This window comes from Ailuropoda melanoleuca, chromosome 17 (genome assembly GCF_002007445.2).
Source record: "Ailuropoda melanoleuca isolate Jingjing chromosome 17, ASM200744v2, whole genome shotgun sequence".
NCBI classification, from domain to species: Eukaryota; Metazoa; Chordata; class Mammalia; order Carnivora; family Ursidae; genus Ailuropoda; species Ailuropoda melanoleuca.
Genome location: NC_048234.1, coordinates 36,797,927 through 36,870,015, shown reverse-complemented (window position 1 = coordinate 36,870,015; position 72,089 = coordinate 36,797,927). Strand labels below are relative to the sequence as shown.

The 72,089-nt window shown below is 42.6% G+C and overlaps 1 protein-coding gene, 1 non-coding gene and 1 pseudogene across 2 annotated transcripts; all 3 read left to right on the top strand.

Annotated features, from left to right (window-relative positions):
* The window catches only part of LOC109488967, a 13,305-nt pseudogene extending 4,716 nt beyond the window's left edge, over window positions 1-8,589 (top strand).
* A 7,684-nt stretch (window positions 8,590-16,273) lies between these two features.
* Window positions 16,274-67,834, top strand: SLC28A3 (solute carrier family 28 member 3). Its single transcript, XM_019794984.2, has 18 exons — window positions 16,274-16,487; window positions 38,440-38,535; window positions 43,107-43,189; window positions 45,909-46,000; window positions 46,801-46,990; window positions 48,099-48,243; window positions 49,482-49,595; window positions 50,167-50,244; window positions 52,293-52,373; window positions 53,926-54,006; window positions 56,472-56,597; window positions 58,234-58,364; window positions 59,491-59,659; window positions 60,049-60,246; window positions 64,653-64,734; window positions 65,457-65,555; window positions 65,794-65,914; window positions 66,973-67,834. The coding sequence occupies exons 1-18, from the start codon at window positions 16,410-16,412 to the stop codon at window positions 67,097-67,099; spliced, it is 2,091 nt and encodes a 696-aa protein (XP_019650543.1). The 5' UTR covers window positions 16,274-16,409; the 3' UTR covers window positions 67,100-67,834.
* LOC117797032 lies at window positions 40,510-40,616 on the top strand. Its single transcript, XR_004621845.1, has one exon. It is a non-coding gene; the product is annotated as a U6 spliceosomal RNA (small nuclear RNA).
* Window positions 67,835-72,089: the final 4,255 nt, after the last annotated feature.

Genomic DNA, 72,089 nt, shown 5'->3' with positions numbered 1-72,089 from the left:
ACAGGTGAAAGAAAGCAGGAACGGGAACCTGTTTGGGGGGTTGATGTCAGTTTTAGTCACATTGAGCTGGAAGCACCTGTTGGAGCGTCAGGTGGAGATGTCCAATGGGCAGTTTCCAAATATGGGTGCGGAGCACCCGCCACCTGCACACTGGACTTCATCTGTGTCCTTCCCTCATTTCCTCCTACCCTCTCCGCACTGGTTCTTATGGGGTCATGGAGTCTTTTTTTTTTTTTTTAATGTGATGTTAGTCACCATACAGTACTTCATTTGTTTTCGATATAGTGTTCCGTGCTTCATTGTCTGCGTATAACACCCAGCGCTCCATGCAATATGTGCCCTCCTTAATACCCTTCACCGGGCTAGCCCATCTCCCCACCCCCCTCCCTACTGAAACCCTCAGTTTGTTTCCCAGAGTCCATAGCCTCTCATGGAGGTTCTTCTCCGCCTCTGATTCCCGCCCTTCATTTTTCCCTACTTGCTCCTAATGTCCTCCATGCTATTCCTTATGTTCCACATACAAGTGAAATCATATGATAATTGTCTTTTTCTGCTTGACTCATTTCACTTAGCATAATCCCCTCCAGTTCCATCCATGTCGATGCAAATGGTGGGTATGCATCCTGTCTGATGGCTAAGTAATATTCCATCATATATATGGAACACATCTTCTTTATCCATTCATCTGTTGAAGGGCATCTCAGCTCCTTCCACAGCTTGGGGTCATGGATTCTTAAGAATGATGAGAGCTCCAGACCCTTTCCCCAGGAAAACACATACGGACACGTGTAGAAGTGACACCTGTTCTCTCCCTGTGCTTCCTCTTCACTCTCACACAATTACCAACCCAGGACATTTCTGACACCAGACATGGGGGCTTTTACCCCACACCAAGCAATTCTGTGACACCAGCTGGGTGTCCTACAATTTAACTCAATTCTGACACCATCTATCTGGATGTAGCATCAGATCCCACTCGGGCTAGGGCCCACAAGGCTCCCCCCACCCCCCCAGCCCCCCACACATACACTGAATATGCCAGTCATAAGTCCAGGTTGTCATCTGTGCTTCTGACCCACATGCTCTAAATCAGAGGCTTCCACAACCCCCTCCCTAGGTTCAATTAATTGGCTAGAAGGCTCACAGGGCTCAGGAAAACAGTTTATTTACTATTTACATTTATTAGGAAAAGAGAGGATAAACATCCAGAGGGAAGAGAGGCATAGAGCAAGGTCAGTGGGAAGGGGTGCAGAGCTTCCGTGCCCTCCCCACGCGTGCTACTCTCCCTGCATGTCCATGTGTTCACCAGAAGCCTTCAGAACCCCGTACTATTGAGATTTTTATGGAGGCGTGATCGTACGCATGATTGATCAATAAATCCATTTTCAGCCCCTCTCCCTCTCTGCTGAATGGGAGCTGGAGCTGAAAATTCCAAGCTTCAAATCATGGTCAGGTCTTTCTGGTGACTGTCCCGCATCCAGGAGCCATCCAGGAGACCATCCAGAGTCACCTCAATCGAACAAAAGATAACCCTTAATGTTCTTATCACTTAGGGATTTACACAGGTTTTCGGGATCTCTGTGCCAAGAACGGGGAACAAAACCCCAACAGCATATTTTTTTATTGAAGTCACAGTATCACAGCATGCATGCAAAATGTTTGGATGATCTCAGGAGAGCCTATGCATGGATCTCATCTGCGAAACTGAGTCACACACCCATGGCAGGGTAAAAGGAAGCCCTAGGGACACTACAAGGGTAGAGGAAGGGGAACCACAAAGGCATCTAAGAGGCTATGGCTAAAAGAGGAGGCACGAGAGAGGGGGGCCAAAGTGTGGGGCAACTGCACCCAGGGCGGACCAAGACCCAGCATCACCAGAACAAGGACTGCCAAGGGTTTATGGGCTTGAAAGGTGGAGTCGCTGCTGGTGTTGGTAAACATTCTGTAGTGTGATGAGTGAGGCACAAGGAAGAAGTGACCTGCAGATGAAGTGGATTTAACGAGTGCAGACTTTTCTCTCAGTTGGGGTCTGATGAGATCTGAGGTCACTATTCACAGATGGCCATAGAGCCCCTGCACGCCGGAACTGCTTCCCCTGGTGACAAATAACCAGTCATCACTATTGCTTTCAACAGCTCGAGTCTCTTAGGAAATGAAAGTCAGGTTTAAGGTGAGAATACTTTGAAGAAAGAGTAAGGAAACAGAGCAGTGAGTGGAGGAGAAAAACAAAAGCTATGGAGAGATGTGAGTTACAGCGGGAATTATTGACTCGGTCTATGTGCGCGCATGAGCATTTTTCCTTTAAAGACGAAACCCTGAGTTACCTGCTTTCCTACTCTACATGTGAAATCAGAAATTAATAAACATGCTGGGAGTGTCATTGCCCTTGAGAGGCAATATACAAAGAAGATATAATTTCCTCTCAGCAAAGGTAGTAGAAATGTATTTGGTTGGGGCGCCTGGGTGGCTCAGTTGGTTAGGCATCTGCCTTCGGCTCGGTCGTGATCCCAGGATCCTGGGATCGAGTCCCGCATCAGGATCCCTGCTCAGCGGGGGCCAGCTTCTCCCTCTGCCTCTGGGCTCCCTCTCCCTCTGCTTGTGAGTGTGCTCTTTCTATCTCTCTCTGTCAAATAAATAAATAAAATATTTTAAAAAATGCATTTGGTTTACAAACTAATTGAAGGAGAAAAAAACTTTACTCAGCTTCAAGACAGGCATGCACTTAAATACTCCACATCTGCAGGGAGGCTAACCCACTGCACACGTAGGTAGCAAGGGTTATCATTGAAGATCGATGATAACCAGCAAGGAAACAATTTTGAAAGGAAAAAAAAGAGCCCTGTTGTATAGGAGGATGTGAAAACAGCCTTCTATCTTGCTTCTTGGAATTCATGCTTCCCGCTTATACATTACTAATTCTTCCTGGAACCACAAGGAAGGGCCTTTTTTTCCTTCGATGTCACTGAGGGAATCAAGTAAATAGGCGTCTACACTGCCGGCCTTGCCTGCATGACTAGCTCATGGTCTCGTGGCTCACTCCACGCACGGGCCCACATAGAGAGAGTCTTAGGGCCTCAGCAGAACTTCTTTAATCAAGACTGCAAGATTTCTTTGCAGTTATAAAATCCTAGGAATCTTCTGTTGATTAATTTATAATTACTTCTCATTCGATTCTTAATTTTAGGAACAGGAACAGCCAACACTTCAATAGCCCTTCGCTATGGGCTGAGCACGAGTCTATGTGCTTTCCATATAAACTCACTCAATCTTTATAACACGAGAAGAGAGACTGATTGAGTCACTGGCCAAGGTCACACAGCTAATCAGTAACAGAGCTGGAACTGAAGCCAGGTAACCTGTTCTTCACCAGAACCACCACCTCATTCTAATCTATATGCTTGCCACACAGAAAATTCTAGAGTAAAATAAGAAACCACCATGCTCCCACCAGTCAGCACTGACTACTAACATTTAATCCAATTTCAGCCAATTCGTGTTATGACATTTCTCCATCGGAGAATCAAAAGAGTGCGCAGACAACTCTTGTGAAGGACCCTGTGGCCACCGGCCCATCCTTCCTCCTCGTGCTCTGCAATTATTGTCACGAATGTAACTCATTCTTCCCATCTGAGTTGTTGGTGCCACGGGCACTTACAGGTAATATGGTCCCCTTTGCTGTCACGTGATTGCTGCCTGTCTCTTGCTTAAGGAACACAACTTCACTGGCACCTGACTGCTTCCTGTCTCCTGTTTAAGGAACTCGACTCTGCCCCCTCCCACCCCGAAAACCCTGCACTCCTTCACTGCGCTCAAAATGCCATTATCAAACTGAAGACTGAGATAAAACTGAAGTACAGTGTCTAATAGGGCTCCACCTGGAGAACAGGTTTTAAGGCTCAGGCGGATCGTGTGGAAGAATATTCAGGCAGGACAGGGGAGAGGCAAGGAGTGCTTCTACAAGATGCTTAAAGAGCTGGGCTTCCGTCTCTGCCCCCGAGGCTGCCGACCACAGCGTCTCCCATCTGGGGCCACAGCGACTCCATTCAGGAGCTCAGGCGAAGTTCTCGCCATGATCTTCAGCTCTTTCTCCCGAATTCCATGTCCCACAGCTCATGTCAGAGATCTGTGTTTTGTTCACTGATGACTTCCAGGTATCTAGAAGAGTGCCTAGCTCGGGGTAAGCTCTCAGTAAATATTTGTGAGGGAGCTGAAGGGGCTAAAGGCAGACAGGAAACAGCAGGGGAAAGCCCAACTCTTAAAGGCAGACAGGCTGGGTTGGACTGTCTGGGCAAAACTCAACCTGCTGTGCAGTGTGGACACATATTACGCATACTTACATCAGGCCTCGCCCATGCTCTCAAACAGCCCTGGTGTTTCTCTGGCTCAAAACAGTCTTGGGCAGAGACAAGTGAATATACCCATTTTACAGGCTGCAGACATTAAGCCCATACTTCATAAAAGCAACCAATATCCATGCTGATAATCCAGGATTTTCGAACGATGAAGATAATATGTGCCAAATATTAACTGTATGCCAGGTACTGTTGTAAGTGCTGGAGATGCATCAATGAGCAAAACAAAGACCTCTGCCCTCCCGGAGCTTACAGTCTAGCCGGGAAGCAGGCTATCAGTGTAGTCAATAAGTACGTTGGACTATTTTATAAGGGGCGAAGTGCAAGGAAGTTTTCTTCTGGGACAAGAATTATGATCATTAAGAAGATTAAAGGATTTAATAAACAAATATCTGTTCACTAAATACTGGAAGGAGTAGAATCATGTCAGCCCTCAGCTTTGTTTTGGAAAACTTAAGAAAATAAGGTCGGTGTGCCATCCCCCTGAGCGGGAGGACCATCACATTTTATCTTATATATACTGTGCCCTTGGTTTCAGAGCATAGTCATGCTGAATAACACCTTCCTACCTGGTCTGTGTCATCTTTCTCCCTCATATGCTGCCCATTTGTTGCACCATCCACTCTGCCACCTCTTTTCCAGGCTCATGATCAGGAAACTGAAGATCAGAGCACTTGAGTGACTTGCTCCGGGCCTGCAGGTGGGCTAATGGCAGGAGAATCTGGAGCCCATGTTCTGACACCTCTATACATTCTCGAATTATCCCCTGTTGGAAGTGTAGAATCCATGGGCTGGACTGGGGTGGGTGAGGGGAGAGAGGCGATCCATAGCTCTTAGGGCTATGGTATCCATTTACTCAGGAAACAATTATTTGCAATAAAATAAAACTAATTTATTGAGCATTGTATGGCTTAGCCCTTGTCCAACATTTCACAAATATTCTTATTAGATCCTCGCAAAACCCTAAGAAGTCTAGGAAACCGAGGCTCTGAGATGTTCCATAAACCACTCAAGATCCCAATCTAGAAGCGGGGGAATCGGGAGTAGAACCCGGCTGTCTCATTTCAGAGCTCTTGAGAAAAAAAGAAACCCAAACATACATATGCAAAAAGAGAAGTGATAATACATATTTCATATTATCCCACATCAGAGGCTCATAATAGGCTGGTGGACCCACTTAAAAAAATGGTAGAGGGCACCTGGGTGGTTTAGTCAGCTAAGGTCCGACTCCTGATTTCAGCTCAGGTCATGATCTGGGGCACCTCACCAACTACCCACCAAATAATTTAATGCCAGCCAACCATCCTTACTCAAGAGGTCTCCAAATCAGACCTTTTGAATCTTATCACTCCTCTCATATTTGCTGCTGGCATTGTTATATAAAGTATAACTCCTCGTCAACTGGGCTATTTCATTACCCTGAAATGCAATCTCTACCAGACAATATAAACGTTTACTTTTCCCCTTAACTACTTTCACAGTAAGGAATTAATCCTGCTTAAGAGACCACAAATATGAGAGGTGTTTTCTAGAGTTTTCTTTTTTAAAAATCATTATGGACTCGTGAATTTTCATGTATTTGATGTCCTTCCACAATAAACATTGTTCTTTTTGATGTTAAAATCACGTTGACTTGGACTCCTTCTGATGCCCTTTTCAGATCACTCCTTCAGATACAAACTCAGTCAGGCTTAAAAGCTTCCTTGTTTCCAGCACAAGTTTCAGGTGCACCTGTCCAGTTCCTTTCAGGGCGATAGCATTTAGAAGCCAAGATCCAGGCCCTAAAAGCTTCTACATAGCTCCTCTCTGCTGCCCCCAGGGAGGGTCCTGTCCTGGAGAGGAGATTCTATGGTGCACAAGACAGTCAGGGTCCTCGACGAGAGTTGGGCTAGCTAGAGGACTCAGAGGTTTGAGACAGCTCCCTGGGGAGCTGAGGACCGAGCAATGTGAAAGAACCAGTCCAAGTTCAAGTGAAAATTCTCTAAGGCCAGTCTGGGGGGCCGGGAAGATTTGTGAACAAGGATGACAAAGAGAACAAGATGAGTCAAGGCCCAGACGTTTCTGCCCTGTTCCTCCGCCAACAGAGAATAATGGAGAACAATATCTCAGTGCATGCAATCCTCAGAAGAGAAAGCTGGGAATAGGATTTCTTTTTTTTTTTTCTTTAAGTCGTTAAAATTTGCATGGAATCAATGATTAGAAGTTACCTGGAATTTTTTTTATAAGTTTTGACAAGTTTTGAATCCTGCTAATCAATATTAACAAAGCAAATGATGAGTAACAAAGTTAACAGAAGAGCTCAGAAACTGAGGTTTTCTTGCCTGGTTTTACCTGGTTTTGACAATTTGTGATTGTGATTGTTACAATGCCTATGTAGAATATAGTCCTTTTCTGCTCATAAATTGTTTCTAGCACAGTAGATTGAATAGAATAAAATACCAATATTTCCCAGTGTTCCCATATAATACTACAATTCCAGATGTTCTAGCATCCAGTTCAAGAGACCCAACACCATCTCAAGCTTCTGCCAATATGTGAATTAACAGGGTAGTGATGGGTAAGGCTGAAAATGTATGTGAGCTCAAGATGTCATTTAAACATTTCCTTTCACACTCAGAGCAAATGTTAGAACAACTTACAGCATTTGGGGGTACATCCTTAAGTTCTTTAAATTCAATGTCCCTGATTTGAAACTTCATGTCACTGTTGGCATTTCTGTAATCATGAGCCATACCGCTTGACCGAGTCATGACAAATCTTACCATTTTATGGATGTGTTGTATAAGAGGAAACCCCTATACCAAAAATCTTAACTTCCATCAATAACAGAATTTTTGATGTTGTTATTAATAAATTCATCCCAACTCTGAACTCAAATGATAAAATGTGTATGGAATCTGCATTTAACCACATAGGAGGAAATGTGTGGGATAATATATAGATTCAAAGACTTAAAATATATATATGAGGGCTTCTGGGGGTGGTGAGCAGCTGGTCAGTAGCTGAACGTGTCAGCAAGCACTTAGCCCTGTCAGCAGGTCTACTTCCTCCAAGTGAAACATGAGACCTTTGACTCAGAATATCCTCAGTGTTACGTGGCTGTTGAACCCATTTCACAAGAGAAGATTGCAACGAGAGAGCCCTCATCAGCCAGGGTGGGAAACCATGGCTCAACATCAGTTGAACTGCAAGCCTTCCATTCCTAGACCTTGAAAGTTTCTACCAGGCATACAAGTACAAGGCGCACACCAACCTGCTTAGCACGCATCCAAGTGCAAGGCCACATCAGCCTGCCTACCCTGCATCCACGTGCAAGGTCCACACCATCCCGTATATCACAATTCCGCTGAATGTCTCACAACAGAGCTCTGAGGCCAGCATGGCCCACCTACACTACAAATGGATCCCTGAGGAAGGCAGCCATGTGGCTGACATTAGCTCAGGGAAAAGGGAGGCAAGGGAGGTTCTGGCCCACTGCAAGGCTAAGATCTCCTGTTCACCCATTATCTGCATGGCTTAGCTTATGAAGACCAAGTAGCTTTCCTGAAAGAGGCCTTATATTATTACATCAAGCAGAGTCTCACCCAACTCTGGCCTCATGGGCCAGGTCCTGCAGGATGAATCTGGGATCCTGCCTTCCACCCCCACCCCCAAGCTCCCTCCAAGCAAGGGGAGGCAGCTGGCTCCTCATTTACAGACCATCTGCAGTCACTGAGCCCTGATGTGCAGAGATGCTACGGCGCACACCCTACTTCGGTACCCCACCCACCGATGGGAGTCCATGGGCACAGACACATCCTGCCAAAGCTCGGGCGGGGGAGGGGCACCTGGGTGGCTCTATCCATTAAGCGTATGCTTTTGGCTCAGGTCATCTCAGGTCATGATCCCAAGGGTCCTGGGATCGAGCCCAGCTCCAGCTCCCTGCTCAGCAGGGAATCTGCTTCTCTCTCTCCTCCCCTCTCTTGCTCTCTCTCTCTATCTTTGTCTCTCTGTCTCTCAAATGAAAAAGTAAAATCTTTTTAAAAAAATAATAATAAAGCTGGGATTCAGCCCAGCCCCAAGAGCAACTGTGATTTTCTTTCTAGCTCATGTACATTTCATACCTGTGCCGTGCTAAAGACCTCACTCTGTTCCCCTACCCCAGCGGGAGAGCGAGCAGTCACCAGGCTTGCAGATAAACTTCAGACTAACCTCTGGGGAAGGTTCTTGGGGCCGACGGAAGGCCAGGCCATCATGAAAGCACAGTAAGTACTGACTCCTGCACTTCCAGACCCCCCGCCTTCTCACAGCTGCCCAATCACTGCACCTCAGTGTTCCCCTTTTCACTTGGAGCACAGATAATAAATACGTGCAGCAACAGGGGAGACAGCAGCTGCTAGACCATGAGAAAAGACAGGCACAAATCCAATTCATTTTGAAGGAAGCAGTATTTCCATCTTAGTTTTTAACACTGGCAGCCTCGGTGTCTTTCTCTGTTGCTTCAGGACAAACGTTGATCACCATCCAGGAAAGTAACCCTACAGGGTTTGTAGGAACGCCATATATCTGGTGATTTGATCCCTCAAACTTTTTGAGGTTCCCTCTTGAGTCCAACAGAGGCAGTTGGTTGAAGTAGCAAGACACTGACATCCTGAGTTTCCTTTTCCCTATAGGTTCTTCCCTGACCTTTTTTCAGCATGATTCTTACTCCCACTTGAACATTTCTCCTTGCGCAACTCCTCAAAGACATTCTCTGTCATTTGAAAAATGATCTTCAGACCATAGACCAAAAATCACCCCTTTGAGGTGGTGTCAGTGGGCGCCAAGAGCAAAAGGGTAACTTACTGTGTACTGTGGGATACTGTGTTTTCCAGGTCAGTGGTGTTGAAAACAGCAATGACCGGTTTCCTCAGCTTGTCCTTCTGTGCTTGCCCCATCTCTTGTGACATGCGTGTTTGCTTCCCTGCCCCTGGGGGATGCCTTCAAGCTATTGACTTCTGGCATTCGCACATTTCACAAGGTGCTACTGTTTTTTTATCTGTAGGTTATTTCTCCGGGAGAAAAGGCAGCAATTTCCTAAAATCCATATGAATGGGTAGAAAAGCACTGTTCTTGGTTCTTGTTTACTATAGGGCAAAATAAAAATAGTTCAAGAGGAAATATATATATATATATTTATATATAAATTAACCATTTCATTGTCCACATACATAACGGACAGGTGAAATTTATACATTTGCACATGTGAATCATTCAGAAAACACCTCTTTTTATAACCTTTTACTCCGATATCATCTCAAACCTACAGAAAAGTTGCAAGAATAATATAAACTCCCATAACTTAATCAGATTCACCATGACCACATGGCCTCATTTGCTTTTATTAATTTTCTCTCATACTGATAAATGTTTACACATCATTGCTTTTTTCCCTAAGCCTTTCAGGAATAAATTACAGACATCATACCCCTCTATTTCTAAATATCCAATGACTACCTAAAGCCATTCTATTCTGTAACACAGTATAGTTATGAAGATGAAGAAATTTAACATTGATACATTGCTGTGTCCAAAATTCAAATTTGGTCGTCTTGCCCCTATATTGACCTTTATAACAAACATTGTCCTTGGTCTAGAATCCATCCCAGGATGATGTGTTGCATTTATTCATCGTGTATCTTTGGTATCCTATAATCTGAAATGGTCTCTCTGCCTTCATTGCCTCCCACGACCTTAACAATTTTAAAGAATACAGGCCAGGTATTTCGTAAAATATCCTTTGATTGGTTCTAACATCTTTATTATTATATTCAAGTTATGCATTTTGGCAGGAGTACCAGAGAAGCCATATGTCCTCCTCTGTGCATTATATCAGGAGGCACGTGATGTCGCTTTGTCCCCTTCTTGGTGACCATTTGGTTAAGAACACATCTTTAGGGTTTCACAATTATAAAGTTTCAACATGATAAATGCTCTTCTCATCAAAATTTTCCAGTTAAGCTTAACGCCCGTTCATGATTCTTGCCATGATAGTTAAGAAATGATGCAGAAAACATATTTGGGTGTTCCCTTTCCCAGAAACTACAATGTTGTTGTCCCCCCCCCGCAGTAACAGTCTTATTTAGCTGACCATCCAAAACCACCCACTGTTGCTCCATGAACTGTGAACTGTGTCCTGTTTTCTCATCTATGAAAAGGGACAATGAGTGTTTCCCACAACAGAACGACTAGCACTGTGGTGCTTAGGAAGTGATGCCTAAGTGTTCAGACCTTGGGCTGGGTCCATGAAACCTGAAATCACATAAGATCCCACCTGATCCCATCAGAAGAACACAGCTGCCACTATTGCTAGACACTCTTGTGGGTAAGAACTGGGGAGAATTTATACCTAGGCCCAGCCCAGTATGAAGTTTTTCTGCAGACCACTCACACAGCCGTCTTCTTCTCAAAATAAAGGGGAAGTTTTTATCTCTGGGAATCTCATTTTCTCAGCCTCAAGAATGGGCTTCCTGGAAAACCTTTGTTCCTCCACGAGGATTATGTGCCCATTACCATAACCCAGGCCAAAACCCATGCTTTTTCTTCACTCCCTTTGTTAACCTTATTTAACTACGTGTGACAGTAACTTGCTCAGCCTACGAGACGCTTCCAGAGCCCTAGAAGTCCACTCTGGGTTGCCTTATGCACAGCGGCCAGCAGGTTTCCCTTGGAATCTCGAGTGTGTACACTCTTACTATCCTGTACCGCCGCTTTCCATGCAATACCCCCACAGCAGGCCTGTTGTAAGTCGGTGCCCCTTGTAAACCTCATTTTGCAGGGAACAACAGATGTGTAGAGAGGTGACTGCTTAAGTAACTTGCCTGAGGTTCCAGTTAGTTGGTGTTCGTCAGAGGCAAAGCCTGGATTGGAAGCCAAACTGAGTCCAGAGCCCATACTCTTCACGCCTACGTTACACTGGCCCAAAATAAACTCAGAGATTGTTCTTGGCAGGGCCAGGGGTAGGGTGAGCTGAGCAAGGTGCCTAGGGAGCCAAGTTTAAGAAGGCCCTCAATGTCAGGTGCTGATCCTGCATTTGCACGGCACTGAGGTACATGCGGCCCCTTAAAATTTGCACCCAAGACTCTCTGTCTACCTCACCCTCCGACCAGCCCTGGTTCTCAGGGAGGGCTGGTCAGTGTGAACTGATCTCCCTCACAACTCACTGTGCAACTCACACATATCTCTAGGCTCCCTGGAATGTAGAGAGTTCAGTTTTCTTTCTTTGATCAATGGACAAGCTATTCAGCCTCGAGCCTACTCTGTTCCAGAGCACTGAAGACAGAGCACAGACGAAGATGGGTACAGCCTTTCTAGAGTTTGTAGCCCAAACATCATTTACCGTGGAATCAATATGGCAAGCCAATCCTTGGGCCTTCTTATGTACAAATCCCTTCAATTAAGCATTGGCACATTTTTGCGGATTTCAAAGGACACAGGTGGATGAAACTCTGCTGTCGTGACAACCCCATCTTTTTTCCATTTTATTCACCTTTTAGCATTTAGCTTGGTGGTGGTTTGCTTTCCCCACTGATAGAATGAGCACTTCTGGGTATTAACTCAGTTGTGCTTCCCCTGGGCTGTATTTCTTTACAGAACTCAGAGCTCTTAATAGGACTAGGTTTCAGAGGCATGGGCTCAAATTAGACTTCACCACTTATTAATTATGTTCGCGGAAAAAGTCAATTTGTCTCCCTGAGCCTCAGGTGTTTCATCTGTGAAATGGGGATGTTAACACTTCATTTGCAGAGTTCTTGTGAAGAAAAAATGGACACAACATTAAGTACTTAAAAGGCACATGGCAGTGCTCCACAAACTAGTTCTCTCCCCTTCTTTCTTGATCCGCCCTTGGGCCAAGATCATGCTTCCCAGGATTCTAACTAAAGTGGTGCAAACAGGGACACCTGGCCGGCTCAGTCAGTAGAACATGTGACTCTTGATCTCCGGGTCATGAATTCAAGCCCCCACTCTGGGTATAGAGAAAAAATGGGGCACCTAGGTGACTCTGTCTGTTAAGTGTGTCCAACACTTGGTTTCTGCTCAGGTCATGATCTCAGGGTCCTGGGATCGATCCCACATCGGCTCCACACTCAGCACAGAGTGTGCTTGTCCCTCTCCTTCTGCACCTCCCCCTTCTCGCACGCGCTCTCTCTCTCAAATAAATAAATATTAAAAATAAATAAATAAAGTGATGCAGACTGCCAACAATCTTAGGTCACAGTTAGGTGTTACTCAGCTGCAGGTGCTCTGACGGATCCTTGCCTACGGGAAGTGCCCTAGTTGGCCTCTCCTAGTACAGTGGGAGTATTGAAAAGCAAAAGGTTTTTTTGTTGGAAAACATCCCAAAGTATTTCTTATTTCAAATACATGTTATTGTGGTTTGTTTTTTTTTTCCTCTTGAATCATCTGAACAGAGTTGGTTAATTAGATTAAGCTTTGTAAGCATCCCAGGATTACATTTTTGGTTTATTAAGCTACAAAATATATAAACAAATGTTAATCTGTAATATGTGAACTGTTCCTTGGGAGAAAACAGCAGGGAGCAGATAAAACTCATGCTATAACATATAATACATTGCTCTTAACACAGGACAAGTGTTATACACAATTTTTAAAAATCCATTTTACTCCTTTGGAAACACTGTCGCCAAAACAAAGAGTGACCTTATTATAGAATTACGTACATAAGGCAAGATCTATTATCACGTATTTAATTTTTTTTACTTTCATATTTTTAATAAATTTGGAGGGACTTGGGGTTTTTTCATTTGTTTTTCTTTAATGAGCTTGGACACAGAGTCCACGGGTTTTCAGTCTTACATAAGCCAATTCTCGGGGAATGGAATATAGATGCTGTTTGATTTAAAATTCCAGTGATTAGTTGCTAGACAATGGCTTCAAAGTTTCAAATTGAGTTTGAGGAACACTGCAATGAAAACAGCTCAGACTCAGAAGAGTTAAGGAAAGGTTCCTTTGGTCTTGGCATGAGCCACTCCTTACAAATAATGATTCTGCAAGACTAGAGCAGGATTTAACACGTAGCCTTGTAAAGTTGAAAGGGTCTTTCACCTCATTTTCTGATCACAATTTCTATTTCCAAATTGGGCAAAATGGGCCATAGCTTCTACAAAGGTACCCATCATTTTAAGTGATAGTCCCATAAATCAAGTTAATTCTTATGCTGCAAAGAAAGCCTGAATTTTCATTAGTTCTTAAAGCTCTTAACTACAGGTTTCAGATAGATAGCATTTTAAGTTAAAACTTCTCTGTAACTGACCATCACTTTCGCATTTTATCCTCATTGTTGTATGTATAATTTATTCTATTTAGGTCTCCATTTTTCCTTTTCACTGGTGTAGGTGGAGAATGGAAAGGGCAAGTCACTTTGTCTTTTAATCAACACGATAGAGTGTTCTTGCTTGCACAGTGACATATTCTCAAATATGCTTGCACTCTTCAAACTTCAGTTTGAAAACAGCCTAGGGGCCGAGAAAACACTGGGTTGTGCCTTGTAAAATGTTCATATAAGAGTATTTGCAGGAATGTCAGGTATGTGAGTCAAGCTTCCTGCACTTATAACCACAAATGGCAGAATAAAGGGTTTTTGTTCTTTGGGTTTTTGTTTTTGTTTTTTGTTTTCCCTCCAGAGAGTAAGACTCTTCCATAACCTTTAACTAGATTGAGTCTTGAGTTCATGATGGTTTTGATATCTGGTTGCAGCAACCGGCTTCTTCCAACAATTTTACAAAGAAAGCTCCTCATATTATCTGCTTTCTATTTATCTGAACCTCTCTTGATCACCTCCAATTTTTGTCTTTGGTAACATGGCGGCAACTTATCACGACCCGTCATGATTACAGGGAAGAACTGATAAAAAATATTCCCAAGTCTCCCATTTATCAGTGACAATCAATAAAGAGCAAAAGCATAAAGAAAGCTCTGTCGGTGTTGATAAATGGTGAGGACTTGGAACAGGGGTCCAGGAGCACACAGTGAGAAGTCAGAGATCACCTTTCCCACCACCAGTATTCTGGGGAGAGACCGGCCTGACTACTAGTCCAGCGAGGGCACTGTGCCTTCCCGTGTAAGCGCAACATATCACCTGCTCGGCCCTAGGTGCACCTGGCCTCAGGGAGAAAGAATGTCCCTAAAACACAAGCAAACTACTATTTAGAGATCACTGTGCTTTTTTTTTAACGTTTTAAGATAAGTATTATCTTATCACAACAAATTTACTATATGTCCAGGACTATTCCATGTGTTTTTTAAGGGTACTAACACATGTTGTCATCTCAATCATATAGTGTAAAATGGGAACTATTATCCCCATTTTACAGATGAAGGACTGAGGCACAGAGAACACAGTACCTTGCCTAGATTCACATGGCTAGTAAGTCAGGGATCCGCACACATGTTCCATAAGGAGCCAGGTAGTGAATATTTTTGACTTTCAGCCACCGGTCTCTGTCACAATTACCCAGCCCTGCCCTTGTGCGCCAACAGCAGCCATAAACGATACATAAATGGATGGGCATGTTTGTGTTCCAACAAAATTTTACTCATGGACACTGAAATTTAAACTTCCTATAGTTTGTATGTGTCATGAAATACCTGTTCTTTTGATTTTTTCCAACCATTTAAAAATCTAAAAACTAGTCTTAGCTCTTAGGCTGCATGTATAAAAATAAGCAGTGTGGGGCACCTGGGTGGCGCAGCTGGCAAAGCGACTGACTCTTAGTGACTCTTGGTTTCTGCTCAGGTCGTGATCTCAGGGTCGGGAGATCGAGCCCCGCATAGGGTACCGTGCTCAGCGGGGAGGCTGTTTGAAATTCTCCCTCTCCCTCTGCCCTTCCCACCTCCTCCCCACCCCCCGCCCCTGTGTCCATACTTTCTCTCTCTCTCTCTCTCTCTCACTCCCTCTTTCAATCTCTCTAAAATAAATAAATAAACCCCCCAAAAAAATAAACAGCTGGCTGGGTTTAGCTTTTGAGCTATAGCTTGCTGTAATAAGTGGTAGGGCCAGAACTTGAACCCAGGCTGTGTGTTTCCAGTGAGCTCCTAATCATTCTATAGTCTATATCACGATGATGGTGACGCTCTTTAGAGAAAACTCAGAAAGTCTGAAAGAGAAAATAAGAACCACCCATAAAACCACAACTCAGAAATAACCATTAGTAATATTTGATGTTTTCTCCCATTCTTTTATCTACTATATGATGTAGTATTCCCTTTATTAATTCTAACTTTTTACTTATCATAGCATAGTTCACATTTCCACAGAAGCCCACAATTGTAGCTCATTTGAAATGTATTAAGGGAAACTGCTATTTTGAAAGAATCCTATAGCTAATAATTTCCTAAAGTAAAGAATCCTTTTATTAAGTGAGCAGTTGGTCACATTCCATTTATCTGCTGCCTATTTGCATTTCTCAGAGTTGGATTTTTAAAAAGCAATCCAGCCTGCAGTCAGGGATGTAGTAAAAAGGCTTCGGAATCATCTAGACATGAATTTGACTTCTCACCGTCCCTTTCCTAGCCAAATGACCCTGAGCTAACTATTAACTTGACCACACTTCCGTTTTTGCTTGTACTAAAGATAAACCAAGACCATGATATACAAAGTACTGAGCGCGGACCTAGCACAGAATAGCGGTCAATTGGTAACAACCAGCCCTTCCATTCCTTGCCCCGTCCCCCACGATTCCTAGTCCCCACCACCACCCACAGGAAATAGATTATTTCCCTCATGACCATTGAGAAAGTACCCTTTTCTGTTCTGTGACCGGCAAGAGTTTTCCCTCGTAAAAATGGGCCAGCCATCCTAGGGCTAATCAGGAAGATTAATAAAGGCGTGGACCCAAAGCCGCCACCCCATCCACCTATGGCTCCGGCTCCGCCCCAACAGACTCAACGTTTGCAATCTCGGAGCTCAGGTTCCCACAAACAGCAGGTGGCATTCTGACATCCACGGAGGCTGCGATTCTCTTCAGCGCTACGGAGGAATCTCTAGAGACGAAAAGAATTCAGAGCTCAGCCAATTCCATGAGCAGCAACGACGGTGTGGAGCTGAAGAGTATGACAGCCCCCCCAGGTGAGGGCTACAGCAACACCGGCTTCCAGGTGAGTGGACCTTTTATCTTTAATGGAAATAATGCTCTTTCTAACCACCTTGGCAAGTTTCTGAACGAAAGCAGCGGGAGTTATTGAAACGCAGTAAGATTTTCCCGGGAAAGTCTTTAAACCTATTGTTTTTCCCTCCTTGGGTTCTTCTTGGGCTGACAAACCTGAAAAGTCTCTTTTAATCGAACTTGTTCTGATCCCTGACTTGCCCTGTCACTTAGAAACAAGACTATCTTCTCCGGCTTTTGTTTTGGGCTCACAGGCCTCCAAAGAGCTGGTAAAACAGAGAGAATGGGGAGAATCCAAATCCTGGATGTAGCGAGCACCTGAGGGGTTCTTTCTCTTACACCAGGTCCCAAAGCCCCTGTCCAATGGTGACCTGGGTGCCCGCCCCAGTGCAGCCAGGTTATGCAAACCAGTCTAATGTCATCAACCAAAACTCATTGAGTGATTAATGCCTCTGACCTCGGGGCTGGGTGCTGCAGAGACCTGGAAGGAGTCCTATCCCAGGGAAACACTGGGCTGCTCTGACTGGTTCTGGGATAGGGATTTTTTAGGGATGTCCCTAGCTGTATTTCCTTCCTAAAGCTGACACAGGAGCCCACACAAACAGGTGTCAGAAACCTCTTGGAATTCAAGGCAAAGGCAAAACAGGCAAAACAAACTTTTAGACCCTAGCAAAGAAAGGAACAAGGAAAAAGGCTTTGGCATAAGTCCTAGTTCTTCCACCCACAAATTACTGTAACTTCCTTAAGCTTCAGTTCAGTTGCCTACACAGTAGTCGCAGTGATCGTCTCATAGGTTACAAGTGTAAGGGAAAAAAAGTCTTACCCTCTCCCCCCTTAGATTCAGCACCTGAGGTCTGTGAATTAAACTGAGAAATGGCAGATTAACCAGAAAAGGCATACAAATTTTACTAACATTTTTTATGTTATGTTCATGCAATTCCACAGAAAAGAAGTGAAAAATTCAAAGAAGCTGTGAGACTCAGGGGCTTATATATCATTTTAACAAAGGACAAAAAATTGTGGAGAAGTGATTAGAAAAAAAAAAAAAGAGAGAGAGCTTAGGCTTTAAGGGCCAATAGGCTGTGGGAAAGTGACTAGGAACTATATGGGGGAAACTAATGGAAGGTAAGGCTTGATATGAGGTTTATGCCATCTTATCCCAGTACCATTGCTGCGTCCAGCGACAAGGGTTGTTGTCCTCTTTCTATTATGGGAGACGGGACACCTCCACAAGGGAAAGTCATGCCCTGCTTCTAGAGAGAGAGAGGAAGATCGAAGAGCTCTTTCTGTGTCTGCTTTTTCTCAATTGCTTTCAGCTCAAAATAACTCTCAGGCCAAAGTGGTATATTTTGGGGTGGCATATCCGGATTCCCTTCATAAGGGTTAAATGAGAAAAAAGCATAAGGCCGAGGGCCTTTTATGGTTCAAGAGAATGGAATGGGATAGAGTCAAAGTGAGTATGACAGCAAGAAGTCTCTTTTAAAAGGACACTGGTCACCTCAAAGGCTCCACCAATACTGGCAGATTGGGCATTAGATTTTCCAACAGGACTATTTTGGGGGGTGGCAGGGAAACATCCAGACCATAGCAAGTGCCTAGCACACAGTGTGAATGTAATCACAGCAGCTCCTGGTGCTCAGAAGGTTAATGAGTGACAAGTCAACATTTCTAGCTTGAGAGCTCAACTTAGAAGTGATTCACTTTATGTAGCTGGGAAATCCAGAAGTAGGGTTGGAGCAAGGAAGACCATGAGTTCATTTTAAGGCCTGTTGGATGAAATTAGGGTGATCCCCTACCCCCTAGACGAAGATGGAGAGGAGGCAAGAAGCTCTAGGCATGGGCACGCGCCTGGAGTCTGGAAGGGGACATCATGCTTTTGGGGGCCGTTAGCACAGTGACGAGCCAGTGGCATGAATGAGACCAGCAGGAGGGAAACCTAGGAAGCCCCAGTGTTTATGGAGCTGGGAAGTTGGAGCAATCAGAGAATGAAGCAGAGAGACCATGGGGAGAAAAAGAGGGGCATAACCACCAGGAGAGAGAAGCGTCTGGGGAAGCCAAGGAAAAAGAGAACCACAACGTCGGCAGCAAAGACAAATTCACTTTGATTTGCCAACCAAAACGTCACTAATGACTGGGGTGGGGATGGGGGGCAGTTTGTGCGATGAGTGGGAGCTGAGAAAAGGGGAAAATAAGGGAAGAGAGGATGTTCCTTCCTCTGGTGGAGAGCAGAGCAGCGAAGAGAGAGCCAGGCTCCAGGAAGGCAAGATTGGGGCTGTAGACAGGGGGCTTTTTTATTGAAAAAAAAAAAATTCATTGTGAAATATAACATGCAGAAAAACACACAAAATCAAATAGACAACTTATTATAAAGTGCCATCCACATCAAGAAACAAGACATCACCATCCCTCAGCTCAGATGGCCCAATCCCGCACATCTGCAACAACTGCCCCTCGTCCCTAGGGGTGACAATGATCCCAACCTTATAGTAATTACTTCCCTGCTTTGTTTAATATCTAACTAATAATTATGAATCCCCAAGCACTGCTTTTGCCTGTTTCTAAACTTAATGTAAATAGAAAATTACAAGAAAATTATTTGCTTATTTTAAAACATTTCATATGGAAATTGGGCGAGAGGAATCATTTTGAATCTGACTTCTTTTGCTCAGTTTTATATTTGTGAGATGCAGCCATGCTGTTGCACGTAACTGGAGTTCATCCAATTTCATTGATATACAGTATTCTCCATAAACATTGCACAACTTATCTATTCTACTGTTGGTGGACATTTATGTCTTTAAGATTGGAGCTTTTAGAAGCTTCTACAAACAAATGCAGCTATAAATACTCTCAGACGTGTCTCCTGATGCATATGTAACGATTTTATTTGGCATTGTATTTAGGAGTGGAATTGCCAGGTCACTGGGAACGCATATATATTTTCAACGCTAGTGATAATGCCAAACTGGTTTCCCAAGTGGTTTTACCACTTTACACTTCCATCCACAGAGTGTGAGTTCCTTTTACTCAGAGCCTCACCAATGTTTATCCGGCTTTTTAATTTCAGTGATTCTGGTAGATGTGTAGTAAGTAGTGTGACATTGAGGTTTCATTTTCATTTTCCTTTCTTATTGGCCACTAGACGCCAACTTTATGAAATAACTTGTCAAGTCTCTCGCCTGTTTTCTCTACTGGATTTTGTCTTTTTCCTGCTGATTTGGAAAGAGCCCTTTAAATGTTCTGAATACAAGCCCTCTTTCAGTTATACGCTTTCCAAACACCTTCTACCACTTTTAAGCTGTCTTTCACTCTTTAGTAGTTGGATGCACAAAAGGTAATTATATTGTGGTTCCATTTTTCAAGTGTTTCTGTTGTATATATTCTGTTTATATAGCGTCTTTTTCTGCCCTGCAAGATCATAAAGATACCCTCTCATATTTTCCAAAAGCTCATTTCTGCCTTCTACATTGAGGATTCTAGTCCCCCTGAAATGAGATCTTATGTATAGTGTAAGGTGGGCATCGAGTTTTTGTTTTTCTACATGAGTATCCAATTATTTCAGCATCACTTAAAAAATATATATTTTCCAAAAAAAATAAATATATATATATTTTTTTTCCCCACTTGACAAATACCATGTTTATCAAGTGTTCATATTTAGGGTAAGTCTTCTTAGACTAGGGCAACTGAAAGTTTTTTCCAAACTCCAAGTTGGCAGAAGGACCCCGAGAAGAGGGAGTGGAAAGTTGATAGCAAGAGAGGTCAGATAAGCTCAGGAGTTCTAAGTGTGAAAATTCTGGCAATTTTTGAAGGAATACTTTTATTAAAGGCTATTCCTTAGAAACCCAGCTGAAGTTGCCTCCTGCATATGAGTCAGCATTGATTTTACCACTGGTAGCCCTCAGAACCACAGGGCCCATGCTCGCTCTGAAGTCAGCTGGGTGGGACCCACTTATGCGAGACCCTAGACAGAACTAGATGGGAAATGTGCCTCCACTCTGCACACAGAGAAAAGCTGACCTACTCCTTGAATTGCCTGGTGAGCCAGTCCAGTTTGAAGAGTTTATTCAGTGAAGGTCAAAATTTGGGAGGTCATCTAAGTGCAAGAATGTTCGGCACAGGTCACTTGAATCGAGAAGTTCTGAGGTTGGAAGTAATTACGCAAAGCAAAGAGGAAGAGCATTGTTTCTCTCTAACCCCCTGAAGGACAGCCACACGAATCACACCAGGTGGTTGAGTAGGTTTCCACTAACTCAACTTGGGGACAAGCTTGGCCAGGACTATGGAGATGCTTTTCTTCCCCACAAGTGAATTAAAACACAGAAAACACACAACAATAATTGCCTTTGTGAAGGAAGTAAAAAAAAAAAAAAAAACCTCTCTCTTCCTCAAATCAGATCATACCTAGACTTATTTCTAACAATCTAGATGGCTAGAACCCAAGGCACTTCCATGACACCTCAGAGGGGAAGGATATAGGGATTTAGTTTTTTACTTTACTCCACAGTCCCTTACTTTATTTACATATTTTTTTCAGTTTCTTAATTTAAAATGGAGATGGTAGCACCTACTGACCGATTTCATCCAGACATTGTTGATGTTGATGCGAAGCCAGCCCTGGATGAACAACTGTCAAAGGTCAAAATGAAAAAAATCAAAAGTGGCAATAGTTAGAATTTTACATAGAACAGATTATTATGAGGAAACCCAAGTCTCCACCATGCTGCACAAGTTTGGGATTCTGTCTTCAGATTGCAGATTAAGGCAGACATAGTACAGTACGATTTTCACTCAAAGCTGGGATCTGGATTTGGAGGCATCTAATTCTACTCCACACGTGGGCTAAGGTGTTTGACCCAGAAGCCGCTTATAGCCTTGGCATGCCTAATTGTTCTTCCTTTTTCCTGGAAAGGAAATTTTAAAAAAGAGAGAGAGAGAAAAAAGAAAAGAAAGGGGGGGAAAAAAGATGGTATGTATGTCTTATGTCTTCTGGAAGTAAATAAAGACAGAGGTTTCATAGAAAAATGCTATGAGACACATGGTTAGAGAGCCTCCTGTGGGTGTTCAGAACAAAGTAGATGATGACCAGGAATGGTTCCACTGGGAAGCAGGGAAATGTATCTGAAGACTTTTCAATGTTCCTTTCAGTCTCCTGATTCTGTAAATTCAAAGCTTTGTTTGCTTTCCCTCCAAGAGTCAAAACTCTTTGATACAAAGCATGACATTTGTTGATTCAACAAAAATTTATTGACACTGCCAGGCATCATGCAAAAAGCTGCAAACAGCTACCATTTGGTTAAAATTAGTTAGCAGTGGCAAACCAGCACAACGGTAGTTTGTAAAAAGCGCTATTCGTAACATGAGAAGGTGGTCTCACCTAGATTGGGAGGTGGGGAATATTTCCCAAATGTTCCCAATGAAACTTACAGGCTTGCTTGCTTTCATTCATGCATTCAACTATGTATGTGTATGTATGTGTGTGTGTGTGTGTGTGTGTGTGTGTATACACATATATATGTATGTATGTATATGTATATATATATAATTTTTTAAAGTGTATTTATTTATTTGAGACAGAGAGCACTGGGGGCGGGGGGGGCAGAGGGAGAGACGGAGAGACAGAGAGAATCTCAAACAGACCCCCCCTGAGTGTGGAGCCCTACACAGGGCTCAATCTCACAGCCCTGAGGCCATGATCTGAACCGAAATCAAGAGTCAGGGCCAACAGGTACCACTCAACAAATACATATATGGAGCACCTACTCAATGGGTACTAGGCAGAAGGAACTACCGAGTAAGGCACAAATAATTCCCTAAGCTACCATGTCAAAAACTATTTTTTCCCATATCACACTATGTGGAGAAGCCGAGACCCTGAATGGGAAGGTATGAGATGCATGCGCAAAGAGACAGAAAAAGTGGTAAAGAGAGAGCCAGACAGGACGAGAGGCCAGTTCTGATTCACCTCAAGGCTCTTCACTGATTTCAAAACCTTGGTCCCAAAAATCTAAGACCAATGATAAGTTTAGGTTTAAAATTGAGTTTCTATACTCTGCAGACTCAGGAACATTCTAGAATAAACTATCCAGCCATTATAAGGAGTGGTAATCAAAGTAATGGTATCAACTCCTCCATGAAACATGGTCAGAAAATAGCCCATGAATGTGAGGCAAGGCTTTTTGCGCCATGAGAAAGTGTCAGCCATAGTTTAAAAGGGCCAAAACAGGCATATCTGCTCCCCTCTGGACTACCTAGTTTCCTTACTCCCTCCACCTGCTCAACTTTGGGAGCATAGCATAGCTCCAGACAGCACAATCTATAAAGTTGTGCTTTATACCACCCCCTCCCCCCACCATGGGTCCTACTTCCCTCCCTTTGAATTATATTACTTTTTACAACTTTTCTAGCTTTTAAAGAAGTTTTATTTTTCTAACTCAAATTATTGCATCCTAGTTTCTCCTCCACTTGAGTCCATTGGTTTAGAAACATTTGCAAGGAGGAAGCTGGTTAGAGGGCACTGGTCTAACTTGCACCATCAGGAAGGTCTGAAATAGAAATTACTTAATTGAGGGCCAAACCCATGCAGATAGAGTAGGTGGGAGCAAAGGTCTTGGTCCATGGTATGTTGGATCCAGCAAGGAAGGGAGAAAGAGACAAAGACGCACACAAAAACAAGAGACATTTCCAGGAGCCAGCAAAATTAGGCTTCCTGTTGACCCACATGGCTACTTCCTCATTCCTCCTCAGAGCATGAGGTCTTGAAGTCAGAGAAGAGGGAAGAAAGAAGTAGGAAGGAAAGAATTTAAAAGGCACAGGTGGAATAAGAGGTTGTCTGTAATGGTCCAAGAACTGACTGTACTGCATGTGACTTTGACCTTGGCTTCCTCCTTAAGGAGGAAGTAGAAAGCGAAGAAAGGGATGAGCTTTTGGGAAAACCCACACTGGGGTGGGGTGGGTGGTTAGACACAGATCCTAAGGTTGAAAGTCACATACTGAGGGGCGCCTGGGTGACACAGCGGTTAGGCGTCTGCCTTCGGCTCAGGGCGTGATCCCGGCGTTCTGGGATCGAGCCCCACGTCAGGCCTCTGCTGTTAGCCTGTTTCTTCCTCTCCCACTCCCCCTGTTTGTGTTCCCTCTCTCGCTGGCTGTCTCTATCTCTGTCAAATAAATAAATAAAATCTTAAAAAAAAAAAGTTACATACTGAATCATTATGAGGAGAGCAAAACATAGGTTCTTTGGGTGAAGAGTTGAGGCTTCAGAGCCAGACTGCTAGGCCTACCATATTGGCAAGTTACCTAACTTTCACTTCTATTTCCCCATCCAAAAATAGGTTCTAATACCCTACATCACAGGACTAGCACCTAGCAAATGCTCAAGTATCAGCAACCATTAACCAAACCATTCAGTTGGGGATGCTATTTTGTTGCAGGGGCCAAATGAAACTTTGAAATCCAGGTGTGAAGTCGGCCTCTTCGTATAGCAAACACTGGAGTCTACTGATGGGAAACTATGGAAGATGTCAACAGGCAACTTTCAGTCATTTTAATGTCAACTAAATGTGAACCTCAAGCCCCTTGTTCCCTGCACTGAGAGATCTTGGCTCCCAGTACTTCTGTCTCTTCAAAAGGACTTTATAAATTTATTTTTCAAATATTTGGTTCGTTCTGATCCATTTCTCATTTAGTCAAATGCATCTCTAAAAAAAATTTATAGGCTCCAAATTTATTCCATGTGTTTCTAATTAATTTATATTCATTCAGTCAGTGCTCTTTGAAAAGATGTGCTCAATAACCAAAGTGATTTTAGGAATCATCAAAAAGCAACATTTTTTCAAATGTAAGAACATTCAAATGTGTATGGCACACTGACGTATTCTCTTTAATGCCTCACTATCAACTGTTCTGGCATGAAATAGTCTGGTTCAAGGTAAAACTAATACTTAGAAAGTGACCATGATTTCCTAAAATAGCACGAGAGTAAGGCAGGCCCAAGAAACCAAGGCTTCATCCTGGAAGTGATTCAGGCTTTGGCACCAAATGCATTTTCATGAAAGAAGAGATTATCACCCTTGATTCCTTTAGACAGACTGGAGATTTACCTACTAAAAACAAATCAGAGAAGGAAATGAGAATAAGAAGAATTTTAGTTTCAACTGACAGAGTCAAAAGGATTATATCCTTGTTTCTTTATTTTTTTCTCAACTGTAAGAAGACGTTTAGCTGTTAAGAACATTTCTGTTCCCCCATGACTAAAGGGGTTGCATCTTTGGAATTTCAGACACAGCTAAGTTCATTCTAATTAATCTATAAAAGCATTACAATGTGTAGGAGAACTTTTTAAGTCTTTATCATGACTATAGTAAAATAACTAACTGTGTAACTTATGGTTGACAGCTTCTCTTCTAAATTCCCTGAGAACAGGGACCATATATGCAGTGCTCAGCAACAGCATTCTCTAGCCCACAGCAGATGCACAAAAAAGTTATTTGTTAGAGGACTGAATGAGAATGTCTAAGACAGAACCCCGAATAACTGTATGTAACATTCAGGATTGAGTAGCAAGGCTGATAAGGTACAGGAAAGGGCGAAGTTTAGGTGGGAGGAGGAAACTAGCAATATGTGATATCACAGAAGCCAGGGACAAGAGTACTTTAAGGAGGAAGTGGCCCATTATGTATGATGAAAACTGGATTTAAGGATATGAAAACCATCCATGACTTTGGCAAGGGTGATTTCCATGGAGCAGTAGGAGTGGAAATTATATTGGAATGGGTCAAATACCAAATGAGGCAAGAAAATGGAACCTTAGTCCATTTGGGCTGCTACAACAAAACACTACATGCTGGGCAGCTTATAAACACAGACATTTATTTCTCACAGTTTTGAAGGGTAGAAGTCCAAGATCAAGACACTGGCATGGTTGCGTTCTAGTGAGGGCCCACTTTCTTGTTCATAGCGAATGCCTTCTCCCTATGGTCCTCATATGGTGGAAAGGGCTACAATCTCTGTGGGCCTCTCTTGTAAGGGCACTACTCCCATTGCTGAGGGCTCCACCCTCATGACTTAAGCACCTCCCAAAGGACCCACCTCCTAATACCCTCATCTTTGGGGGTTAGAATTTCAACATGATGAATTACAGGGACACACAAACATTGACCATAGCAACCCGTAAGTTCAAACAGAAGACTGATTTTTGACAGGAGCAGAAAGGATATTTATCTATGAATTTTCGGTTTCACAGCAATAAAAAATTCATAAAGATGCAAATATCAGAGAAGCAAGGGAAGGAAGTGTTAAGTATAGTAGTGTTGGGGGGACTGCAGAGCATTGTGTCTGGCCCAGTAAGTAAGCAGTCCAGGCATTGTCATATTATTGTTCTAAGGATAGCTTGTCCAAGCTGAAATCACACATTATCAAACACAAACTAAGAGATGCACTAGGTGGAAGACAGACAGGGAAACCTTCTACCCAGACCTGAGACGGAGAGAGCACGTTCCATTCCACAGACCAAGAGGAGGTAGAACTGCTTGTTTGAAATGGATGTGAAAGATGCAAAAGAACATTCGCTACATTGAGTTAATACATACAAGTAGAGAAAAAACTTGATATCTGTTGCAAATACCTCCAAATATAATTTACTTCCATGGCACTGAAATTAAGGTCGTTATAAGAACTTGCTCCTGGACCTTGTTGGGGGTTTTTTCTTGTTCTTTAAAGTGTTCATAAAGACGCACATACACTATCACAAATTAATTTTAATATTTTTATTAACTAGATTTCAATACAACTGGTTCCCTTTCGGTATTATATATTTAATTTTATGTATTTTAAAACATTCTGAAAGGAGTCCATAGGGTGCACCAACTGTCCTGATCTGGGACACTTTCCCAAAGTCACACATAGCTTCAATCACTGTCGCAGAATGTAATCATAGCCCCAGGGAGGTTAGAAATGTATCTTTATTCTGGGAAATCTTGGGCCCTGCTAAAATTCAGAGCCCTATATTTAAAGGAAATAGAGAAGGGGCACCTGGGTGTCTCAGTCAGTTGGGCATCCTATTCTTGATTTCTGTTCAGGTCATGATCTCAGGGTCATGGTATGGAACCCTGTGTCAGGCTTCCTGCTGGGCATGGGGTCTGCTTGGGATTCTCTTTCTCCCTCTCCCTCTGCCCCTCCCCACTGTTCTCTCTCTGTTTAAAAAGAAGGGGGAAAATAGGTAATACAGAAGAATAGATATTAGGAACAACTAGCAGCCTTGGCCATAAATATTTCCTATTGAGGTTATAGAAGTCAATAGATGTTAATCATATCATATTACTTATTGTTATTTTGGTCTTCATTATCCTTACTTTTGCCCATTTGATCTGTCATAGACTGAAAGAGTTCTATCAGCCTCTTTCTAGATATTTCTAGGTATTTCTCCCTCAGTTTCCTCTACGTTAATATATGCCATTTGTACACAGAGAGTCATGCTTCTCAGAGCGTGAGATTGTACCCTGACCATTGTTGCTTGGGAACACATTAATTGTTTTTTTTAATCCAGTATTCAAACTTGGTCAGTTAAGATCATGACCACTGCATGTTTTATCTTTCTGAGTCGCTGGGTCATTTCCAGTACAGATTCTCCTCAATTTACAATGGGGGTATGCCCCCAATAAACCAATCGTGAGTTGAAAGTATTGTATGTCAAGAATGCATTTCATATACCTCATCTACCAAACATCATAGCTTATCCTAGCCTACCTTAAATGTGCTCAGAACACTTACACTAGCCCACAGTTGGGCAAAATCCTCTAACACAAAGCCTATTGTATAACAAAGTTTTCGAACATCTCATGTGAGGTGCTGAATACTGTGAAGTGAAAAACAGTGGTTGAATGGGTACAGAACAGGTTGTAAGCATATCAATTGTTGACCCTAGCGATCTCATGGCCAACTGGGCAAGTCCCAGCATCACATGCAAGGGTCATACTCCATATCGCCAGCCCAAGAAGAGGCCAAAATTCAAAATCCAAAGTACAGTTCATACTAAATGCACAATACTTTCACAACATCATAAAATTGAAAGACATCAGGGGATGAGAGTGTATGGTTGTGTTTGTTTGATATTCCCTCTAATTCAGTCAAACCCATTGATCTGCCAGATGGGTTTATTTGTTCTTAGCTCCTCTCAGCATATTTTATGTTGTTCTTTGTAAAAAATCTTTTCACTGTATGTTTGTGTATTTTTTTTTATTTTTGCTTGGTTTCTTCTGAAGACATATTTTTTGTTTTAATGGTTCCTTTTATAACGAGCTTAAGATTATAAGTAATCACAAAATTAATATATTTTCTAACTTCTATTATTTTCTTTCCTTCTGTTTCACCACTTGATTTTAGCTGAATATATATTTTAGCATTTACCTTTCTCTCTTAAACACTGTTGCTTATAATCTCTTTCAGCTTCCAGAAATTAAAAGATAAACAAATTGGCATACTCACCTACCTTCTACCTTTTCTTTCCCTTCTCCTTCAAGTAAGTTTTCTGAGTATCTTTTCTACATTGGCAGGAGTTAAAATATTTGTAATTTGTTCTGGAATCTTAATCCCTGGATTAAGGTTTTAATTTATTAAATAGATTCAAAACATACTATCATTCCTTTTGCCATAATTTCTCATTAATTTTTTCTTTGGCTGAAATTCTTCTTCCAGTCATTTCTCCAAGAAAATCGTGGAAACCGTATCCTATGAGTGCTTGCAGGCTTCAATTTATTTTTTATAAATCTGATCATTATAAACCTTCCTCTGATTTTTCTCACTGGATATAGAACTGTGCCTTTCCTTACGTTCCTATACTTAGGGATTCCATTTGCCCCTGGCTCACAAAGATCACAAGAGGAGAATGTTATCAGTGCTCTGTAGTCCTGCCTCCTCACACCCAATTCAAAGCTCCCTTCAGAGCATTCAGAGGTGACAAGAGAATTGTGCCAGGCTGACCAGATGGTTCCCACTCACTGTACTGCTGCTCCTTAAGCCAGTCCATAATCCCACACAGACCCACAAGAAAAAAGGGACCATCTCAGGGAGGAGCTATCTAACTAGAGCCCATGAACTACATTAAGGATTCTGTAAACCTGAGACTTGAGGCAGAAGGCCTCCTAAGCCAAGAAGGTCACATGCAATAGGCAAAGAGCAAAGGCTTCTGGGATACCGCCTTTGAAAACGCAATCCTTCCAAAGCAAAGCCCATGCAATTTAGAGGAAACCTTATAGACAGAATGGCCTTAAAATGGTTGACATCTGTAGATTTTTAAACGTACTAAATAAATAAATAAAGGGGGAGATATGTTCCCCCAAAATGCAAAGAGATCAGATTCACCAAACAGATGTTGACTTTTCTATGCCAAATTCCAACCATAGAGAACAAAGTGACTATAAATGCCTGAAAGCCAGCAAGTAAGTAGCAAACTCAACCATAAAATTAATATAAAAGTCAACTGACAAAAGTCAATTACTATATGTGGCACTAGGTAGGTAATGAATGCTACACTCCAATACAGTGGTGAATACACCCTCAAGAAACTAAGCTTGGATGTGAACCCAGAAATGACGATGGGACCCAGCCTTTTATCACAATGCAGCACCAATTAATATAGATAATTTGTCAATATTCCTGAAAGCAGTCATCCTAAGATTTATGGTGAGCCACTTCCTTTGATCTATTTATGTTGCTTTTTGGAATTTTAAGTCACTCTTTGAAATAGCTGCTCCAATCTTGTCCCATGCCATGTCCATAGAAATGGACACAGAAAGCTTAAATCGATCACTTGAAGCTTAAAAAAAAAAAATGGAGGTGTATTTCTGACACCTTCATTTAGGCATCTAAGCCATAGAGTATTAGAACATATAGTAACCTTCTTGGAGAGGTAGAGAAAGCAGTCCTGTACCATTTTGTCTCTCCTCAGTTGTAAAGACACTATTTTACCTGCACTAGAAAAAGCCCAAGCCCCCAGGAATATATTTCCTTTGCAAAACAGTTTCCAAGCACTTCCGTGCCTGCCATTGTGTTATGCACATGGCATTCAGCAAAGAACAGGGGACAGAGAATCTGGCTTCTCAGCTTAGAGTCTAGGGGTAGAATATAGATTTATACAGATTTACACAGTTCCAAGTTTTCCAAAAGACATCATATTCCCATTTTTGCCACAGGCCTTAGGACTTGGACATCCATAGCAATTTTCCAGGCATCACTCCCCAGAATTCATCCCACTGACTGCTTCTAGGAAGATTGCTTTAAAGATGTACAGAAATGTGGAGATACATACATACATACATACATACTACATAGACAGACAGACACATACACACATAATAAAACAAGCAACTCTGATCGCCAATCTAAATCTGTTTTGGTGATAAAAAGCCTTCCAGCCAATATAGATTAGCAAACACTTCACAAAACTCGCTGTGAAGTGTCAAGCTCTAGAACCGGGTAAAGATCTCCATAGCAACTCCTCAGAGTCCTTATTGACATCGTATTCGCCTGATGGGCCATTCCCATCTGTCATAAAGCAACATCACCTATCAGGATGAAAGTCTCTCCAGGGCTGAAGGTGTCTGTTCTCGCCCCTGGCTCAAGCCCATCAATGTCCCCTTGGCAAGGCCAGTCATACAGTCAAAACACACCAGGCCAGAGCAGTTTCTGTAAAGAAGAATGGCTCCCCGGCACAGTGAAACAGCCTGCAGCATAGACGCCCCAATCACAAAAACTGAAAAATAGAAGCCACATGATGCAATCAGGGCCACCGTGGGAGGGGAGGGAGATCAAGTAAGCGGAGCAGACACGCTTGCAATAGAAAGCGCCAGACTAATCATGGAGACGAGACTTGTCCACAAATGCAGGGGTGCCCACTCCTGCTAATAAAGGAGAGTATCTACTTAAAACCAGTCTGTAGGGTGGGAGTTCCACTATCCTGTTTGAGAAATGACCACCAAAGTCTAAAGTTGAAAAGTGGCCACAAGCATTTCAGGAATCTTCCAACACCTCTGCCATTTCTATCTGGTGTTGTGTTGTTGTTGTCGTTGTTTTTTTGAGTGTACACAATGTAACACAATGATACACAATGTCACACTAGTTCCAGGTGTACGACATAGAGATTCTGCACGTTTCTATATCATGCCGTGCTCACAAGTATAGCTACCATCTGTTGCCATACAGTGCTATTGCAGTACCATTGACCCTATGCTGTACCTCTTATGCCTGTGACTTACTCATTCCATAACTAGAAGCCTGTGTCTCCCTGTCCCCTTCACCCATTTCATCCATCCCCCGCCCTCTCCCCTCTGGCAACTAGCAGTTTGTTCTCTGTATTTATGGGTCTGATGCTGCTTTTTGTTAATTTATTTATTTGGGGGTTTTTTGATTCCACATATAAATGAAATCATACAGTATTTGTCTGTCTTTGCCTGACTTACTTCACTAGCATAATACCCTCTGGGTCCATCCATGTTGTCCTAAGTGGCACGGACTCATCTTTTTTATGGCTGTGTGATATTCCATTCGCTATAGATATAGACCCCATCTTCTTTATCTATTCATCTACTGATGGACGTTTGGACTGCTTCCACGTCTTGGCTATTGTAAATAATGCTGCAATAAACATAGGGCTACATATATCTTTTTGAGTTTTTGTTTCCTTCAGATAAATATCCAGAAGTGGAATTGATGGATCTTACNGCTGAAGGTGTCTGTTCTCGCCCCTGGCTCAAGCCCATCAATGTCCCCTTGGCAAGGCCAGTCATACAGTCAAAACACACCAGGCCAGAGCAGTTTCTGTAAAGAAGAATGGCTCCCCGGCACAGTGAAACAGACTGCAGCATAGACGCCCCAATCACAAAAACTGAAAAATAGAAGCCACATGATGCAATCAGGGCCACCGTGGGAGGGGAGGGAGATCAAGTAAGCGGAGCAGACACGCTTGCAATAGAAAGCGCCAGACTAATCATGGAGACGAGACTTGTCCACAAATGCAGGGGTGCCCACTCCTACTAATAAAGGAGAGTATCTACTTAAAACCAGTCTGTAGGGTGGGAGTTCCACTATCCTGTTTGAGAAATGACCACCAAAGTCTAAAGTTGAAAAGTGGCCACAAGCATTTCAGGAATCTTCCAACACCTCTGCCATTTCTATCTGGTGTTGTGTTGTTGTTGTCGTTGTTTTTTTGAGTGTACACAATGTAACACAATGATACACAATGTCACACTAGTTCCAGGTGTACGACATAGAGATTCTGCACGTTTCTATATCATGCCGTGCTCACAAGTATAGCTACCATCTGTTGCCATACAGTGCTATTGCAGTACCATTGACCCTATGCTGTACCTCTTATGCCTGTGACTTACTCATTCCATAACTAGAAGCCTGTGTCTCCCTGTCCCCTTCACCCATTTCATCCATCCCCCGCCCTCTCCCCTCTGGCAACTAGCAGTTTGTTCTCTGTATTTATGGGTCTGATGCTGCTTTTTGTTAATTTATTTATTTGGGGGTTTTTTGATTCCACATATAAATGAAATCATACAGTATTTGTCTGTCTTTGCCTGACTTACTTCACTAGCATAATACCCTCTGGGTCCATCCATGTTGTCCTAAGTGGCACGGACTCATCTTTTTTATGGCTGTGTGATATTCCATTCGCTATAGATATAGACCCCATCTTCTTTATCTATTCATCTACTGATGGACGTTTGGACTGCTTCCACGTCTTGGCTATTGTAAATAATGCTGCAATAAACATAGGGCTACATATATCTTTTTGAGTTTTTGTTTCCTTCAGATAAATATCCAGAAGTGGAATTGATGGATCTTACGATAGTTCTGTTTTTAATTTTTTGAGGAACTTCTATACTGTCTTCCAGAATGGCTATACCAATTTGCATTCCCACCAACAGTACACAAGGGTCCCTTTTTTCCACATCCTTGCAAACACTTATTATGTCTTGTCTTTTTGATTCCAGCCATTCTGATTGGTCTTTTCATATCTGGAGTTCAAATCAGGTCTTCCTGATGGAAGGGGAATTTAATCTGTAGGTGTACCACTATCTTTTTAGATATTCCTGAGGCCAAAGTGTCCTGGCCCAAGGTCCAAACTCTAAGGCGTGATACAGTTTGGGTTGTACAGTGAGTTCAGATCCTATCTCGACTCTTCTGGTTGTATAACCTGAGTCATACAATCTGCTCATCTCTACCTTAGTTTCTTCACCTGTCAAAATGAAGATCACGGGACTTTAAGGAGTTTATGCATCTTGTACCTACTACGTATTATATCAATGCAGGTGCAGAGAAAAGCAAAAACCTAAAGTAACAAGGAAGAAGCTTATTTCCTGCAGACAAAAGGTAGGATATGAGTAGCATAGAACAGGAGTGGAAGCACCACTCAAGGTTTGCAGAGACCCAAGTGCCCTGCAACTCACCAGGATGGGACCCTCGCATTCATGGCCTGGCTGGAACCATCCACATACAAGGCAGAAGGACGCAGGGAAAAATGAAAGGGACAAGATGCACCTGCCAGCCATCCCTTAAAGAACATTCCCGAGCTGCTCCACTCAAGGCACCACATCTATGTATGTTTCGATTGGCCAGAATCTAGGTATAGATGGAAATGCAGCCTCTTTTCAGGGTGGCTATATGTTCAGCTATAATTCTATAGAAGGGAAACACCGCACATAGATGGGGAAATGGTCTCAGTAATTTCTTATGTTTTAGAAGTCATATGGCTTAGAAACTGGCTAAAAGGAATAAATTAATAATTTTTTAAAAAAGAAAACCTCTAGGGGCGCCTGGGTGGTGCAGTCGTTAAGCATCTGCCTTCTGCTCAGGGTGTGATCCCGGAGTCCTGGGATCGAANAAAGAACAGGGGACAGAGAATCTGGCTTCTCAGCTTAGAGTCTAGGGGTAGAATATAGATTTATACAGATTTACACAGTTCCAAGTTTTCCAAAAGACATCATATTCCCATTTTTGCCACAGGCCTTAGGACTTGGACATCCATAGCAATTTTCCACGCATCACTCCCCAGAATTCATCCCACTGACTGCTTCTAGGAAGATTGCTTTAAAGATGTACAGAAATGTGGAGATACATACATACATACATACATACTACATAGACAGACAGACACATACACACATAATAAAACAAGCAACTCTGATCGCCAATCTAAATCTGTTTTGGTGATATAAAGCCTTCCAGCCAATATAGATTAGCAAACACTTCACAAAACTTGCTGTGAAGTGTCAAGCTCTAGAACCGGGTAAAGATCTCCATAGCAACTCCTCAGAGTCCTTATTGACATCGTATTCGCCTGATGGGCCATTCCCATCTGTCATAAAGCAACATCACCTATCAGGATGAAAGTCTCTCCAGGGCTGAAGGTGTCTGTTCTCGCCCCTGGCTCAAGCCCATCAATGTCCCCTTGGCAAGGCCAGTCATACAGTCAAAACACACCAGGCCAGAGCAGTTTCTGTAAAGAAGAATGGCTCCCCGGCACAGTGAAACAGACTGCAGCATAGACGCCCCAATCACAAAAACTGAAAAATAGAAGCCACATGATGCAATCAGGGCCACCGTGGGAGGGGAGGGAGATCAAGTAAGCGGAGCAGACACGCTTGCAATAGAAAGCGCCAGACTAATCATGGAGACGAGACTTGTCCACAAATGCAGGGGTGCCCACTCCTACTAATAAAGGAGAGTATCTACTTAAAACCAGTCTGTAGGGTGGGAGTTCCACTATCCTGTTTGAGAAATGACCACCAAAGTCTAAAGTTGAAAAGTGGCCACAAGCATTTCAGGAATCTTCCAACACCTCTGCCATTTCTATCTGGTGTTGTGTTGTTGTTGTCGTTGTTTTTTTGAGTGTACACAATGTAACACAATGATACACAATGTCACACTAGTTCCAGGTGTACGACATAGAGATTCTGCACGTTTCTATATCATGCCGTGCTCACAAGTATAGCTACCATCTGTTGCCATACAGTGCTATTGCAGTACCATTGACCCTATGCTGTACCTCTTATGCCTGTGACTTACTCATTCCATAACTAGAAGCCTGTGTCTCCCTGTCCCCTTCACCCATTTCATCCATCCCCTGCCCTCTCCCCTCTGGCAACTAGCAGTTTGTTCTCTGTATTTATGGGTCTGATGCTGCTTTTTGTTAATTTATTTATTTGGGGGTTTTTTGATTCCACATATAAATGAAATCATACAGTATTTGTCTGTCTTTGCCTGACTTACTTCACTAGCATAATACCCTCTGGGTCCATCCATGTTGTCCTAAGTGGCACGGACTCATCTTTTTTATGGCTGTGTGATATTCCATTCGCTATAGATATAGACCCCATCTTCTTTATCTATTCATCTACTGATGGACGTTTGGACTGCTTCCACGTCTTGGCTATTGTAAATAATGCTGCAATAAACATAGGGCTACATATATCTTTTTGAGTTTTTGTTTCCTTCAGATAAATATCCAGAAGTGGAATTGATGGATCTTACGATAGTTCTGTTTTTAATTTTTTGAGGAACTTCTATACTGTCTTCCAGAATGGCTATACCAATTTGCATTCCCACCAACAGTGCACAAGGGTCCCTTTTTTCCACATCCTTGCAAACACTTATTATGTCTTGTCTTTTTGATTCCAGCCATTCTGATTGGTCTTTTCATATCTGGAGTTCAAATCAGGTCTTCCTGATGGAAGGGGAATTTAATCTGTAGGTGTACCACTATCTTTTTAGATATTCCTGAGGCCAAAGGGTCCTGGCCCAAGGTCCAAACTCTAAGGCGTGATACAGTTTGGGTTGTACAGTGAGTTCAGATCCTATCTCGACTCTTCTGGTTGTATAACCTGAGTCATACAATCTGCTCATCTCTACCTTAGTTTCTTCACCTGTCAAAATGAAGATCACGGGACTTTAAGGAGTTTATGCATCTTGTACCTACTACGTATTATATCAATGCAGGTGCAGAGAAAAGCAAAAACCTAAAGTAACAAGGAAGAAGCTTATTTCCTGCAGACAAAAGGTAGGATATGAGTAGCATAGAACAGGAGTGGAAGCACCACTCAAGGTTTGCAGAGACCCAAGTGCCCTGCAACTCACCAGGATGGGACCCTCGCATTCATGGCCTGGCTGGAACCATCCACATACAAGGCAGAAGGACGCAGGGAAAAATGAAAGGGACAAGATGCACCTGCCAGCCATCCCTTAAAGAACATTCCCGAGCTGCTCCACTCAAGGCACCACATCTATGTATGTTTCGATTGGCCAGAATCTAGGTATAGATGGAAATGCAGCCTCTTTTCAGGGTGGCTATATGTTCAGCTATAATTCTATAGAAGGGAAACACCGCACATAGATGGGGAAATGGTCTCAGTAATTTCTTATGTTTTAGAAGTCATATGGCTTAGAAACTGACTAAAAGGAATAAATTAATAATTTTTTAAAAAAGAAAACCTCTAGGGGCGCCTGGGTGGTGCAGTCGTTAAGCATCTGCCTTCTGCTCAGGGTGTGATCCCGGAGTCCTGGGATCGAACCCCACATCAGGTTCCTCTGCTAGAAGCCTGCTTCTTCCTCTCCCACTCCCCCTGCTTGTGTTCCCTCTCTCGCTGGCTGTCTCTCTCTGTCAAATAAAAAAAGAAAGAAAGAAAAAGAAAAGAAAGAAAGAAAGAAAGAAAGAAAGAAAGAAAGAAAGAAAGAAAGAAAGAAAACCTCTGTCCACCTGTACTCCCTGCAACACCCATTGGAGATCTGGGGCTGCTCGAGCAGCATGGAAAGTGCAGGATCGAAGCCCAGACACAAGGGACTCCAGGCTCAAGGATCTGCCCTTTGGAGGATCTCAAGCCAGAATTGAGCATACCAGCAAATAACGCTAACTAGAGCAATTAAGTGGCTACTTAGAAATACTCATGCACAACACCGCAATGTTGTCACCCACTCAGTGGAGTGACAAGCTTGCATATAGAACACAATATTGGTTGTAGTTCATTGTCCTAAGGTATGTACAGTCATCTGTACTAATGTAGCTACTTAATCTGAATTGTTAAGTAGATGTAAATTAACAACGAGCTAAGAAGTAATTATGGACCACCCATTTAGGCCCTAGGACTCCAATTTGAAAAGAAGCGATAAAACAAAGCCAAAAAATGTCTCAAGGGTTATTTTTCCAGCACCAACAACACCCACAACACCCCCATTATTCCTGTTGGAAATCCTCCAATGGGAGACATTGTTCTTCCTGAAAATGTTAAAAAGCCAAGGCGTACACTCTACCAGGGGTAAAACAATCCGACTACGTGTTACAAAATACGTCCAGAGGTGCCCTTGTCACCACTTAACACCTACTCTACCCCACCCCAAACACACACACACACACACATCCCTTCCTCTTGCATGAACTGGAAAAAGGCAGGCCCCATCCTTGCGCTCCATAAGTTTCAGATTCTGCCACCAGGTGGCAGGAATAATCAAGAATTAGCAGGAATTACCAAGAAGCTAGGGCTGCTCCTCCTGGAACCAGAAAATGTCAGGATTCTGGAAAAGATCACGAGAACACTCAATCAAAACTGTGGGTAGACTGAGGCTGAGAAGATGTGACCTACCCAGCATCACACATGTAATTAGGGACCCTGAAGACCGGCACCCTCATTTACCTGTCTTGTATTTCCACTAATTCATGCTGAGTTTTATTTTTAACTTTTCATTAAGGAAATTTCCAGCATCCATCAAAGTGACAATCATAAAATGAGTCCTTAAATGCCTACCAACCAACTTCTGCAATTAGCAACACTTTGTCATCTTTCCCTACTGTAAACAGCGCCCCCTACTGTATTTGTTACCAAATGCTCAGATGTGCCACATGGCTACACCAGTAAATGCAATATTAAAATCACTGTGGTTCACTCATTCAACAAAGAATTGTTAGTGTCTCTTATGTGCGGGGGACTGTTCTAAAGTAAGATATACAGCCATAACCAAAAGGGCAGGTATGGCAACAAGGCTTTCATGCCTAAATCACGCATGTGCTAGAAGTCAGATTTTATTCATGCTCTACATACTCTTGTGTTTCAATCGATGGAAAATGAACCCAAGTCAGAACTGTCATTCTTTTATAGCTCCTTGGGGACAGCCAGAGATCTAAAGTTAAAATCAAAGTCATACACTTGTTCTTCTTTCAAAGATAAGGCCGACAGGCCTAGCAGAGGACGTTTCCTGAAAAGCTATAGGGACCTACCTGGCACAGTTTATCTATCTTGTTGCCTTACTTGGAATGAAGTACCGGAGGAAGGCAAGTTGGGATGAGATGGGAGAAAGATTGGACCCCCCTCAAAAAAAGTGAAAGAGAAATGAACCAGGTGTCTGTCACATCTGGAAACAGCAGCTCAGGGGTGAGGACATTCCTCCAAGAACACAGCTTACTCCCTTCCTTAAAGTAAAATCACAACAGCCTGACAAAAGAAGGCATTTTTCTTATTCTCATTACTACCAGAGATTGCTTTAAACTAAACAAAACACATTTTAGCATCTCAAAAGTCCAACATCTAAGAAGAAAACTATCTGGTCTACATTTTGCTTTATTTTATACATTGGAAGCCTGTGTTATGTGACACACCCTGGCCTCAGCTCTGCTTATTTATGAAGTCACATGACTTAGATGGGGGCACCCGGTCCACCCCTCTCTTTTTCTCAAGTTGGACCACACCATTCCTTCTCTCAGAGCAGAGCAAAACAGAAATCATCCGCTTCTTTACGAGCCCAAGATTCACTGGTTCTTTCTTGATTTAGCTGATGCATCTGAACACCTCATCTTTGCTGCCCCCTCCCTCAAAAGTCTTCTAGGTCCCATTTCTTGAAAGAATGTTTGGGTTTTTGGTTCTGAAATTGTATTTTTGCAATCTGTACTTTTTTCTTAGAATGAAGACGCCTTTGATGAAAGCCAGAACACATCAGGAAATAACTCGCTAAGGTGTAGAGTCGAGCAAAACAGAGAACACAAAACGGCCAAGCAGGTACTCCGGTGATGGTTGAGTGAATCTATTACCATGGTAACCGCTGTGCAACAGGGACTGAAAGCTGTGGGGACAGAAAGTGGGCTCTCAGCTGGCACTCAGAGGAATGAATTAAATGGTAATTAGAATGTGTAAGGCAGAGTCGTGAAGAAAACACACATGCTCAAACAAAGAGATTTTGTGTCGCTACACCTGTCCCCAGAGTTTCCTGCTGGGGAGAGTACATAGGCTTTCTCGGACACTTCACTAGTACAGACTCCAAGCTCCATCCTAAAGCAAAAAGCACTGGCTTAATACAAAGCATCTCAGTTTTAAAGCAAGTGAGGCAGATGAGGAAGGTTCTAAGACACGGTCTAAAACTGTCCATCATGCTCTAGGGTTCCCTCAGGGACACGTAAGTTTACAGCAGACTGAGGCCCTCTGTCAAAAGGCCACTTTTCTTTTTTATGCATTGAATTCTGGGTAGGAGCTCATTTGAAGANGCATCTCAGTTTTAAAGCAAGTGAGGCAGATGAGGAAGGTTCTAAGACACGGTCTAAAACTGTCCATCATGCCCTAGGGTTCCCTCAGGGACACCTAAGTTTACAGCAGACTGAGGCCCTCTGTCAAAAGGCCACTTTTCTTTTTTATATATTGAATTCTGGGTAGGAGCTCATTTGAAGAAAGCCTTCTGCTACTAAAAATCCAGCAGATTATCCATGTAGATCATCCTTTTTTTTTTTTTTTTTTGGTAATTCTGGGTGACGACTATCAAGCCATTTATTGGTGGGAGTTATTCTCATGATAAAAAGACTAACTTGCTTGACGTAGAAAATGTGGAAGATTATTGTAGCAAAATTTGGAAGATAAAAAAAATTACCTGTATAATTCCAGAAAAAAATCAGTGCCTAACATCTTAAAATATGGCCTTTTAAGGCAAATATACATCCACATGCTATGTCACCTATATTGGGATCATGGTATCTGTATTACTAGTGTGTATTTTACTTAATATATTGTAAAAAAAAAAAAGTGTCTGTTTCACTCATTACTCAACAAAACAATACTTCTGTCCATACAAAACCTGCACATAAAAGTTTATAGTACCTTTATTCATAACTGCCAAAGATATCCTTCAGCAGGTGAATAGATAAATGAATTGTGGCCCATGCAGACAATGGAATATTCTTCAGCCCCAAAAAGACACAAACCTTTGAGCTATGAAAAGACATGGGGGAACATTAAATGAGTATTGCTAATTAAAAGAGGCAGTCTGAAATGATTACATACTGTATGATTCCAAGTATATGACAAAGGAAAATGCAAAATGGTAGAGACGGTAAAAAGACCAGCGGTTACCAAGAGAAGGGGGAGGGACACGTGGGCAGAGCACGGAGGATTTGGGGGCAGTGAAACTACTCTGTGTGATGCTATTATGTGTATTCATGTCATTATGCATTTGTCCAGACGCATAAGATATACAACACCAAAAGTGAACCCTAATGTAAACGACAGACTTTGGATGCTAATGTGTCCATGTAGGTTCATCAACTGCAACAAATGTACCAGTCTGGTAGGAGACAGTGCTGATGGGAGAAGCTATGCATGAGTGGGTCCAGCAGGTACACGGGAAATTTCTACTTCCCCTCAGTTTTGCTGGGAACCTGAAATGGCTCTTTAAAAAATGAAGTCATTTTTAAATTGTTTCACAAAACAAAATTAAAAAAAATAGATACTTTATTATTATAAACAAGAATATAAAGAGCAAGGTGGAGACACTGGATTTGGCCACAATGGTCCTTGGGTGACGTTGACAACAGCCATCTCAGTAGAAGTCTGAGTGAGTAGGATGCGAGGGTCACTAAAGTGAAGGCAGTTCTTTCAAGTGCCTTGGCTGTGAAGGGAAGGTGGGAGGGTAGATGTCCCATGACTATGGGGTCAAGGAGATTTTGTTGTTGTTACTGTCGTTTTGGGTTTGTTGTAAGATGGAGAGAGGTGGTCGCTGCAGCAACACATATACTAAAATTGGAACGATAGAAAGAAGATTAGCATGGCCCCTGCACAAGGATGACATGCTAATTTGTGAAGCATTCCATATTTTAACACCAAAAAACCATAAACCAATTAAAAAATGGGCAGAAGACATGAATAGACATTTTTCCAAAGAAGACATCCAGATGGCCAACAGACCCATGAAAAGATGCTCAACGTCACTCAGCATCAGGGAAATGCAAATCAAAACCACAACAAAATATTACTGCACACCTGTCAGAATGGCTAAATTCAAAAACACAAAAAAAACGACAAGTGTTGGCAAGGATGGGGAGAAATAATGAATCGTTGAACACTGCATCAAAAACTAATGATCTAATGATGTACTGTATGCTGGCTAACTGAACATAGTAAAAATAAATAAATAAATAAATAAATAAATAAATAAATAAATAAATAAAATTAAAGGGAAAAAAAGGTGGAGAGAAAAAGGAACCCTTGTGCACTGTTGTTGGGAATGCAAACTGGTGCAGCCACTGCAGAAAAGAGTATGGAGGTTCCTCAAAACTTTAAAAATAGAACTACCCTGTGATTCAGTAATTGCATTACTGGGTAATTCACCCAAAGAATGCAAAGAGATATATGCACCCTTATGTTTATTGCAGCATTATCTACAATAGCTGAACTACGGAAGCATCACATGTGTCCATCAATAGATGAATGGATAGAGAAGAGGTGATATATATATACATATAGGAATATTACTGGGCTATAAAAAAGAATGAAATCTTGCCATTTGCAACAACATGGATGGATCTAGAGAGTATAATGCCAACTGAAATAAGTCAGTTGGAAAAAGACAAATACTGTATGATCTCACTCATATGTGGAATTTAAGAAACAAACAAACAAACAAACAAACAACGAACAAAGAAGAAAAGAGATAAACTGAAAAACAGACTTAACTATAGAGAGATGGTTACCAGAGGGAAGGTGGGTGGGGGATAGGTGAGCTAGGGGAAGGGGATTAAGAATACACTCATCATGAGGAACACTGAGTAATGTAGAGAACTGTTGAAGACTATATTGTATACATGAAATTAATATAAAACTGTATGTTGATTATATTGAAATTAAAATTTTTAAAAAAGAAAAACGTCTGTACCAATCTGATAGGTAAAAACAAACAGATAAATAAAGATGGGAATGGGGGGGGAAGAACAGTTAATGTCAGGCATTCCATAGACAGTAGGTAACTTGAAATTTCACTGTAAGAAAATAGTAGTCATAATTATTTAAATCAAATATTTCACACACTGTAACTACTGGCTAAGGTAGGTGTTAGATGAGAACGAAATGAATTAGGCTCCTGTCGACCCCTGTCCTCAGCAGCTGCAGCTTGGACTCCACCGGTCTCTTTCTATTATCCTTCACCTTCTGGGGTCCAGCCCAGAAAATGAAGGTAGTCTACGTGAAACATATAATGGAGTTTCGCTTCAAAGGACTATATGATCTTTGAAAATCCTCTCGGCCCGGAGACATGCTTACGACTTTTTTTTTCCCCTAGAGAGGGGGGTTGGCTAGAGGGAGAGAGAGAATCTTAAGCAGGCTCCACACCCAGCACGAAGCCCAACACAGGGCTCAGTCTCACAACCCTGACATCACGACCTGAGCCAAAATCAAGAATCAGACACTTAACCAACTGAGCCACCCAGGCGCCCCACTTATGACTCATTTCTGAACTCTCTCACAGTAGAGAGAATCAATGGCTGCCTGGCATACGACAGAAAATGAAAGCTGGGATTTGGCATTATTGCTTTTAGAGCATGTTCAAAACTGTTCTACATCTGCATACTTTCTTGTCACCTTCCCTTGCCACGCTTACTATAGCTGGACCTATTTGAGCCATTATTGCAAAACGGAGGGAGGCAGGAAATCCTCTATGCTATCCTGAGATCAGAATGGGTCATGGATATTTAAAAGTTAGAATGGTACCTAGAAAGATAGCCCGGGTATATACTTCACTCCATTAATTAGAGCAAGGGTTTGCTGAGAAAGGGAAATACTTCCAAATTTAGGCCACTGATACAAGGACCCTAGTTTCCAAGGGAAGGTTTATCAGCTCTTGAAGATACTGGGCTCACGCTCACATCTGCAGATCAAGCCTGGGGCTGCCAGGAAAATAAACCATCCTTGGTCACAGTCCTTTGAAAACCAGGGCTGGCAGAGTATAAAAGGAGATTTATGCAGCCTCTGATATTAAGTGCATTTAGCTCGTGCCTGAAAACAGAGTGGGGGTTGAATGAATGATTGCGGTAGGGACAGGAGCAAAAAAGTAGAAATATGAGCCTATTCCCTAAAGAAAAGGAGGAAGTACCAACAGCTCCTTTGGGAGAAAAAGGAGAGAGAAGTGTGATCCTGGATTTTTTGTGATTAAAGGGGAAAATGTGTGCACAAGTAGATAATAGAAGCTATCTTCTTGCATAATAATTTTAAAAGGGCTTTTGTCAGTCCTTTGCCAAAATTCTGAGCAAAAGAGATGAGGGTCCACCATGCCCAGGATTCTCATTATTCCATCTGCTGCAATGTTTGATTTCCAGGACGAAGAGCAGATCACCATTGAGCAGGATTCTTTAAGAAACAAAGAAGATGAGGAGGAGAATGCAGAGACACATCAAAAAGGGTACAGGTTTAACCAAAGAACTAACCATACTGACTCCTATTTGGTTTTGCCACTTTGTTTTATCCTCATCCAATTTCAAATGCTTATTATTATGTATTACCTATTCCCACCACTACCCAACCCCCCTTCCCTACCACCCAGCCAACACCATTTTCAGAAAAATTAACGGATCTCTATGATAATCACCATGGTAAATTCAAACTGCTGATGTCCTGGGAACCCAATATCCAGGACAGTCTTCTAATTAAAGGTATAAATTACCAACTAATTGCTCCAAGCCGTGCAAAAGTAGTTAATTCATCTTCTCAATGTCAATCAATAAGCAATTGATTTCTCAAAACCCAATCCGCATCAAGTCCCAACAAACTTGCTCTTACGTTATAATATCTTGAAGGTATTCCAAGTCCTTATTGCCCCGTGAGGTGAGAGAGGCAAATTATTTTCTTTCTTTTTTGGACCAGGAAAATGAAGCTCAGAAAAGTGACTTACTCAAGATTAATCAGCTAGAAAGGAACAAAGCTAACTTAACAATTTCAGCTTCTGATTCTTAGTCCAAGATTGTCTGGTCTGTCATAACACTCAAGTATTTGTCAAGTTTCTGAATGCCCATTTAAATTTCTATGTCTCTGAGGAACTTTGTTTTTGTTTTTTGTTTTTTGTTTGCTTGGTTGGGTTTTTTTTTTGTTTTTGGGGGGGTTTTTTGTTTTGTTTTTTGGGGTTTTTTTTTGCATCATAAGGTACCTCTGGAGTTGGTTAGAATTAGGATTAAAAGCTCTTGTCACATATACAGCATCCAAAATATTTACTACCTCAGAAACCTGCGCTTAGTTCCATCTTTCATTTTACTTTATGGATCTCTGACCCCAGGAGCTGAGAAATTCTCTTGGTTTCTTAAGGTTTCTTAATGTTGAGGTACTCAGGTTTCTTAATGTTAATGGGATAGAAGCAATCACCAGGAGGATAGGAGTGGTCTAGTCAAGATAACCAAATGGCTGAAGCCTCTATTTCGAGCTACTTTACTTTATGCAGTGTGAGATTGCTGTCTTGGACCACACACATTCCGTGCAATTAAAGAATCTGATGAATCCAGCCTAAAGTACATGAATGTGACCGATTCGATGTTGCCCTCCACCCCTGCCACTTTGAAACACTATCAGAAACTGAGGTTGATGGATCATCAGCCTTTCCTAAATTCCACCACGAAAACTTAGTCTTTACCGAACTTTTATTTCCTTTGTATCTTCCGGATCAATGTTTCTAATTCACTCACATGCATAACACTTAAGTTTTCATGAAGTAAGACTCACCATTACTATGTGTGATATGCTCTCATAAATCTTATTCTTTCTTATTAAAGATGGGTGTCCCGCACTGTGCCCTTCATGATCCACTGATGGGACCCAACCCACAGTGGTAGAATGCTGTTCAGATAAGCAACACACATTACCGCTTCATTTATCTGGAAATTCAACAAATGCCTGTCAAGCAGCATGTCATGTCCAAGGTCCTAGTGCTATCAGACTCACATCTGTTCTCCAGGAAGTTAGCCAGTCAAGGCTTCATCACAAAATATGATCCAAGAAGACAGTAGGAGAAAAGCACAGAGGAATGACTCTGTCCAAGGACATGCAAGAAGGTGTGATAGGAGTGAGGGGCTTCGGCTGTGCCCTGAAACGTGCAGGGGGTGCCGAGACTTGGACACGCAGGTATAGCTGCTGCAAGGTGGAGAATGGAGGAGAGGTCCTAGCTCAGGGCTGAGTCCTTTGAGACCCTGGAGACGAGGAATCTCTTCTAGGGACTAGAAGTGGCCTAGAAGTGGCAATGATTAAATGTGTGGATAAATTCCTTCCTCCAGTGGGAGAAGAAGAGGTCTCCATTAGAAGGGGCACTGAGGAAAGAGGCGAGCGCAGGGAAGCCAGATTTCAGGGCAGGAGTGGAGGGAACCAGGAGCACCCCAGGAGAAGTAGAGGACAGTCCCCGTGTGTATGGCCCTGGGACCCTTCCAAACTCACTCGCTGATGGACACTGTCCTCCCCAGCAGAAGTGATCAGATGCACACATTGCTCACTCACTACCCACCACCCCCTAACAAAGCTCTGGACAGAAACAAAGGCATGCCAACAATGCCAGAACTTTCTAGAAAGCTATATTACAAACTGGCAGTTAGCAGCTCTGAAAACCACAAAATCTTTCTTTACATTTCAAGCACCCAGTGAAGTCTGTCGGTCTCCCACTAAAAAGTACGGTAAGCCGGGACAGGGAACAACCAACTTACTTAAACCTTGTGAGACCAGAAAGGATGAGAGTTTCTAAAATCAACATTTCATAACCTTGGCCTAAAAGCTCTCAGAGGCCCTCATAGTCCAGTGAGAAACACTCCCGTCTTGTGATTTTTTTATTTTATTTTATTTTATTTTTTGCTTTTGGTTAGTTACCATCTCCCCTGCTCTGTTTCCAGAAGCACATTTTCTGCATATCTGTGAGCCCTCAGGGCTTGGCACATCCACGCGGCAAAGGCTGATGCAAGCCACAGCTGACTGTAGTCTTAAATGAGATGAGTATCCCATTTCTGTTTTGTAGGACATACACTTCACTAATTCGTCGTTCGTTTGCTTGCTTGCTTAACAAAGCTTCATCTAGCTCAGTTTATTGTATGTCAGTTTATTTCATGTTTTTGACGTTTACTTCTGCCTGCCGTTTTGTTTTTGTGTTGTTACAGGTATCTGGAAAGGAAGTATGATACGGTTTGTGATTTTTATAAGAAACACAAAACCACCGTTTGGTACATCATCTGGGGCATCTTAATACTAGGTAAATAAACAAAGGTGGATGGATGCCAGTGTCTTTTTTCGAGAATCCCCCAAATATTAGTTTTCTGTAGAAAGAAAAGAAATCTTTCTATTCTTTCAGTTCCCCTGGACTTCAGTGAATCCCAAGAAGCAGAGAGGTTAATCGAGAAGCCCCGACTGGTGGGTCTTGACTAGAGTTGCCTATGCAGATTGTTTCCCTGTTCGGTCTATGCAGCTAGCAGCTAATTATTTAGGTCCCCTACTCTTACGGCCTTTGTTGTGATGTATTTAAGGGTTGGTTAATGCAAATCCAGGTAACTAGAAAACATGGTGATACAAGGTGGGAACCTAATCGCAGGGGGCAATCTAAGCAATTCATACTTCATGCAAATACAATGTGATCAAGAGTTTAGGGTCATGTAGGCTATTCTTCTTGCCTATCTTTGCACATGAGCAGGTCTTCTATTTTGCCTCCTCCAAAGCAAAGTGTTCCACAGCCCATTTTGAAGAACACTTCTATCTATAAAATGTGAACTCTCGCACCCAAGTCCACTGGCATTAATTCAAGATCACTGCACCTTCAAGGTCAGTGGCTTGGTTGGTGCTCAGATAGCTGAAACAGGGAACAGCAGGGTTGAAACCTTCCTCTGTACTGGGCCAGCTAGTGTTCTAGGCTTTTCCGGCCATGCAGCAAACACCGCACAACTCTGCATTCAGTGGCTTCTTGATTGAACCTCCCCTTGGCTGAGCCGTGTCAGTGCTGGAGGCTGGTCGGCAGCTGGTGCCAGTGATGGTCCCCATCTGTGCTCCCTTTCTCAACAGGTTACCTGGCGATGGTGATTGCAGCTTGTGTGCTGAACTTTCAGAGAGCCCTTCCCCTTTTCGTGATCACCGTGGCCGCCATCTTCTTTATAGTCTGGGATTACTTTATGGCCAAATATGAGCATCGAATCGATGAGTGCCTGTCTCCTGGCAAAAGGGTCCTAAACAGACACTGGTCCTGGATGAAGTGGTAAATGCACCCATTCCTCTTGTTGCCTTTGAGGGGGATGTTAGTCTTTTCCAATACTGTTCCAAAAACGTGTTCTGAAATTGCTCCCTTATTTATGAGCTATTGAAACTAGAAATAACTGAGTTATAATGCCTTCATTTTACAAACAGGAAATCAAGGCCTAGATAGGGCAATAACTCATAAGATACATTCAAACATCCCTACAAACTGCTTTAATTTCAAGTGCCACTAAATGTTGTCCGAACGATGGTACAGTTCAGACTTGGGGAGGCAGCTTTCTGCTCTGGACCTGAAGCTGGCCTCTTTGAGAGGAAGACCCTGTGAAATATTAAAGCTGACTCTTTCCAATAGGACCCCATATCCTATGAGTGGCCACTCAGGGCTTTTCCCTCAACTTCTTTCTGTGGGGCCTCCTCTAACTCCAGGTAGCCTCAGTGGATTGGACACAAGACATGTTCACCCCAGAATGGCTCACAAGGGATATACCAGGGAAGTTCACAAACCCTTGGCCTAATAACACAGGATTGTGCAATCACAACACAGCACGCTTTCTGGCTCTGCCCTCCAAGCTATGAGTCAAACTTGTCATGCCCCCTGGATCCGCCAAGGAGTCAGAACACATCCTGAAGTCCAATTTAGCTCTCTGATGCTCCGCTAAAGTCGCCCATCTTCAGAGAACACATTTCAAATTCTCCCCTAAAAGGAAGAAAGATAAAATCTCTCCCAACTCCCAAAATGGAAGTGAGGACACACCCCAGAGCTCTCAAAGAAATCACCAGACTTCCCTCTCTAAAGATCCTTTCTCATCTCTGACCCCTTTGTATGTCCTTGAACCAGCGAAGAGCCCAAGAGCTGTGGAATGTGCTTAAAGCAGTGCTTAATTTTATTTATTTTTTATTTATTTATTTATCTATCTATTTATTTATTTACTAGCTATTTGCCTTCAGGGCCACAGTGAAAGAAGGTCTGTGCAACCTCTAGAAGCCTAACTTCCTGGTGCCAGGGTGTGCTACCCTTAATAAATTCTGTGTTTGTTAGTTTAAGCCTGCTCCAAATTTTCAGGTTAGCACAACACATGATGCTAATGCCTCCTTTCTGATTTTTTTAGGGTGATTTGGACCATACTGATCCTGGTAGTTATTCTCTGGCTGATCTTTGACACCGCCAAATTGGGCCAACAGCAGCTGGTGTCCTTTGGTGGCCTCATAATGTATATTATCCTGATATTTCTATTTTCCAAGTACCCAACCAAAGTAAGTGTGAAATCGATCTTTTTCAGCCTTTTCCCTCTTTTTCCCTCTCATGTTTAAATTGCTCAAAATAATGAGTGTGAGAGAATTTCACTGCTATTCAGTATTTGTCTTACCTTGCTATGCTATTTTAAGTGGCTAAGGTGCCTTTCTTCCCAAGCTTTCTTAGTACTAGTTCTCTCTCATTTTTCATTCTCAGTAATTTTCCAGTTACACCACCAGGGAGGTGTTCTCTCCTGCCCAGTCCAATTTCTACTCATGTACCCACCTCCCTCCATCAAACACACAAAGAAAATTTATCTATTTTTGATGCCAGTTTCCCCAGGCCAGTAAATAATTTAATATTCTGCCACTGGATTCTGCAGTTTATCAAATTTGTATTTGCAAGTTAGGTTATTTTACTGCAAAAATCTGTCCTTAAACAGTTTTGTTACCACTGAATTCAATTCTCATTCTCATCCTGTCGGCCTGTAACCCATTAAATGGGCAAGAATTTGGAGACGTCGAAGCCTTCACACATGACTCAGAATGGCAAACTCCAGAAGATTTTACTGGTTTTCTGAAAGGTTGACCCAAACAAGTCACCTAATAGGATCCAAAGCGCTTGCCCGCCTCGGGTCAGCATCTCTGCTGGCTTCTATGCCTCCGATCCCACAGATCTTTGCAGCCCACTCATCTCCACATCAAAAATGAAAGCAGATGGCTGTCCATTCCTGCTGCACTCCCTGGCTCTGCATTAGAGTTAATTGGTTCCTTTTACAGTGAAATGAGAGCCCCTCAACAGGGTGGAATTTCACTTAATTCACTTACAAATTGTCAGATTAACAAACCTTGGGCACACAGAGAGAAGCCATGTTCTGCCTTTCCATTTTCCAGACGGGAAATAATTATATGTCTCTAACATTTACAGCACGATGAAGAGGACCAGATCCTTCTTCCTTTAATGGCCCCTCTAAGACTATTCTTTGTGTTTAAGTTATTTTATCATGATATAATAGTTACATACTCTCCAGGGACAGAAGCCTGCAAACTCAGGATTTGAAAGGGAGAATGCAGCCCTGAGATCTGGCGGCATGATTCTATCGAGGGATTCTCTGCTCACAACTGCTTTGGCCTCCAAAAGAAGGTGGATCATAGGCCATGTGTGAGAAGCTTCCAAGGAAATAGTGACCCTCTGGGTGTCTATGCTGAGCTTACCATTCATTTTCTAGTAAGATCTATGTCTTTATCTTTCCGCATAGGTTTCCTGGAGGCCTGTCTTTTGGGGAATTGGGTTACAGTTTCTTCTTGGGCTCTTAATCCTGAGGACTGAACCTGGATTTATGGCTTTCGATTGGTTGGGCCAACAAGTTCAGGTAAGTTGGGTTCAAATGAATATCTTGCTTCTAAGTGTTTTTGACATTTGGATATAATCCTCAAGACACGTCAGAAATAAGTTCCTTCATCTGCACGAGCTGAGCCACATGTTTGTGTAGAAGGCGTTAATCTGTCTAGTTTATGAATATTATAGTTGTCCCTCCCCATATCATCCACTGCCTCACTCCCTTATCCAGACTGTCCCTTTCATCCTGCCCCAGAAGTGTCACACTTCTCAGATGGTTCCACAAACAGAGAAACAGAATTCTTTGCATCGAGGGCTAACTAATGCCCCCTGTGTGCTGGAACAGATTGACACACCTGGCTCATTCTTGCGCATCCTGGAGTTAGACTGAGTGTCGCAAATGACGAGAAATCCGTATGCAGGTATAGTTCAAAAATCTACTTTCATGCCATCCACTGGAGCAGGGAAAGCTATGAAAATTTACCTTCCACGTCTAACCAGCAAGTTTGCTGCGCTCTCCCTCTGCGGAGCCTGGGAGGTCCTGTGGACTCTAACCACCAATTCTGTGGTTGTAATGATCGTCTCTTTTCCTTACTTTAACGCAGACCTTCTTGGAATATACGAACGCTGGTGCTGAGTTTGTCTTCGGTGAGACATATGCAGAACACTTATTTGCATTTAAGGTAAAGCCAAATCCCATTTCGAAGTAGTTACTTCCTTTTCAGTACCTTCTGGGTCTTTGCTGATGTTCTGATAGAAACTGACCAGAAACCAGATATACACCTGCCGGGCATGTCCTAGGTGGATAGCACTTCACTGCCTTTTTCCATTTATCAGATTTTATCTGAAGTCAGTAGATTGCAAACATTTTACTTTGTTACCATAGCATGGAGGGAAACATCCAGAGGAAGTCAGAAATATACTTTTGAGGGGGCTCCTAGCATTGCCTGAGATACTTCTGAAAACTCATATGGGATAATAGTATCTGAGGCATCAGGGAAAGGAACATTCGGTTGCTGGCAACGATTAGGCATATGGCCACCGATGGCTTCCAGGCCCGGGATCAGTGACACCTCTGTGCTCAGGAACCCCCTCCGTCTCCCAAAAGGAGACAGCTGCTCACCCACACTAAACTCTCTTCTTCCAGAGCCATCTCCATGCTAAACCTTTCCTGTCTTCCCTTCAGTGCAGTGGGTGGGAGTCTGGGCCTTCTCTCAACCGAAGGAGGGACATTATGCTTCAGGGGAAAGGTCAAGCTGGCCTCCCTGCTCTCCCACAAGACCCAGGAAGCTCACATTCCCCTGTGAAGACCCTACAAATACTTGTTGATGAGGCAGAAAGATGAATTCGGCTTTTCCTTCAGCATTCTTTTTTTGTGGTGTTATTGTTCCCACACTTCTAACTTGTTCTCTCACGTAAGGACTCTGAGTTTACCTCCAAACTACCCTGGCTTCAGTTAGGTCAACATTTATGATGAATCTGTTATTTAATTGCTCTTTTTTTTTTTAAACTGTCTATTTGATGCTTTGGTGCAGAGTTACAAACTGAGATAGAAATATGCTCATATCATGAATTGAACCCAGAATTGGGAAAAGTCACCAGGAAGGCATAACTTGCTGCCCAGACTCCACTAGAGTCTTTAGACATTTCCTACCAACGCAGCCACCCACCCACCACCCCCTTCTTCCCCAGAGCAGTGGCCTCCATCCTTTCTGACAAAGCAGAATCCCTGTGGGAACATTCAAGAGATAAGCTCCTTTAATTCCCCGAAGCTTTCAGGAAGGCTCTGCTTGCCCATTAAAGCCAATAAAAGCACATAAGTGGCTGAGCTCTGAATAATGGCACAAAATGTCTTTTAATATATATTATTAATAGATTTTTCTAAATTAGATCCTGTACAAATTGTCCTCGGTCATTCTCTGCCTCTGGTGGCAGCCTGTCCCTGGTCATTTAGCTGGGAGAACAGAGGGGAAGGGGTACAGATGGGTAGGGGTGCAGAGGGACCCAGCCCACAGCTCTGTGTGTTCTCTGCAGGGTAGAAACTGTTCACTGTGGAAACACAGGCTGCATCGAAGGCACCCAAATAGCACCAGGGAAACAGGATGCAGAAAAAGACCATGGTGGTATCACAAAAGCAAACTAGTTTCCCAAGTTTTTTTTTTTTTTTCGTGATTAAAAAAAAAATCTATCAGTAAAATAATTATTACTTTAAGAGTTAAAGGATGCGTGTTGCTCTGTGGGAGGCAGTGTGTGTAAGCACCTACCGTGCTGTATCGAATCTGTGAAGCCTCTATAAGTAAGGACCTGAGAGGCTACTCACACTCCACTTTGAAAGGATCCTCTGCTAATGAGGCTGTTTAATATCAGAACTTCAAGAATATCTGCCAGTGGCCTTCAGTTTGTTGATCTAGTTCTTACAAATTCCCCTGAAACTGCACTCCTTTTCTGAGAAACCACAGTAAGACAAGATCATCAAAGAGAAACGAAACATGTCCAGTTTCCTATGAAATATACTCAAGCTTATCCAGAGCAAATTCAAAGAAGAGACAGCAGACGGGGGGGCACTGCCTGACTAAAGTGTCATTTAGTTCAAAATGACATTGATGATGATGATTTTGATGATGTGTCGGCGGGAATAAGGAGGCAGACAAGAGACCTGATCCGAATTCTACTAATCCTACTGAGGCCAACATCAACCCACGATTGCTTTCACGCCCTACCTCGCCCCCAGGTCCTGCCCATCGTGGTTTTCTTCAGCACCGTAATGTCCATGCTCTACTACCTCGGATTGATGCAGTGGGTCATTAGAAAGGTACTGGGGCTTGAAGGGATTGGGTGACGGGGGTACAGCCATTATCTCAGGGAGAAAGTCCTCAATGCCGTTTATCCAGGTTTTCCCGAAGTGCCTTTCTGTTTGCACCAAGATTCACCACCACCTCCTCTTCCAGCCGGTTATTGGACCCTGACCAAAAAAATCCTACATGCAGCCCTGGAGGCAATTTTACCTAAGGGACTTCTAATGGGGCTTTTTTTAATATAATAATTTTTTATTATGTTATGTTAGTCACCATACAGTACATCCCAAGGTTTTGATGTAAAGTTCCATGATTCATTACTTGCGTCTAATGGGGCTTTGACTCGCAGTCAGTGGTTACTGGCTATCTTCATAAAACCTTAGTAATTACTTCTTTAACCAAAGAATTGACTCCAGCAGAGCAGATAGCTTTGGGGAGAACAGCATCCTTCCTTCATCCTGGCTGTCTTCCCTGTACCGTGCACAGAGTCCCTGCTTCTCCTCGGGACATTGCAAAAGTGGATATTCTAGGAGTTGCTAGAGGATCCAAGCAAGAAGCAGAAGCTGTTTTGTATTTCTGGGGGAGTTTGATAAGCATACACAAATTAAAAAAAAAAAAAAAGGTCCCAAAAGTTCACCTCATTCCTGCCACCCCAGCACTGCCAGTTGTATGACACTTGTGTTAAATCGAACATGAGGAAATGTGTAAGCTCGCTTGAATGCACACACAAGCCGGGCAGTGCATACAGGGTTTGGGCACGGCCGTAGCCCTCCTTTGACCCTTGTAAATACATAAAAGAGAGGGAAGGAGGGAGGGAGAGAGGGAAGAAGAGACAGAGAGAGAGAGAGAAACCAGAACAGCCGCAGAATTCAGAATTTCACCAAGACTGTGCCAGGGCCCATAATTTTCTGATTGTGGACTTAAACATTCAGCATTGCTGTGCTCGTGTCTAAGCAGAAAGGAAGGAGAGAACGCAACAGGAGGTCTCCATCCTGAAGTGGGCACCACAGTCTCTAGCTGGAAGGGCCAGTGCAGAAGTGGGACCACAAACCATGTTCCCTTGAGAGTTTAGTAGAAAAGGCTAACCCTCAACTACCTCCCACTGCTCATTAGCCGGGTGATCTTAGACAAAATAACTAAACTGTTCCGTGCCTTGGATTCCTTCTCTATAAAGTGGCTGTGATCACAGGACCTCCCTCAAAGGGTTATTATGAGCATTAAATGGGTTACCTGGATCAAGAGCATAAAACAGTGCTTGGAATGCAGTGAAGCTTGTCATGACTGCTGGCAATTATTATAATTTCATACACTTATACAATGTTTCAATAGACAATTGTTTGTATAATGAATGTATGAATTCCAAGTATATACAATGATTCAGCCCTACCATTCACGTAGGAGAATTGGCTGGGTCTGCTCTGTAGACTAGACAGCATACACTCACATTTAGCACCATCACTGGCCGGCCAACAATGGTGGGAGGCATTCTCCTCCAAAGATTTTCATCCCTACTTTGAAGTTGCATATACAAACAGCTCTTCACTGGCATTGTCCCTTTTCCCCTTTTAGGTTGGATGGGTAATGCTAGTTACTATGGGATCGTCTCCTATTGAATCTGTAGTTGCTGCTGGCAATATATTCGTTGGACAGGTAAGTTGTAATCTCAAAAAAACAAAACAAAACATCTGTTGAAATGGATACTCTTCCTAGAAAGTAGAATAAGAAATATAATGGTATATTGCTTTTTAGTGTCAGGGGAAGGGTGTCAAAATAAGGAACCCCCAGCATTGACAATGTCCAGATTCCAGAGAGAGAGAAAAAGAGTGTACGAGAGAGATCCCTTCCGAGTGTCCCAGTGCACTAGTGTCCAGTTTGAGTTCTTGAAAGTTTATGGAGGGGAGGAAAGATGGAATCATGTTATCAAAGCACTGGGCTTCTCCTGTATAGATTCTCAACCAATCTTTCCTGAGTTGATTGAATCATTGAGGTCTCTGACCCACCCTCCAGAGGCTACCAGGTCACCCACTCAAATGGAATTCACCACTTATCTTAAAGCTGCAAAGATGTAACAGGTAGGGGTGCCTGGGTGGCACAGCGGTTGAGCGTCTGCCTTCAGCTCAGGGCGTGATCCCGGCGTTCTGGGATCGAGCCCCACATCAGGCTCCTCCGCTATGAGCCTGCTTCTTCTTCTCCCACTCCCCCTGCTTGTGTTCCCTCTCTCACTGGCTGTCTCTATCTCTGTCAAATAAATAAATAAATAAATAAATAAATAAATAAATAAATAAAAGATGTAACAGGCAGCCTCCCTTTCTGTGGTATAATGCTTGTGGTAACGAAAGAGACCAAGAAAGACTTTCCACCAATGACCCAGCAGCTGCATAAATACTTGAGCTTATTCTCAACTTGTCTGAACTGGCCAACAGTCTGTCTTAGCTGGGCCTGAAGAAAAATGCTGATGAGCAAAAGCATTTTCATCTTTCTGATCCATCACACAGATAAGTGCTTTGCCTGAAGCCTATTTAAGCAAGGAAATATGATGCCAAGGGGTGTCCTTCAAAACAGCAGCATTCCTAAGGGGTGGATAAGGAAGAAATGGTAATCATCCTCATCACTCAGAATAGGTAGCTTCAGGCAAAATGGAATCACACACCCAGGAAACAACGTGTGAATGTTTGCCAGCACCCCTACTCAAGGAAATTGGATTTGAAGCAAAATTCAAGTCACCCAGAGAAACGCACAGCTCCAAATCCGAGGCTTACAACTGCTCCAGGCAGGCTGCGCCTTAATGGTAAGCCCAGCTTGCTAGCCTGGAGTATAGTCTTTAGGGCGGGGCCCATACTTCCTTCCCTAGGAGTTGAAATTGTTATAATTATAGTCATAAAATCTCTTGGGACTAATTAGAACACCATCTTGACTTGATTACTCCTACCTGCAGGGTAAGAGGGCTTATGTACTGAGTTTCTATTTAGTCCATGAAGTGAAGCTCAACACATTCAATCTTATAGAACAATTACAAATAATGAGGGGAAAATTGTAAAATTGCATACATGCTTCTGTGGTGCTCAATTTGGTACTTAATATGCTAAAAGTACAGCTATTATTTATGGAGAGCCCCACGTCGCAGGCCGCCTGTCCTCCTTAATGGGATTCAAGCCCTTACAACTACACTCTCTCTAATTCCTTTCCACCCAAGGGGAAGAGTGGGGTGTCTGATTCCCAATTAGGAAAGTGCCTGTGGGCACCTGTCCTTGTTATTGTTGGTATTTTTTTATACTTGAGTCTCTGTTTCCCTGCGGTGTAAGCAAAGAGGTATATGGTCTGTCGAGATGAAGCTGGAAGATAGGAAATCACCAGTTCACATGGCCAGGGCACAGTTACTTGGGCAATAGTGTTCCAACCTTAGAAAAGTATACCTGGCCATCAGACTCCAATCCTAGGCTGGTGGGGATCTTGTATGAATTGGCCTTGCAAACTCTGCAAACTTTACGCATGACTCTATATGCACACTGACGTAGAGTTCAGTGACCCAGACATCAGTGTTGTGGGTTCTCAAATGAATATGCATCAGAACCACCTGGAAGGCTTGTTCAAGCACGATTGCTGGTCCCATTTCCAGAGTTTCTGAATCAGTAAGTCTGAGAATTTGCACATCTACCAAGTTCCCAGGTGATGCTGATGGAGCTGTCTATGGTCCACACTTAGAAATACTGCTGTAAGACCAACTCTTGGTTTCGGCTCAGGTCGTGATCTCGGGGTGGTGGGATTGAACCCCGCATCAGGCTCTGTGCTTGTTGTGGAGTCTGCTTGAGATTCTCTCTCCCTCTGCCCCTCCTGCTTGTGTGCACATGCTCTCTCTCTCTCTCTCTGGAATAAACAAATCTTTAAAAAGAAAGAAAGAGATACTGCTTTAGAAAATGAAATCTTGGGGCACCTGGATGGCTCAGTCAGTTGGGGGTCTAACTCTTAGTCTCAGCCCAGATTTTGATCTCAGGGTTGTGAGTTCAAGCCCTACATTGGGTTCCACTTGGGGGGAAAAAAAAGGAATCTTGAGTAGATTGGCACACGTTCCTAAGATCTAAAAGGGAACATTTAATCTGATCTTGCTTTGTTTCCAGACGGAGTCTCCACTGCTAGTCCGACCATACTTACCACACATCACCAAGTCTGAACTCCACGCAATCATGACTGCTGGGTTCTCTACCATAGCTGGAAGTGTGTTAGGTGCATATATCTCTTTTGGGGTAAGAATGTTTGAAGATAAATTTATGGAAAATTTAGCCTCTTCTTTCTTTGCTGCTGTTATCCATTCTTTCTTACCACTGCTGCCAGATAAGGAGGCCAAAAGAGTGTCCTTCACACTTCCTTTGGCATTTGACTAGAGTGACCCTGAGGAGCTTTGTGGCTTCACTTTCAAATCCCTGCCACCTAAATGTGAATTATATCCAACTGTGGCAGAATGGAATCATATTATGAGGCTACTTTGGTCAAACATTTAAATATGTATAACAACAACAACAACAACCCCACTATGACTGTCACTAGTAAAGGCAGTCTAGACCAGGGGTCAGCAAGTATGGTTCATGGGTCAACTAAATTGCTCCGCCTTTTTGGTAACTAAAGTTTTACTGGAAACCAGCTACTTCTATTCATTTCTCTACGGCAGCTTTCGTGCTCCAGAGTTGGGTAGTTGTGGCCTGAAAAAGCCAAAAATGCTTACTCTCTGGCCCTTCACAGACAAAGTTTTCTGACCTGTGGCTTAGAGCAGTGGTTCCCAAACCTTAATGCACATTAGAACCATCCAGGAACTTTTTAAAAACCCTAATGCCCAGGCCCATGCCACAGAGTAATTAAACCATAATCTCTTGGGGGTAAGACCCAGGCATCACCATTTTTTTAAAAACTCCTCCTGTACCTTCTAACGTACAACCCAGTTGGACAGCTGGTGATCTGTGGCCCAGGGCTGCAGAACGTTATAAGTGATGCTCATGCCCCAGGCACAGAGCTTGTAAGCCACACACAGAGGCAACCCCCAGTGGAGAACTGGAAGAACGCACAGCTGTGGACCCAGGTGGCTAGAGGTTCTTACAAGATAGGTGAGTTTCATCCCTCCACCCCATCTGGGCCTCAGAGAGCCAACCAAGAGGAAGAGGGTAGAGTAAAAGGGTGACAGAGATCTCAGGAATAGCAGCTTGACTGGATCTGCAGGTGGTCCACTCTGCCCTCACTGTAGGAATTCTGCCTGCAGAAATGCGCTGGCCGGAATGGGGGTTGGGAGGGAGATACAGACACTGGCATTCTGAAAATACAGGGAAGAGAATCCTGAAACAAAATAAGGATATGGGGAGGAAAGGAGAAAGAGTTTAATCAGGCCCACAGTGAGGGAAACAGAAATCACTTACAGATTAAAGAGACTCTGGATAAATGAATATTATACAAGACACCACGGATTTCAAGAGAGAGGAAGGAAGACGGGGGGGGGTGTATCCATGCCTGCACTCCCAGATACTTTCCGTCTAAACTGATGGTATAATGAAATATGGGCTTTAGGGACTATTTAAACACTCAGAATGTCCACAGAGAGGTAGAGGAATCTGGAAGCTCTTACATAGGATTAATCCTCTTCTGAAATGATTAGGTTTTGGTGTTGGGCTTCTCCCCAAAGGATGTGGTCAATTAATACCAATTCCTCCTTCTCCCTCTGACTCTCAAGGTGATGCCGGCTTGGCTCACTCAGTGCTTCCAAACCTCCAAAGAAACACTTTTCTGGCATAGGGCTCAGTTCTGCCCTTGTCTTCCCTTGTAAGGCTTTTGGGCTGTTCATCCTGAACACAACAGAGAAGCTAAACCTCATTGACCTTCTTTCTCCTGAAATCACAGGTTTCAGCCTCCCACCTGTTAACCGCCTCAGTCATGTCTGCACCTGCATCCTTGGCCGTGGCAAAACTCTTTTGGCCTGAGACAGAAAAACCTAAAATAACCCTCAAGAACGCCATGAAAATGGAAAGTGGGTAAGTGGGACACCTAGTTCATACAACCTGGGGAGTTGGGGGGGAGGGTCCAAATTCAAAGTACAGCAAAAAGTTGATCATCGGAGAGCACGGTGAATCATTGTATTGAGATGAATTTAATTTCCCAGTGACTTTTAGACTTCACTAGACTTCAAAAAAAAAAAATCTCTTTTCAATACTTGAAAAGCTTCCTAAATACTTGAATATCAATACATTTCCTTAACGGTTCAAAGTAGGTATTTCATTTAAAATATGGTATAGTGTTTACTGAGCCCTGAGTTATGACCATTGGAAAGCCATGGGACAACCATTTCTGGAAGTTTCCTATATAATAGGGAGAATGAAGGTGTGATATAGGTATTTTTAACCCCTCATCAATTCATTTTCTTTTGTCCTGTGCAAAAGAAAGAAAAAAGGGTGAAAAAGATGAAGGGGTTTAGGATAGTCAAAAGAATCTAATTCAATAAAAGAATCCATCAACGAGCCTGTTGCCGAGATTCATCTCTTGTTTATATGTAGGCATGGTCAGTGAAAAGCAAGTTGTCAAAGTGCGATTCCACTTGCAAAGTTAAGCAAATATATAAACCTACACAACATATAATTTAGGCACACACTCACATGGGAAAAGTGAAAAGAAAGGGAATGATAAGCAACTTCTAGGGAGCCAGGTACCTCTGAAATTGAAGAGAAGAGGGTGAGATTAAGGAAGGGGGAGTACTCAAAGGTGACAGTGACATTCCATTTCTTAAATGAGGTGATAGATATTCAGGCCTTCTTTGAATTATTAGTTCTTATATCATGAATATTTTATAAATATGTTCTGGTAGCTACCTTAATATAATTTTTAAAACCTATAATGTTTTTATCACTTCCCAAATTTTTAATTATAAATCCCCCCCAACTAACAGAGTAGTATAATGGTTAGAAACCCATATGTCCATCACTTACACTCAGCAATTATCAATGCCATCATGATTTCATTGAATTTAGGTATTTTGACCAAGGCATGAGCCTGACAGTTTTGTGTCTCTAACCAAATGAGCTCTGATTATGCCATTTCTACCCCTGTGATGTCCATCCACTGACAACACCTTGATAATTCTGGAATTGCTATTTTTTGATAAAGTGATTCAAGGAACCTCCTAGAAGCCGCAACACAGGGAGCATCCTCTTCCATCCCCCTGGTGGCAAACATAGCTGTGAATCTGATTGCCTTCCTGGCCCTATTGTCTTTTGTGAATGCAGCCCTGTCCTGGCTTGGAAACATGTTTGACTACCCACAACTGAGTTTTGAGGTATAATTCTATCATCTCTGTCCATTGTTTCTGCCTATCTTTGTTTAAAAATAAAATAGGTTTGTGAATTGCCTTCCCTAACAACCTGTAGCATACTCTTACACAATGCACACACTTACCATGTATCTCCCATCTTCCCACCACTGCTCCCCCCCCCCATCTCCTATCACACTCCAGGAGAGAATGACGACCTCATGCCAGGAATGACTTCAAATGACCCAATGCCAACCTTGACTCCTCATGGATAGAGATGGGCAAGGCAATGTGAAGGGATTTCTATGCTTAAAGGAGACACAGAGGGATTGGGAAAAATCTCGTCACAAGGGTGAGGCAGAAGAATTGGAAGCAAATCACCACTCTAATAAAGTATCTGTTTTTGGGTTTTGTAGATAATATGCTCCTACATCTTCATGCCCTTTTCCTTCATGATGGGAGTAGACTGGCAAGACAGCTTTATGGTTGCTAAACTCATAGGCTACAAGACATTTTTCAATGAATTTGTGGCTTATGAACACCTCTCAAAATTGATCAGTTTAAGAAAGGAGGCTGGACCCAAATTTGTGGACGGTGTGCAGCAATATATGTCGGTGAGTAAATACGTTGATTTCAGAATACACTTCTTCATGACATACATACATTCGTCCGATAGTCACTAGTGCTTCTGTGTAGGAGGCCAGGTACTTGGGGAACAAAATTCCAAGAACAAAACAGAACAAAAACCCCTGATCTCATGGAACCGTAGTGAACATAGCACCTCATAATATTCCACTGTGTTGAATTAATCGGTGTGTGTGTGTGTGTGTCAACACAGCCAATCCTTACTACTGTGATCACTTACTTTCGAGAGCTGTGGATCTAAACCTAGAGTCATATGAGCTGGGAGTGGAATCAATCAATCAACAAATATTTGCTACATGCCTTCTATGTGCAATGCATCTATGCATTAAGGCTACAGCATTGAACAAGTGATGAGGTCTCTGCCCTCCTGGGCTCATTGTCTAATAATCTTGAAGATCTCTTCCTTCCAGCTTTAGAAATTCTATGAACTCTGAGAAACTGCGCAAACGCAAGATAGTGCCTGGACATCCTAAAGAGATAGCGAGACACAGTTGCTACTCTCCAAGTGGGTGAGGGAAGAGAAGAGCTTGGGCTGTGGTCTAAACTTTTGAGACAAGCATCCTATAACTATGTCAGCACTTCAGGGCAAATAGGCTCCAAGGAGATGCTCATGTCTGCTTGGCCTTGGATGGGATCAGGTGAAGCCATGACTTAGGTCCTATTTTATAGCCAAGTCTCCAGCTTTTCCTTTCCTGAAAAACAGAATCATCACACACATGGAAACTCTTAGGGAAATGGCAAACATTTCAGACCGCCACCATTACTCATGGAAACAAGCCATTTGTAATGAATGTTCTAGGCATGTATTTGGCTTTAAAAGGAAAGGGGAGGAAAAGCATGCTGCCCAAGGTTCTAATTGAGATTGCCTACCACTGAACACCACCGCCATCTCTTCCGGTCTCCTAAAGACCAAACATGTAAATTTACTCCCACATATTCTACAAATACAACAGCATGCTCCAGGAGAGTACCGATTCATATTTTATGGTCAGAGGCATTTGACCCACACATCTGATAACAGTGGCTCTGTAGGTCGCCTGTTTCTCAAATGTTTATTCCCCAACTGGCCATACGGTGGAGCTTGGCCAAATGTCTTCATTGTTTGGATGCCACCACAAACCAGCCTGCTTCCCTGCCAAAAGGAAACAATGGGCTAAATTAAGTGAATTGCTTTCCATCCCCAACACCAGTTGCCAGGAGAAAGTTGTTTTGTTAATGAGCAAAGCAAGCTCGTGGTCCTGCCGGTGCCGAGCAGGTTTGTGAACAGTTATGATGAGAATAGAGACAGAACAGGAGGGCTGATTTGGGTTGCAGGTGAGGCCAACCAGAGGCAGACCCACAGAGGATATGGGGAGACAAGAGCCCAAGAGCTTCTGCTACTGTTGAGTCATAACGGCAAAAGCAGTTTGTGTTTCCCAGCTTATTTCCAGTCGACAAAATGGGGATGAGTCCCTGCAATTTTTGTTTACCAACCAACAAGTGGTGGGGGTGTTGACACCAGTCCCGGAAAAGGCACCACATGACCGAAGCGTAAGCTCTGGGTCTATGAGGCAAACCCAGTGTCATCCAGATCAGAATATGTATGTAGCACATTGTCCGCAGAATAAGCTCTTCTCTGCTCCATCATCTTTTCTTTCTTAGCATAAAAGTAATACATTGCCTGTTTGTTTGTTTACACTTAATTTATACATACCATGGTACAGAATCCAAAAGGTACAAAAAGGCAAAAGGGAAAGTAAGTCATCCTCCTTATTTCTCTGCCACTCAGCTCTTCTCCCTGTACCACACTACGCTCTTAACCTTGCTCTTCGCATGTAATAACGCATCTCGGTGCCTTTCCCCATCGGTGTCTGTGAAACAGTATTCTCTAGTATGAACACACCGTTATTTATTTTAACCAGTCTCTTGTTGATGGGCACTGTTACCGATTTTCTGCCACTGGAAGCAGTGCTACAATGACTGTCCTTGTACATACAGCACCTTTGCTCAGGCGCTAGGAGAGCTATACGATATATTGTTCATTTCCCAGGGCAGTGGATCTCTTTCCATCATGTATTCATGCACATGTATGGGAAAAGGAAAAGCAGTATCATTTCAGCCTCCTTTCCCTCTTATTATAAAACCCTACATGGCCACATCTGTGTATGCCCTTCCCACAGATCCCCAGAAACAGGAAAGAGGAATCTCAAGCGCTTTGTGCCATCTCCCTCCCCACAGTCTCTTAATAAGCCTGCCTGTTTTTGAAGCCAATTGAACTAAATGAAAAGCACTAGAGAGAGCAGGGAATGAGGATGGGCTTTTCCAGAAACAGCGGACTGCTCAAATACATGATTTTTTTTCCTGCCGGCTATATGCACGCTGATTGAAAATATCAACAAAGGCATTCTGAGAAAACCATGAAAGAGAAGAGGGGCCTTATAATCAACAAAAAATTTAACATGGCCTCTTGAGTCCTGAAGGTGAGCTTTGAAAAAATCCAGTTAGTTGGGGGATAAAAAGGCACTACTACTTTTGAATGTAGTATTTTCCTGGTTTGTTCTTTAAACCAAATTATAGATTTTTTCAGGGTTTTGGAAAAGAAAATTATTGCCTCAATTGTATGGGTGCCTTTGCCAGATGGGTGAGCTTCTGGTGAACAACGAAGTCCACTGAATCTTCTGAGTGTCCTGTGGTCGGTCCCTCAACCTGAGAAAGAATGATCTGGTCTGAGCATACCTCTTGACTGTCAGAGTAGAGCCAGAGGGCTATGCTCATACTTCTACAAATTCACCTCCTATCTTCCGACTGCCCGTGAAAAGACTATCATTCCTTCTCCCACTGCTAAGTGGGCACCTAATACTCCTATGGGATGGTTAGAGCTGAGGACCAAAGAAAGACAAGCACACACCACAGCCAGAATGAAAGGAACTCCTACAATATCTCTGAGTTTCCTTTTTACTAATATAATTCCTTTTCACTGCAGTATAATTTACATACAACAAAAGTCCTTTTTTTGGGTGTATATACAAGTTTTGTTACATCACCTGTGTAACCTCATCTATAGTGAATATGCAGAACATTTCCATCACACCTAGAAAATTTCTCTCATGGCCAGTTGCAGACAACAATACCCCTCCCCATCACCTCATTCCCAGACAGCCTGATCTTTCATTCACTATAGATTACTTTTGCTTGTAAAATTTCATACAAATGGACTCACTTAGCATTCATGTTGTTGCATCCATTAGTTATTTTCCTTCTTACCACAGAGTAGTATTTTATTTTGTGGATATCCATAATTTGTTTATCCATTTGTCTGTTGAAGGACGTTTGGGTCGTTTCCAGCTTGAAGCTATTTTGAGCAAAGCTGCCATAAATACTCTCATACAGTCTTCTTGTGGACATATGTTTTGATTTCTCCTGGGAAAATTCCAAAGAGTGTTATTGCTGGGTGATCCAGGCTGTGTCTGTTAACTTGATAAGAAACTGCCAAGTATGTTTGTACTTTATAAACAGGCTGGGTCACTTTACATTCCCACCAACAACGTACAAGAATTTCAATTGTTCCACATCCTTGCCAACACCTGCTACTGTCCATTTTTTTAGCCATTTTCGTCGATCTGTAGTGGTAACTTATCGTTCTGATTTGCATTTCCCTGGTGACGAATGATGTCTAACATCCTCTCATGTGCTTTTTTGGCCATTTACATGTCTTTTGTGAAATCTCTTTAGCTATTTTCATTGGGTGCTTGTCTTCTTAATATTAAATTATAACAGCTCTTTATACATTCGAAATAAGTCCTCTGTCAAACGTAACGTGAGTATTTTCTGGGATCAATTTTATACCCTCAGTATCTAGCACTGTGCCTGGCACATTAGCTCAGGTGGCCAGGTCATATTGAATAAGAGAAATTATCATTGGGCAAAAAGTACCATTTGTAGAGGTTAAGACTACCAATTCCAACTCCTCTGTAGAGAGTCTCCAAATCCACACAGCCTCTCTCAAAATTCCAGGGGAAATGGGGGAAAAAAGATTCTAGGAAGCAACAGGTGTTTGACACCATGCACTGCACATTCACTTGCCAATACTGATTCCATAGTCAGAAAAGTAGGCCTGGTTAGGATGTCAGATTTACTAAGCTGCGTCACACCACATATACTTTTTTTTTAAAGATTTTATTTATTTATTTGACAGAGATAGAGAGAGCCAGCGAGAGAGGGAACACAAGCAGGGGGAATGGGAGAGGAAGCAGGCTCGTAGCGGAAGAGCCTGATGTGGGGCTCGATCCCATAACGCCGGGACCACGCCCCGAGCCAAAGGCAGACGCTCAACTGATGTGCCACCCAGGCGCCCCCCACACCACATATACTTCTGTGTGTTTATGTTTATTTACAGATTCGTTCTGAGACGATTGCCACCTATGCTCTCTGTGGCTTTGCTAATTTTGGTTCCCTAGGAATAGTGATCGGCGGACTCAGTAAGTGAAAAGAATATTCTTTAACAACATATATGACATAAACATACTTTCAATCTCCATCTGGCTCTGTAACATTATTTGCATCGGGGGTTGGGGGGGGGGAAGCCCTGTGACAGTAGTAAATCCTTTAGGGTCTATTTTTTATCCCTGCCCTGCAATATAGTTTTCCTAGGTATAACCCAAGCTAACCTCAGGATGCTCAAATGTACCGGTGCTTCCCTATCCAGGGATGACACATAGGTTTCATTTTGCATGCCAGTTCCAGTGGATTTATAATGGCCACCTGAAGAAGGATTCTGAGGCCCAGGGCAAGTGGGAAAATGCTGTGACTGAATTAGTGATGTCTGCCATAGGCATAGAAGTGACAATGAGTTGCAGATGCTTGGATCTCTCCTTGAAATCCATTTGCCTTGCCACGCCCTCCAGACACTGTGTGAAACTTAGAATAAAACATGGGATTTGCTTCTTCTGTAGAAAATGGAAGCTTCTGGACCTTCTGATGTGGACAAATTTCTTCCCTTCCTCCCCCGCCAGAGCCCTTCTCTGGATGTGGAGCTCATCCTGAAGCTCTTGAATCTTGACTTTCCCAGTTAATTTGGGGAAAAAAAAAAGACAAGTTGCTCACCTGAGATGCCCAGCCCCAGAACAATTCTCAGAGGCGGGGAATTTGGGATTTCCAATCAATGACCTCAACATTAATCTCCTACTTCCATGTGTCCCAGCATCCATGGCTCCTTCCAGAAAACGTGATATCACCTCAGGGGCAATGAGGGCGCTGATCGCGGGGACCGTCGCCTGCTTCATGACAGCCTGCATTGCAGGTACTGCACGCCGTCCTTTGTGTCCTATGTCCCCAAGACCACAAAATGGCAGCTTTTCAGGGGGGCCATGCCCCCACCCTGCAGAAGCAGCATCTGCTGTTGCCGAAGCCGGGAGGCAGAGCTGCGGCTGATACTGTAAAGTGAAATGTGCAGAGCACAGTGGAGAAGCTAAGAACAGAAGGAGGGCTGGGTAACGTTGTTAATTAATAAAATGGATGGCACTCTATTTCACTTCCAGGAGTACTCTCCAGCACCCCCGTAGACATCGACTGCCATCGCATTTTAGAGAATGCCTTCAACTCCAGTCTACCTGCAAACACAACCGATGTGGTATCTTGTTGTCAAACTCTATTGGACAGGTATTGTACCCTTGAGTCTGACTTCTTAATATCCATTCTTAATAAACAAATTAGGCCTAAAGGCCCCATCCACTTATTTTTTATAACTTTATAACTCTGTGTTTAAAAATAAAACCTTGTAGGGCTCCTGGGTAGCTTAGTCGGTTGAGCCTCTGACTCTTGATTTTGCCTCAGGTCATGATCCAGGGTCCTGAGATTGAGCCCCCACATCAGGTTCCCTGCTCAGCAGGGAGTCTGCTTGGCCCTTTCTCCCATTGCCCCCCAACTCACACTCACACACTCTCTCTCTCTCTCAAATAAATAAATAAATAAATCTTTTAAAAAGATAAAAATAAGAACTTGTGCGACAATTCTAATCCACCCTTCATTTTGACTTTTCTCAGCTGAGACTAGACAGTACAATACTAGTGAGTGTTGCGCAAGCATTTCTTAAGCCCCCAGCTTTGTGATAGGCACTTTGTATGAATTAGCTCATTTAAACCTTGAAACCATGTAAGTTAAGAACTATTGCTCTTTTTAGTGTTCGATAAAATCGGGCCTTGAGAAGCTTATACCACTTTCCCAAGCAGAATGAATGCAAGCACAATCAAGATACAAAATTTAGGTCTTTCTGGCCACAGAGTCCATGCCTTTAACTAGTAGCCAAGCACTAGTTAGTTGGTACTGCCTGTCTTTCAAGGGCATCAGGCAGTGCAGACTGTCCTGACAACATGGCAATAGTGATGGTGTTGGGCGACAGTGCATGAGGGGCCACCAGGGACCCATACTGGCCACTCCCACCCTGTGCCCTTACCCCATTTGCCCTTCTAAATGTACAAGTGTTTTATGAGGATTGACTCTTGGTTCATTCTGGAAGAAATAGGGGGAGTCTTTGAGGCCAGACAGGATTTGAGAGTCAACACTAATTCTCTGGGACCTCTGTCGTTAACCACCCTAACCTGAAAGTGAGGGAGGCAATCAGCTACCAGCCCTATGCTATTTTTAATGTGTCTTCTCCTGCTCATCTACTGTTCTGTCTTCTAAGGCTCAACTAACTGTTTTATTCCACTTTCCACCAGCACTATTATCAACGGTCCTGGTGAGGTCATCCCAGGAGGAAACCACAGCTTGTCTTCTTTAAGGGGCTGCTGCACACTGTTGACACCACCAACACTGAACTGCAGCTGGATCTCTAATGCATTTTGAGTTCAGCTACTTCTCCAATGGAACTCTAGGTACAGATGCTGAATTTTCTTCTTTGGGGAGGAAAAAAACACTATTCTTCACAGATGGATATTTCTATCATGGAGTCAGCGAGGAAAAACAGGAGTGAACCCTTCAGATCTCCAGCACCATCTTCCTCTCCTTCCCTCCCTTCTGCAAACCCTTCCCCACTGAGAACTACTATGATATCTCAAGATGACCTGTTGTCTCCAGTCCCAAAGATGTTTCCTGACCCTAGAATTTTATGCCATTTTACCAGAATACAGGTCTAAATGATGGCTCACAACAACGGGGCCACACCCAGAGTGGCTTACTTCTAACACATCTCAGGAGAGGTCACTGCATTCACCCTGGCTCACGGGAAACAGCCGGAACTTGACTCTCACACGGAGTAGGATCAGTCATTCATCACCCACTCATTGCCTGCCCTGAGGAAGTCCTACAGAAATCAAGAGTCCTTTAGGAGAGCATTTAGACCGTTCCAAAACCAGGTTTTAAATCCTGTATGCTTAGAAAGTTATACCAGTCAGCTTACTCTAAATTTCCTGCAATAAGAAATAAGCCAAAAACCTTGGCAACTTACAAGTTTATTTTTCCCTTGCACCTTATGCTTAGTGAGGGTCAGTTTTGGCTGTGTTTCATGTTGTCTTCACTTCCAGGACCCAGGCTAAAGAACCAGCCACTATGTGAGGTATGTTGGGGGGGGGGGGGGTAGCTCTTAAAACTTCTGCTAGGAAAGACCCTTCACTTCTACTGCATTCCATTACCCAAAGCTAATCATACGACAAGCTGGATGTCACGGCTATGGATGAATTATCCTGTCCCAGGGAAGGATAGTGAGTATTTTGAAGAAACAACATGATATACTACAAGGATGCATGATATCCATGTCTCCCTACTCATGTAGGCTTTGGTTACGTTCCTGGTGACGAGACTGGAAAATGGCACTACTTTTTGGTCAAAAAGTCACTTAAGGACCATTTGAGGGAGAAAAATAAGTCCTGGTTGAGATCTGAAACCTTCCACCAATACTTCCATTGACCAGGAAAGCATCAGCATCAGAACTGCTTACTGGGTATCAAAGAAGAACCTTCCTTAATCGGTTATAAGATTTAATGTGTGTCAAAAGAAAATTCCAGAGACAATGGCAAGGTGCTCTTTAATGAAATGCTCATCACCAATTCTCTTAATAGACCAAAGACGACATTGTATGAGAAAGCACAAACACCAATGACTGAGTCAAAAGGTGATTCACAAGAAAGAAAAAATGTGAAAAGGTTTTTGCAAAGTAATTTATTTTAGTTATGCTTTCTTTCTTGTTCATGCACAATTTGTTAAAATGCATATGTAAATAACTGGTTTGTGTGTGTGCGCATGCATGTGCATGCATTGTGTGTGTGTGTGTGTGTGTGTGTGTGTGTGTGTGTGTGTGTGGCAGCAGAGGTGAAGGATGAAATTAAATGCCCAAAGGACCCTTTATCTCTAAAGTACAAGGTACTAGGATATTTCTAACTGTTGATCATTTGTATCAGATTTTTCTTGGAATTCATGTGCCCTTTCAGTATTTAGACTTTACTTTACGAAAGTATATTTACATGTCTTTTCCCTCTGTTCTCTATGTTCTTTGTCATAAAAGCGTGTGACAATAGTATGTCAGGGGTGCCAGTTATTCATATGTTGATTCTCTTTGGTCTGCTGTGGCTATTATCTTTCTGTTTTTTCTCTTTTTAATTCTTTGCATCTTTCTATTTTGTTTTATTCCTGAGACTCTCTAAGAGAATTTCTGTGTTATTTCTAGTGTGCTTCTCTGGCCAACTAATTTTCAAATTCTGTCTGTTGTGATTACTGTTCTTTGGATGTTTGTAGCTCTTCTCTGAGCTCTTTTATTTCAAGGAAAACTTAATAATTACTGTCCTGTTTTTTACATTGTCTTCTTTTTTCAATTGCAGAAAGTAATAACCATTTGTAATGAAAAGTGACACACACACCCACCTTTTTTCAAACATACAGAGGAGTGTGGAGGATTTGTTCCATCTACAGAACTAGAATGAGTCTACTTAAATATCACATACAACTTCTTTTCCCTTGGCAACATAGCTTGGACATTTCTACCAAGTCATTATATATAGTTCTAACTCTGTTCTTCCCTTCTCACTAGTCTGTGTGCATGTGGGTACAATTCCACGTAAATGAGATAATATATATGCTGGGAGAGGGAGGGAGTTAAACATCGTGTATTCTTTCTACTTGCTTCCCTCCTCTTCCCTGTGTCTGGCCCACCACATACAGGGGACCCAGGTTAAATGACCTGACATACGGCTCTCTGTACTTTCCTTTCATGTGCAGGTCATGTTTTACAAACATATCCTATTGAGGACTGTATGGCTATTTTACCATACTGGGATATTCTGGGATGACTCACATTTCTCTGCAGTTCTTCTTCTCTAACAATACTTGGCGGATATTCAAGTCCACTGGCAAAACTTTATTTTTTTCAAGGGCTTCATAATAGTCCATGACATATTACGTATATGTATTAACCATTCCTCTAAGGACAAGCATCCACTTTGGGGGGTTTTGTTTTGGTTTTGGCTACTTGGAACAATACCTGCCCACTTATTTCACACACTAGTGGCTTTATTTTATAGCAGAGCTATCTGATAGAAATATAACACAAGTCACATGTGATTTAAAATTTTCTAGTCGCCACTTTAAAAACATAAAAAGAAACTGGTAAAATTAATTTTAATAATATATTTGACCCAATATATCCATGATATTATCATTTCAATGAATTATTTTATATTATTTTTAATTGAACTAAGCCTTTAAAATCTAGTATATATCTTACACTTAGAACATATCTTAAGACACTATATTTTCATTGGCAATAATTGATCTGTATTTAGATTTCATAAAATTTATAGTTGCAAAGTAAATTCATGTGCCTAAATTGTTCCAAACACACTGAAAACTTTTCAATAATTGAAATGAGTATCAGTTTTTATATTAAAATTTTAGTTCTTCATTTGCACATATGAAATAGTTCCATAATTCAATTATTAGTAGCTACCGTATCAGACAGTACAGTTCTATAAGGTGCCTTCCTAGGTGAACTGAAGTGAGTGTATATACTTGGTATTAATATATGTTGCCAGAGTCCATCCTGGAGAAATACGGTGTCCTAATTTTTACCTGCTTTGTGATATATCCTTTCCAATGTGTTTTTATTCATCTACTTCTGTGTATATACGTGATATTTCTTTTCAAATGCAACACGTTCACATAAATCCCATGCTGATTTCTTTTTAAATGTTTCCATCCTTGAACGAAGGAGGGCACATTATTCTTGAGCCAAAGGAGAAAGAATAGTAAGGGTGCAGACTGGATGAATGAGCTGGTGATGACTTTGGGCTTCTTGTGTCCAGAAACCTTACCAATCCCTGTGAATGCTGAATGGCTCTGGACTGGCTGAAAGTTTCCCTCTTCCCAGTGAAACCACTTAATGGAGTTTTGGGTACATGATGATGTCTCCACTCTTCCTTAGCAAACATAAAAGCTGGAGGGCTGTTTGTTCCCCTCAGTTTATCCTACACCCACATACCCATAGTTTTCTGAGGTGGCAAAGATGGGGTGCCTGTGTGCTTCCTATATGTCTGTTTAATCGCTGTCTGAGGTCACTCGGTGCTGACAGCATGTTGCTGTGAATCCATGCACGCTGAGCTGCTTTCAAGACGGGATGGGACATCTCTTTCGAAGAACTCTGCACTCTGTCTAGCCTGCCCGGGAAATCTGAAGCCCCCATACTTCTCTCTGCGTCTATCTTCACAACAGTACAGTTTCCACTAGTCTAAAATACCTTTCTTAAACACAGTATTATGGGTCCAGATAACGAATATTTCCTAATTTTAATGAAGATGGATGTGCCTTACTGCTTCTTATTCTTTGCTGTTTTCCACTGGCTTGCAAACGGAGAGGGGGTTCTGCCACCAATCCAGAAGTTATGCTTAGAAACAGATTCACCGACCCTGCAGAGGCCTTCCAGTCTCAGCGAAGAATAGACTGTAGTCCTGGGGTATGGAGAATTTACTTTGATTTTTTTTTAATTTCCTTGGTAAAATTGGCACACCCAAGCAGTTAGATCTGAGTGAGAAGGTCTCTGTAACTATACAGATTACCAACATGCATTCATTCTGCAAGTGCTCCCAAATAATTGCTTTAATATTTCTGCAGTTTAATTAGGCGGGGAGGCCACTGTGAAGAGCTTAAGGTGTGCACTTGCCCAGTGACGCTGACTTCCAATTACAGAACAATTCCCAAACCAGGCATGCTCGTAAAGAGGGTATTGAAGGACACAGTGTGCCAGGAAGGATTTAACTACCCTCGATGTACTGGAGGCAGGGACGGGGGAGGCAATCATTCACAGTTTAAACAGGCAGGAGCACGGGACTTAAGAAAGAAATATCTGGTCCCGGTGCACCATACGGTGCTAATGAACCATATGGTCCTGAGAAAAGCTACTTTTTACAACCTGTTACTTAATTTTAAAAAATTGCTTTAAGCTCAAGCAGGAAGGAAAGTATGCAGGTACCCATTCTTTTTCTGGATCTAAAGACAGCATAAGCTTAGGGTAGTTATGTTTTCTTTTCTATTACAAAGGCCATATGATTGACCTCTGGATGTAGAGTGAACCATTTCAACCTGGGTCCTTAATGGACTACTTGGCATCTTCATTTCAGGGGACTCTAGAAAGTAAACAATGAATCTGCTTCAAGCCAGGCCCTCTTACCCATTATGCCTTTTGCAAAATGGGAGGCCAAGTTTCTGCTAGGAGGGATACAGCCTGTAATCATGCAACAGAGAAAAGCATTTAAATGACAACCTTGAAATGTAGTCCTCTGGCAACTGACAACCAACCACGTTGCCATGAGACACTGGGATTAGGGAAAAACTGATGTCTTGCAAGCTATGT

What these genes read in the sequence shown, in the direction of transcription:
- SLC28A3 (XM_019794984.2), top strand. Translation starts at nt 16,410, where the DNA reads ATGAGCAGCAACGACGGTGTGGAGCTGAAGAGTATGACAGCCCCCCCA. An exon ending in CACTGGTCCTGGATGAAGTG is followed by an intron (nt 46,991 to 48,098) that starts GTAAATGCACCC and finishes TGATTTTTTTAG; the next exon opens with GGTGATTTGGACCATACTGA. An exon ending in TTTCCAAGTACCCAACCAAA is followed by an intron (nt 48,244 to 49,481) that starts GTAAGTGTGAAA and finishes CTTTCCGCATAG; the next exon opens with GTTTCCTGGAGGCCTGTCTT.